Here is a 72089-nt window from a genome sequence, read left to right on the forward strand (position 1 = left end):
AAGGGACCAGTGTGAACTGCTCCCTCTCAAGACACTCTTCCCGGAGGCGGAGGAGCTGTTGTGAAAGGCCCCGGACTAGACCTTCCCTATCTAATCCGACCGGCAGCGGTGAAACGCCTTGGGTATCGTCGCCACACCTAGGCACGAGGCTGAACCGGACCCTTCGTTCTGGCTGCGATTACGCTCGCCCGAAACGGGGTCAGCCGACGCAGGAACCAGGGGGATTACCGGGCGAGGATTCCGGGTGACGGCGCGCCAGCTGCGGGAGCTCCGTGAGGGTGTGTTCGGCTTGGACTGTCCTCGGACGCCACTTGCGGATATTCCGGCCAAACCCTTTCTCGTGACACAACGCCGCCTAACGGAAGGATCGTCACTGTCTCAGTCAACGTCGTCTCCCGGGCGGACAATGGACCTTATGTCGTATCCTCCTCGGCGCGGCTTATCTAGGGAGAGAGTACCCTGGGTGCCAGAAGGAGAAGCCCGGCTGCCGCTGCAGTGTGAGCGTGTGTGTGTCCGCGTGCTCAGAGAATTAGTGGGGGCGGGGCCTGAACATGACGCTTGCTGGCAGCTCGGCCACCATAGGCTGCCAGCCGCGAGAGTACCGTACAGCGACCCTATAAACGGAGCAAACAGGAGGTCGCATATGCGCTCTCTGACGATGTAGGTACTTTTGTCACATTCGTCTGGGGCGTGCACGGCACCGAGAAAATGTCGCCCCCCAAGACCACGCCACTGTGTAGGTGCACCACATGACGCACTACCAGGCGAACACGAAGCGTCCCGCCGTGCGACACGCTCGGTGCGGTCACTGCAAGGGCAAATCATGAACGGGTGGACGGTAAAAAATATCCGAAAGAGTGGGGCGGCGGCTCGCGCCATCTAGCGAGGAAAGAAAGTAACCAATTGCCTTTCAAGTGGATGGTTCAAGTATGTACTTCTTACACCGAAACTTCGCCCGCCAACGTAAAAACAAAAACACATGGACTATGAAACAGAGCGTTTACATATATGCGATTTTATTGTCGGACTGGTGGCAAGCGGTAGGTACACGTCCGGTGTGAAAATCAACAAAGGCTAGGGCACGCAGGGGTTAAAAGAAAAACAAGAAATTTATTAAGCGATAAAAAGCCACACACGGCGACAACACCACACAACCATCAGAACGAAATGCTAAAACGCGTTACTCCAACAACACACGAACGTTCGGGCAGAGGGGCCGCGAAAAAAACAAGACAGCACTCAATCCCCGACACAACGCTAAAAAACTCACCGCTCGTGACGCAAACTGCAGCCGGGAAACAAGTTCGCCGGTGCAAAGAAGACGAAAGTTCCGAAAGAGGAATGTCACCACTGCGGGACCCAAAGTCCGGGGAAAAGTTCAAACCAAGTCCGAAGACTCACCGACGTCTTGAATCCGACGAACGACGAAAGCTTCACGTGCCCGGCGTGGTGGACTGGTTGCTCGGCGGCCGACGCAACGCAGCACCGCGCGCACACACATACACTTCCCGAAAAGGGAAAAACCGACGCCCGTCGTCACTGCTGGAATCGTAGCCAGAGCAGAGGGATTGAGGGAAAGAAGATAGCACCGCCGACATCACGTTCCCTCGAGCTGTGGGCCGCCATGTTTCTCAAGACGAAGAAGAAAAAGCGACGGAGGCGAGAGAGAGTGAGAGGAGGTGCCGAAGGAAGCGAAGAGCGTTCCCAGGCAGCACACCAATGTTGGTCCGACATTGGCCTAACATTGGCAAAGACTGGACTCAATATTGGACAATATTGGAAGCGCTACCCTTTCCAATGTTGGCCCAGTGATTGGTGCCAATGTTGGGCCACTGTTCAGCCATCGTTCCAGCCGATGTCGGCCCCATCATTGGTGCCAATGTTGGGCCATCGCTAAACCATGGTTCCAGCCAAGGTGCTCCCACATTGGCGAAGACCGGCATAATATTGGACAACACTGGAAGCGCGACCCGATCCAATGTTGGCCGTCATGCTGATTTTTGGCCATCGTTGAACTCGCCCAGCTCTTTGCAAGTGCCCTCGCCAAGTTGTTTGCAAAAAGGAAGGTAAACAGACACAAGGGATTGTTTTGATCTCCTAAAAGTTTATTACACACAGCTTATTCTGTACACAAGCACAATCTCAGCAATTCGTAATAGCTGTGATACAATTAAGAAGACTGCAAAGCAAGCAACAACCGGGGTAATTCTTGGGTAGTGTCCAGTCTCCCGGCAGCTGACAGAATTTTTTCGCCCAAATTCTACCACTAGTCGCCCCTCATTAGCGGCGCAATCAGTTCATCGAACTACATTTCATAGACAGATCGTTTCATCAACACGCGATGTTTCATAAAAAAACTCAAAATATGTTTTCTTTTCTTCTTTTTTTTTCGTTGCAATGAACCGCTTCAGACTTAGCATGAAGCGGCGTGAAAGGGTGGGCTGGTTCGGTGAGCAAGCGCCTCAGGAATACACGCGCAACGAAATGCCCCTAAATGTCGACGAGAAAGGTGGCAACGAAACGTGTTTTTGCGAAACGCAGGTAGAATAAAAAAAAGTCAGTATTCTACCTGCAGTTGTGGCATTATTTCAGACAGATAATGGCAGGCGACTGTCGGTAAGATTGCGGGAAAATTATTCTCCCAGCTGCCAGGAGATAGGCACTGCCCAATTCTAGAGGTTATCCAGAAGATCACCCATACAAGAACGGACAATGATCACCAAGTAGGTTGCAGCACATTTACGTTGAAAATACCGGACTTGAAAGATGTAATCCGACTTATATGTCAACACGGGCACTGCAGAACAACCACTCAAACACAAAAACTAGAAGGAAGTGATCCGTGAAGATTCAACACGATGTAGCACACGCTGCCATTTGCCGAACCGAACACTAAACTGTTCACAAGAATGTCTTCGGCTTCTTTGAAGAAATCGACACGGGTAGGACTTTTCGAACCAGATACCATTTACCACAGAAGCGGAATCCACAGCGGGCCTGCACCCCGCAGGCCGCATCACGCGCGAAACTAGGTCCGGTCTTTGCGACGCAGGCATTCCGAGTTTGTTAACGGCTAATGCGTCATCCGTCAAACCACGTGATCACGCTTCTGCCGTCAAGTCCCGGCGAGTACGCACCGCAACCGCGCCTTCAGCTTAGGGAGAGAGAGAAAAAAGAGAAAAGGAGTACAAAGCAAGCAGGCCAGAACGGGGGTGGGGTGCGCTTACAAAGGCTTATCTTCAGGGGCATCTCAACAATGAACGGAGCGAGAGAATTTGTCACTTCTACCTAAGGTTGATAGTGCAGTAGATGTTATGCGTGACCTCGTGCTTTAGGCAGGTTCCGTGCTCTGCCTTGTCACCAGCTTTGAGACAGTAGTCACGTGACCCTAACCGGAGACACGATTGGCCTTAAACACGCATAGCGTCTACCCTGCTGTCAATACCGAGTGAACAGGACAGCTCTTTGAAGGTCAGCTTTCGAACTTCTAAAGAAACTGTCCAGTCCAAAAGTGGTTCTAAACGGGGCAAGTGTGACGACAGTATGTTTTGCGTCGTATAACTTACATTATAATTTAGAATGAAGAACTAAGCGCGACTATTTTTTGCGCACGATGTACACAAATATATCTATAAATATATAAATATATTTTTATCAATAAATTTAAAACTGTTTGTACACTGTTAGGTTCGCGTTTTTAAACTTCAAATTTTTTTACAAAAGAGTTACACATAAAAGATACCCCGAACAGCACATCGTCCGACTTTCAACACACGATGAATCGCCGACGCTCGCAGTAAGAAGGTTGCGATGCTGCGCGAACGGTTTCTGAATGATGCTGCGTAAAGTACGCCGTGCGCAACGGCTTCGCGACCGTTCGAAGGGCAAATGATTCGCGACAACAAAGTAGCGTCTTGCAGCATCAGTAAGCTAACGGGGCTCGAGAGTCCCACGCTCACATTTCCGCAGAGCGAGCGCGGCCGGCCAGATCGAGGCGCAGTATGCTCTCGGGTCGCGATTGCTACGTCGTTGCTCTGCCTATACTGATGACATGTGCACTGGCAGTCGAAGCAACCCTCTTGAGACTTCACTCGAGTTTAATATATATGGCTTTATAGCGCGATAGACTCTCGTAAAACTAAAAGTAGAAGTCACTTCGGTTGCGACGTAAGCGGTGGCTTTATGTTTGTTGACACCTGCGTCGACAGTGACTAAATATACACAGAAACATTAAATATAAAAATAGAGCACGCACAAAGAAATACAAACATGGCAGGGGCACGGACAAAGAGAAGACGTTAACGCTACGTATACATACAAATTACGTTGGAAAAGACAAAAATACTCAAATCTAAAAAACGGAATTAAGTTGTCACCGCCGAGGTAAGGCAATGCGAAGGGAGAGCAGCCGGCAAAGAACTGCAATAGTCCTATAGGCAGCTAAGGACGTATTTGTGATCGCGGTTATAAAGTGCCGGTGACGTACGCCCCATGAAGTTGGCTAAATGAAATTCTCGCCCCAGCGAGCTCAAGAATGACTCTTTTCCAATTTCCTACCTCTGCAATGCAAAAAAGAGGGTCGCGGGTCTACAGCCTAGGCGACACAAATATCGATAAGCCATTGGCTATGGCAGTACAATATTGACCAGCCTATACCAAGACATCACCAATATTGGAAAACTCTTGGCTTTGACAGATTAATATTACCCAGCTTAAGCCAGCGTATATTCAATATCGGAAAAACATTGGCTCTGTCAGTCCAATATTGTACAGGTTATGCCGGCGAATATCCAATATAGGAAAGCTATTGGCTTAGACAGTCCAATATTGGACAGCTTATGCCGGCGTATAGCCAATATCAGAAAGCTAGTGGCTCCGACAGTCCAATATTGGACAACTTATGCCGGCATATATCCAATATTGGAAAGCTATTGGCTTTGACAGTCCAATGTTGACCAGCCTATGCCAACGTATCACCATGGAAAACCATTGGCTTTGATAGTCCGTTATTGTCCAATGTGTTTCCAATATTGGGGAAACATATGGCTCAGTTGGGCCATTGTTGGGCCATTCTTTGCCACCTCAAATCCAATGTTGGCCCAATGCTGTGTGCTGCCTGGGGAGGGTAGCACTGTGTGCCCGCAATGAAAGAACACATTATGTAGTGTGCTTAAAGGGATACTGATCTGAAATCTGTATTTCATCCAAAAAATGCAGTGGGAGTGTTCAACTGGAAGCTCCAAACCCTAAGACCTCACTTTTATAACAATATTTTGAATGGATATGTTGGATACAATATGCTGAATAAATTAGAAAACGAATAGTATGCACCATGGCGCATAGTATTCGTTTTCTAGTTTATTTCCTAGGTACTCAATGGCTAATAAATTTTGCGAACAGATCGTTCCACAAGTAGCCATCAACACGTACACAACTAACTAACGCTACCCATTTTTTTATTTTTTATTTCTAAAATTGTCACTTACATTTCGCGATTACTTGGTGACTATAAATACTATGAGCAAAGCACGAAAAGACTAGTAAATATTATAGTATTGCAAAGAACCCAGATGTCACAAAAAATAAAAAGCCATAAAATATTATATCAGATAAGACACTGTCAACGGGTAGTTTTGGTTTGGCCGGGTTCTGGATCGGTCGTCTGCCATTGTCACCACACAACTATTGCTCACACTGTCCTCGTGAATTGCTCCACGCTTGCGTACCATGCAGTAACTACTCTTTTGTTTTGTTGGCTACTTATCGAACACACCTAATAACGAAAGAACTAAGATTTTGATGGCACAGGGAGTGGGCGAAAAAGCCACCCCGACGAAGTCAAGTGAACGCAGGTCGACATACGCCGAACGCCTCGCAAGATCAATGCGTGCATTTGTTTGTAAGCTGGAGAACAGCCAATAAGTCTAGTACTCAAATTTTATAAAACCGTTTCGTCGCCGTTCGCTATTTTTAATGAGCCTAACGCGCTACATGACGACCCTCGCTGTCCGAGAAGGCATTCAGGCGCAAACATGCACCTCTTGCTACGGCGCTGTGACGAAATTGACCAAGGAAACGAGGGTGTTATAGAAGTGCAGTACTATTGGTCTAAATGGTTGCTCTAGCTAAAGGTTCCGAAGTAATGCACGCAGTGAGCTGGCACGGCGTTCGGCGTACGTTGACCTGCGTCCCTGTCTCAACTTTCAAAGGCGTTTTGTCCTTGACTGCGGCGAATAATTTAGTAATTGGGTTTACATAGCCATAATCTGGTATTGTGGCTCCACCTCATAAATAATCGCAAGAATAAAAAACACCCTTGGCATCACAAAATAGTTGACCGAGAAGTTGTTATTGTTAGTCTAACTTCAACGAAAAGAAGCAATCCTTTCTGCTCAGCCTTCGGAACGGGACCCAACAAGGCTTGCTGTCGTTCCCACTGTACGGAACTCTACAGGGCCATCTATCGTTCCGTCTGGACAGAACTCTAGTGCACATGCTATCAGTTCGTTTATACAAAACTCTCTCTCTCTCTCTCTCTCTCTCTCTCTCTATATATATATATATATATATATATACATATATATATATTTAATTTGGAGTGTTTTGAGTTTTCTTGGTCTCTTTCAACGCTTTGTAAAAGGCGGAGTTAGTAAAGGGGTGTTACGCGGATGTGTACCCCTACGGGACAACCAGAGGGGCCGAGATTTTTTTTTTTCTTTTAAAGTGAGAGCGTGTTAACCACCCCACGACTGGTCAAAGGAGAAGTAACAAGTGCAGGGGGCATGCAAGTACCTCGGCAAGCCCGCTTTCTATTGCGCTATTTTGTTTGATATAAGTGAAAGAAACCAAAATTTTGGTTTCTTACTTCTTTAAAACTGCACATGTCAAGACCAGCTAAATCTAAATTTACATGAAAATAAAATCACTTACAACAACAATAAACAATATAGCGTGATTTTAAAATAATCAAGCAAAGATATAACATATATGTGTGGTGCATACAGGGACGACAACACTGTGCGCTTAGGACCCGGTGACGTCGTGAGACGACTGCGCGTCAGGAAGGGCATGGCAGGCCGAAGGATGGAACCGCAGTATGCGTGCGTCCACAGGTTTCCAAAGTCAACGGCAGAAGCTTCCGAGGGTGTCCCAAGCATGCACCAGCAGCTTCGGGAGGATACATGGGCACTGCTATCTTGGAAGCACTTTCCAAGATTAAAGAAAATGAACACAGTTGGCAAAAACTTGATTCATAAGGCCCGTTCACACTCTTGCAACCGAGTATGGTTGAGAGAGGCGAGATCTGTTAAAACTTCTTAAAAGTTCTTAGGACGAGGGTATACACACTAGCATTCTGGCGCCATCTATGCGGTGACCCTGGAACTGCATTTTACAAGAGCGAAGGTTTCGCGGGATTTCTGTGGTCAAACGTGTGTAATACCTGTAAGAAAGGCTTGTTTATAACGTTGACAAACTTTTTCGAGCCAACAAAGAAAGGATAACGCGCAATAGAAATAGTAAATATGCGGGACCGCCAAGTTTACACTGCTACCCAATAGATGGCACCAGTGTGTCCTCTCGTTGTAAGAGGTTTTAAGGAACCCAGTTTTAAAAGGTCGCAAGAGTGTGAACGGGCCTTTAGAGAACCACGCAGTGAACGGAAAAATTAACAGTTCATGCATTCTTGGCCTTTCATCAGGTTGTCGGCTGGTCTCTTCACAATGTATAATATGTCCATTATTTTGGTATTTGTTGATTTTTCTGGAAACAGGTGCCAGCAGGTACGGGCATAGTCAATGGTAATTATATTCGTGCATCTGTACAACTTTTTCTGTTATATTATTTTAAAGCTTGCTATTTAGTTTTGAAAGAACTTCGCAGTTCCCATGACGAAGCTGCAAACATTATATTGGTGCGTTCAAAACCAGTCCAAGGTCAGAACTAATGCCAAGGCATCTAAAAAAAATAATGTGACCAGAAACAATGTCATTTATTATGTTGTCAAGCTAGGCCTCGCCAATGTTAGACAAATCGGGTCCACTAATACCCACCCATGTAGGAGGGTGTCTTTAGTGCCCATGCTTGTTGTTTAATTAGACCTTGATCATGATTCCTTACTACGGAGGACTTGCATTACGAATGAGTTTTCTAGTTAACGGTGGTGTTCCTGTTAACAAACCATTGTATTGGGTGGGTAGAAAATAAGAGTGAAGAAGTGAACTTTGGTCTTTAAGGGCAAGTAGGTTCATATGGAATCATTTTTGCTTCAGTGGAGGCTCAAGTATGCACGACACTGAAGGGACTTTCCTTTCAGTCGACAGAGAAAAGGGTACCACAAGAGCCAGCGGGGGAAAGGGAACGGGACGTCTTGGTGTCACAGTCTTGTCTCCTGCGTGGCTGTGCCTCGAACCATGCCGTTTTTGCCAAGGTAAACAATTAGGTCATTCGAAAATTTTGCGGATAAAAAAAACATGACTCCCTTACATGCCTTGCTGTAAACAATCCTATGCAGCACTGAAGTTTGCGAGTTGCAGATAATGTCACAGGTAGTATACATAACCTCTACATTCTCAGAGTTCTGTGGACTAAGGTTTTCCTCAAAGATTACACCGCAGGATGGCACCCCGCTACAGAGCACCAGCATATATCGTACCATAGCCTCCTTTATACTGACAAAGCCTGGCAGATTGCCACGAGAAGCGGTCGCCGAAATGTAAAAGGTAGAGTGGCATACAACGGAGAAGACGAGAAAAGAGTCACAGTACAGGCTAGCTGGTGGAAGTCAACCATTTCGTCGTTTACCCTGAGACTGGGGTTTTTTTTTGAAGAGCAGAAGAAACAGAAAAAACAGACAGGTCTTTGAGACCTGTCTGTTTTTTCTGTTTCTTCTGCTCTTCAAAAAAAAACCCCAGTCTCAGGGTAAACGACGAAATGGTTAACGGAGAAGAGTCTCGCCGCAGCGGACGCGAAAGACGAAAGAATGTTTCGGGTCCTTGCCACTGCAACAGCTGCGCGCTGATGTCCAGATTCCCCGAGTAAGGGCAATTCGATGCTCTGTGCTACCAAATCCTCACGCTCCAAATCTGTGACCAGACACTCTATGACTCCGTTGTCGAACTGGTAGGCTTTGTGAGTGTACACTCCGTACAACGCGACTGGCGCGCCGACGCGCGGCCGGTACCGAAGGTAGGCAGTAAGAACGCCAGAGAAAACGAAACCGAATTCACTCCGCGTACGTTGGTACGTATTGAAGTCGGAGCGTTGCGGTTGCGCTGGGTTCTTAGCATGAAGTGCTGCCTGTGCTGCGCCATTAAGTGCTTCAACAGTTATGCGTCGTGTCTCATGGGGAAAACGTTTCACAGTTTTTCACCTCACCGATGTTTTGTGGGGCAGCGACAACGATGGACCCGTGCCATACGACGCGAGAAATTTGGTCTCCCGATCATATCTGCCACTGTGTCGGCACGGCTTACATATTCCACACTGCCGCTTTTCGCTCTGCATTTGTTTCCGTACCAGCAACGCCTACGTGTGTTAGCGCCGATGGAACGCACTAAAATGCTATCCTACACTCGCGGGTATGCAGTGCCAATTTCGTTGGAGGAATGCCCTGCAAAAAAGGTTCGTCCCCATCGTACGTGTCAATGATATTTCCGGAAAAGTATGGCACGCAATCTTTACTTCATGAAGAAAGATTCGAATGGTAAAAAAGTGGCAAATATGAATCTAAAAAAAAAAAAGAAACAACCATGATACTCGGAATCACTGGAGAATTGACGTTTGAGTATGGAAGTTCATGTGGTGTGCTTTCTTTCTTGATCAGCCTCCTTTTGTATGTGGAAACGCTGACACACCGAGTTCTGTACACAACTTTTTTTTTCGGTTTTAGAGCCACCTATCGTTAAGTGATTCGAACTGGAAGCACCGTCCACTGGTCCCTTTCTACCTGTCAAGTGTGGACCTCCCACGATGAGTGGTATTATCTTGACAGCCTTTGACGGTCGAAACCAGTTCCCATTTAGTTACGCCGCCCAAGCTAAATGTCCACCTGGTTTCGCTATGCCCACTCTTTTTGGTATAATAAGTGTTGTTTCAAGTTACGGTCATGTCAAAGTACCTCTGCGCCGAAAATCAGCACCTCGCACAGCAGGTTATTACACAACAGCAGACCGCAAAATCCCTTGACGGCCAAACCATGTGTTGGCCGGCAACTTTGTTTCCTCGGCTTTGGAACCACCTTTCGTAAAGTTGCTTCAAATGGAAGTACAGTTTACTAGTCCCTTTTTACCTGTAAAGTCTCCACCTCCCACGACCAGTGGTATTTTCTTAACAGCCCTTTCATGGTCAAAACCGGTTCCCATTGAGTTACGCCGCCCAAATTAAGTTCCCACCTGCTTTCCCTATGCCACCTCCTTTTGGTATAATAAGTGCTGCGTCATGTTACTGTTATGTCCAAGCACCTGTGTGCCCAAATCTGCACTTTGCACAGCCCGCTACAACACAACATTTTGGATCCAATGTTGGATATCCCCTACAGCTTCATTTCTTTATTCGTTAGAAACATAACTTTCACATCTGCTGTCCTAATGAAACTGGGCACACTTCGTGCACAAACTATGTGAATATAATCGTTCCAGGAGTCCTACGTTTACAGCGACGAGCGAAATAAATTTCCCACCACAATTATGGTGGCGGCCATCTTGCTTTTCGGAAAATTACTCCAACTCCTTTTTCGGCCGCAACTAGAGAAATTAACCCTCACAACGACTCAAACTCAATCTATAAGAAGTGTAGAACTCCTAAATGCCCTTCTGCCCCAAAACTCATGCAACTTCACCCTCAACGTGTCGGCTCACAAAGCAAAAGTTTCGTCCGTGCACGCTTCCGCCGCCACGGCTTGGCATGCGAAAAGGTGCCGCAGAGTGCTGAACGCGCCTCACTGTCGAACGCCAGCTCCTCCCCTAGCGGCGCTGCGCGCGTTTTTCGAAGCACCCCCTATAGTACCCGCACGCAGCGTATAGAGGTACTATGGTCATACTCTAATCCACTTTACTCATTTTTTTTTCTTTTGCAGGGGAAAAGCATCTTCTTGTTTGCATTCTTGAAGAATGCAAACAAAAAAAGAGGGTAAGACTGTTATGATTAAATTGGTGCGGACAACCACTAACAAGCTCTGTTTGCTGCCGTCGAGGCCTACGCTGTTCTTATCGATGCCAATCTTCGCAAAAGAAAACAATATAGGGGAAGGAACAAGAGCGGACAACAGCCGTGCTGTTTGCGTGGTCGCTGTAACTACTCATGTTAAAAATAAATCACATGTAACTGGTTGTCTAAGATAAATCATTCTGAAAGGGTGTCTTCTCTATGCCAATCTGTAGTCAGGTAACTATCATCCGCTGTTTTCTCAACTAGTTATTTCAATATTTTATTAGGAGTACTTCGCCATGACTTAAAACAAACCGAAGACCAGATTTAGGCTCATATTCGAAGGCGGTTCTTTCCTGCCAAACTTCAGTAACATTTATCTAAGCAAAGATGATAAACAAATTACTATTAGTTTTTGTGTCCCGCCATTTCTGCGCGCAAAAGATGCCTATATCGGTATAGCACACGAAAAGTTATAGAATATTGTGGAATGCAGAGATGCATTATTTTGTTACTCAAATGAAAAATTGTGGTGATTACTACCTTGCAGTCGGCCTTGTACATGAAGCGTTCCCCCACAAGCAAACAGATTTTAAATCAAGCTTTTAGCACTGTCTAAATTCCATCGTGGCTTGCTTTCGTTACAACGAAAAAGGGAGCACAATAAGACAAGGACGAGAAAGGAAGGAACAATTGCTCACTACAAACTAGTTTATTCAGAATAAAAACGTCTTCCCTTCCTTTCTTGTCCTTATCTTAATGAACTCTTTCTTCATTGCAGCCACGAAGCAGCCTGCCCAGCAAAGACGTTTGTAATGCTTTCTTTGGTTGTACTAGACTCTCCCAGTAGATAAGCCCCAGTCTTGCCTAGTACCTAGCTTATGCAAGGTGCTGCAGAACAGGTTCAGCTAGACTTAGCACCCTCCAATGTTTCCTCAGTAAGGACCGTGCCCCTTGTGCTTCAAGTTCTCTCAGTGCACTTATACTGATGCATTACTTACGTTCCCTTTGAGCCTTAAATTGATATACTTTTAAAAGAAAAAGTAGACAATACCAGCAGCAGCCTCCCCCGCCCCTCCATTCTCTGTCTCTTTTCATGAGAATATTTTAGGTTCCTCCTGATGTCTGAAATAATTTTCAATGCAATGGTCTGCATTTTCGTTGTGTCCATCTGTAACCTGATGCATCATCAGGGTGTCTACCAATCTGAAATTCTCAGGGAAAGCGTCACAAAGTTGGCTTCATCAGGGAAAATGAACCGTGAAAGTGGAACGGCGATGCGGAACAAAGCTTGACGGTTGCGCATGGGCACAACTATGCTGAATAACGTTTCTGAAATATGATCTTTCGAACCAGAAGCGGTCAGGAATTTTTTATGAAAATAATCAAGGGAAATTCCAGAAAAGTCAGGGGATTTGAAATCAGTAATTTGGTAGACAGCCTGATGCACTGGTTCCACCGTAGGACACACTTCACAATTTATTTATTTATTTATTTATATACCTTAAGGACCCCCGTAGGGGGTATCACATAAGGGGTAAATAAATGAGAATCGGGGGAAGCGAAATATAGAAAGGCAGCAACGGGCGTCTGCCTAACTTGTCTCCACTCTGCTGCACGGACTTTGCATCTATAACACTATGGCACTTAACATGTCCTCGACAATTTTATTTTGCTCACCTACAACCTTGTCTGACTTCCAGAACTTAGAGTATTTCTTATCATTTCCGTCGTTTTTAGCGCTTTTAACCCCTAAACATGTTCAACCAACTAGCCCAAATCCAGACCCTTCTTATCATTTGTTTTCTTTTCCCAGGACCCAGAAAAGTCTTTCGGGAACCCGACGTTACTTTTCACTAGAAAGCACCCATGAACATCTCGCGGCATGCGCGTTGTGCGCGAGGCCTATGAATCGACGTCTTGGACTTTTCAGCAGGAATCTCTCTGGTGTTAGCCATGGACTGAGCGCAGAAAGGACAGTATAGGGGGGGGGGGGGGGGGGGAATTGACGAAGCACACTTTTTGTGCTTGAGCACATCATGGATAAAAAATACAAAGATTTTGGTAAGAGCTGTGAAAGTTGTGACAGCACTCGGAGCACATTCCTAGAACAGGGAAAAAGAATATCCAATAACGGTTACTGTTTTAATGTTTTCCATATGTATTTGGTGAATATTCCAGCAATAATACAAAGGTTAGTGTGTTCCGTTGTGTATCCAAACTTCTGTTCGAGTTCTTTTTTGTGTGTAAATCTGTTGATATGAGGATCCAAACCATAAAAGAAGAAACTGCAGAAAGAAAAACAAAGCTTTGAAAAAACAGCAAGTAGGCAAAACAACTCGACAAAAACCCCGAGACTGGGACAAAAAGGGACGGACAAACACAAAGTCTCAAAAGACTTTGTGTTTGTCCGTCCCTTTTTGTCCCAGTCTCGGGGTTTTTGTTAAAATGTTTAACCACCACCAGCTCGTTTGCGCCCTTACCTTTTGTTCACAGGCAAAACAAGCCTTTAGGAAACTTATTGTAATTTATTTTAAATCTAATTTAATCCTGCAACACCAAGCAGGCAAAGCAATCCTTCACAAAACTTGTCAAAGTAATTTATTTTCATTCTTGTCTAATGATTAAACCAGTTTTGTGTATTAGTATGATTTCTTATGATGTTATTTTTTTAATTATTGTGTTAAAACACTTGTGATAACGCGAAGCAGGCTTTTCAGCCAATATGTATCACGTAAGTTTCTAATAAAGTAATTGTTTTAAATACTTCTGGTTTGCTTTGCTGTACCTGCACGGTAAGACTCATGAAGTTGCACGTGCACAAATGGCAGTGATATTGCCGCGCTCCAAGTAGGCAGCGCGGCCGTAGCCTAACGGTTATCGCGCTTGCCTCCCACCCGAAGGGCCCGGGTTCGATTCCTGGCCGCGGCTATGCATTTTTGTTAACACTGTAATGTGATGTTCTGGTGAGATCGAGAACCGTCTGCTGATTCGAGGTCAGAATGTTCTACGCGTCCAACCTTCCACGTCGAATGCTCCAGAAGCCAACGTGTGTACAAAAGCGGCTCCGCGGGCAAGCCGGAGTCAGTTTCGCCCCAGCGTTCGATTCTGCTCTTTCGCCGACTTCGACGCCCGCGACGCTCTGCTGTTATCTTGTTTCCTCTTTTATTTCTTGGGCACAAGTTCGCCCCATTAAACGTTTCAGTTTCCTCAGTTATTCTTTGTTTCCTCTTTTGTTCCTTCGTGACATTTGTTGGTGGAGGTGCGGGGTAGACGTTATTCTTCGTAACCGTGTTGAGCTGCCGGTAGTCCACGCAGAACCGAAGAGTTCCGTCCTACTTCTTAACCAGCACGACTGGAGAGGCCCATGGACTGCTTGAAGGTTGGATTATGTCGTCATTCAGCATCTCTTGAACTTGCTAATGGATCACCTCCCTTTCCTTAGCGGAGACTCTGTACGGCGATCGATGCACAGGGCGCGCGACGTCCTCGGTAACGATGCGGTGCTTGGCAACCGCGGTCTGGCGCACCTTCGACGACGTCGCAAAGCAGTCGCGGTATTCGGCGAGGAAGTTAACCAGCTGACGCCGTTTAGGGTCCGGAAGCTTAGGGTCAATGTCGAGCTGCGCTGGCGACGTACTGTCTTGCTGGGGCGGCGAGGATTCGTCAGTAATCGCGATGATTTCGGCGGGGTTTCGGAGTTTCTCCACGTGGCCCACGGCTGCACCTTTCGTGAGGTGTTGCGTTTCGTTTCGGAAGTTCGTCACGAGGGCCACAGTCCGCCCATCCTGAAGTTCAGCTACTCCCCTTGCGACGCCTATGCCTCTTCCCAGGAGCAATTGGAGGCTTCCCTCGAGAAGAACTTTGCCACAGGAAGCTTCATCGATCCCGACAAGTACGAAAACACTCGACCGCGGTGTAAGGTTTACGTGGTTTGCGAGGACTCGGACCGTGGGTGACGTCGCTTGGGGTTCCTCCGCTGGTGGAGCAGGTTTTCGTAGTGTCAGCCGGTTTGTTCCGAGGTCGATGACGGCGCCATACTCGCAGAGAAAGTCCATTCCGAGGATAACGTCCCTCGTACAGTCTTGCAGAACGACGAACTTGACAGGGCACATTTCACCGTGGATCTCGACACGAGCAGTGCATCTCCCGACTGGTGTGATGAGATGTCCTCCGGCGGTTCGTATTTGGGGTCCTTCCCACGGCGTCATGACTTTTCGAAGGCGGCGGGAGAGCCTCCCACTCAAGACTGAGTAGTCTGCTCCGGTGTCCACGAGTGCCGATGCGTCGTGGCTGTCGATGACGACGTTTAGGTTGTTGGACACCGTTGCAGGGGCGTCGTAGCGATGCGTGGCGTCGGGAGAGTGGGAATGCTCCGGCGTTCTTGGAGTCTCTTTACTCGTGTCGTCTTCGGCGACGGCACCTCCAGGCGTTGCCGCACTTAGTTTTCCCGACGAGATAGGGGGGACAGGCTGTCACGGCGCGACCGACGGAAAGGCGACGCGGAACGTCGGGGGGATGAAGAACGGGAACCTCGTGGTGCGGTGGGCGCTGGTGACGGAGGGCGACGGAGGTATTCCTCGATGTCCCTTGGTCGTTCTCCAAAACGAGGTCGACGGTCGTTTGGAGCGAATCCTCGCAGGCCGAGCTGGCGGTAGGGGTACCTCCGGTAAACGTGGTCAGCCTCCCCGCAGTGGAAGCACACCGGGCGTCCGTCATCCGTGCGCCACACGTCGGTCTTTCGAAGTCCACGCTGCTCTTGGCGCGGCGCGTACTGCGGCGAAGAGACTTCTCGTTGGGGTGCAGATGGGTACTGCCGAGCAATAGGAGGCCGCGGACGACGAACAACGTTGGCATAGGTCACAGCTGATGGTTCCGGTGCGGCGTCGGCGAGAACGACTGGCTGGAGCGCTTGCTGGATCTCTTCTCGAACAATCTCGGCGATCGAGAGTGAAGCTGGACTTTCGGCGGCAGGTATCAGCTTCTTCAGTTCTTCACGGACGATGTCCCGGACTATTTCTCGGATCCCCGGAATATTGGGGCTGAGGGCGCAGCTTGACGGCGTGGGTGCAGCGACGGCAGGAGCTCGATGGAAGTGAGCGGCTCGTGCTTGCAGGGCCCGTTCAATGTTGGTCGCCTCGGTGACAAAATCTTGGACAGTTGTCGGAGGGCTACGAACAAGGCCGCCGAAGATGTTTGCTTTCACGCCCCGCATCAGGAACCACAACTTCTTCTCTTCAGGAGCGTTTGGGTCGGCGCGGTTCATGAGGCGGAGAACGTCCTCGACGAAACTTGTGACGCTCTCGTTTGGCTCTTGGCTTCTTGCTTGAAGAAGTTCTTCGGCCCGCTGACGTAATTGCTGGCTGGCAAAAGTGCGTCGAAGCTCCGCCTGGAAGTCTTGCCACGACGAAATTGACGCTTCGTGGTTTTCGAACCACGTGCGTGCCGTGCCTTCCAGAGCGAAGTAGACGTTCTGGAGGCACAGCTCCGGTGTCCATGCGCTATTGCGGGCAACTCGTTCGTAATGTTGCAGCCAATCTTCAACGTCCTCGTGGACCTCCCCGTGGAATGGCGTCGGAGTCCTGGGTGCGACGGGAAGGTATACGACGGCGGCGGCGGACGGGTTCTGCGACGACTGGTTGTCCATCGTCGGCCTCGTTGGCTGCCTGGTCCTGGGTGGCAGAAGTCCGTATTCCGGGGGTAGACCTTGGGTGCGGGGACTAGATCGGGTCGTAGGTTCCTCGTAGAGTGGTGTTCTCACCGGGCTTGGAATCGGACTTGCACTGCGGGCCCTTGGAGGGGAACGCTGCACGGGCATGCGATACCCCGCACCTCCACCAACGACGACCCGACATCCGGACACCTTGGTTACAGCCGGACACTGGCACGTATTCGTGAAAAGTATTACTGGCCGAAGCTCCCCAAGACCGTCCACCTATACACACGATCATGCCACCAGTGCCAGCGACGCAAGAAACCGCCGACGAGGCCGGCCGGACTTCTGCAGCCCATTTCTCCTCCAACTACACCCTTCCAGCAGATCGGAATGGATCTACTTGGTCCTTTTCCGCCTTCGACGTCGGGGAACCGCTGGGTCATCGTCGCCACAGATTATCTCACGCGGTACGCCGAAACGAAAGCTCTTCCTTCAGGAACTGCTGTGGAAGTCGCCAAGTTTTTCATCGAGTCCATCGTCCTCCCGCATGGCGCTCCCGAAGTTCTGATTACAGATCGCGGATCTTCGTTCATGGCCCAGCTGACGCAAGAGATCCTTCGTCCCAGTGGCACCGGCCATCGTCGAACCACTGCATACCACCCGCAGACCAACGGGCTGACCGAGCGACTCAACAAGACAATCGCCGATATGTTATACTTCGATTTACCTTACACTACATCTGTGCCACGAGCAACAAAGCTGTTTCTGAAGCTCAACAGTATGCAGCTTTGCGTCGCAGAAACAGTAGCGGGCTTTAGGTACAGCGCGGGAGGATCGGCGGCCGAGTGGCCTACACCCCTAAAAAAAAAGAGTCGCTATGACTCTCTTTGGGGGATATTGGCGCGCCGCAGAATTGTCTCCTCCACGACTCCAGTTTGTAGAGTCCCTCGACTCTCTTTTAAAAAGAGTCTCCACGACTCGCTGGGGGGGGGGGGGGGTCTTTGAGCGCTACAGATTTGACTCCTCCAAGACTCCAGTTTGTAGAGTCACTTGACTCTTATTTAAAAAAGAGTCCTGCGACTCTCATCACACTGGAGTCATGGTAGTGTATGGGCAACTCCAGGTGACGTAGTCAACTGCGACTCTTTAACGACTCTTATTCAACGGAGAAAAAGAGTCACACGACTCCTTCCTGGTAATCCCCGTGACTCTGTAACAAGAGTTGTGAGGACCCTTCTTTTATGAAGAGTTCCCCGACTCCTATTGCGAAAGAGTCATGGAAGTGTATGAGCGACTCTCCGAAAGATAGTCAGTGCTGACTCTTACTTTGTCTAGAGTACAGCAGCCATAGTCAAGTATCACTTTGTTAAAGAAAGGGAGGCATTGTGATCGTTAGGAGACTTCTTGCCGCCTGCGACGTTCAACTTGAATTTCCCTAAAAAAGGGTAGTAACATCAAGTGTGTGAAAGTATAAAAGTTGAAATGGAAACTTCGATTCCACCTAAAAGAAGCGGTAACATTAATTGTCTGCAAGTGTAAACGTCGCAATGCAGAACTGATATCTTAAATTTCCTGCAATGAAACATGGAAAAATGAACGATAATGGTCTTAACGATGCTGAACTGAATGCTGCTCTAAAATTTATCATGAAACACAACAGAAGCTTTCAGGACAACATTGTTTTGTTACATTGGAAATTGCACACAACAAAAAAGAAGTAAAAGTTTTTTTTTTTAAACGGCAGCTTAACTTTCTATTAGTTTGATTATACTTATCATTTACAATAGGTTGTATATCTTTTTATCACATGTCTAGACTATTGGCAAGAGCTGGTGTCAACGAGCATGTTCTTTTACTTCATGCCTGCTTTGAATGGACAGGTGGGTGGCAATAAAGAGCAGGAATCTTCAAATGTAACAATAAAGATAGCTGTTTTGTCTCAGCTCATATCACTGCCATTTGTGCAAATGCAACTTCATGAGTCTTACCATGCACGTACTGCAAAACAAACCACAAGTATTTAAAACAATTACTTTATTAGAAACTAATGTGGTACATATCGGCTCAAAAGCCTGCTTCGGCTTATCACAGGGGTTTTATTACAATAACTAAACAAATAACACCATAAGAAATAATACTAGTACACAAAACTGGTATAACTATTAGACAAGAACGAAAATATATTACAATGACACGTTTTGTGAAGGCTTGCTTTGCCTGCTTGGTGTTGAGGATTAAATAGAATTAGAAAAAAATGACAAGTTTCCTAAAAGCTTTGCTTGCCTACTTGCTGTTCTTTCAAACCTGTTTTTCTTTTTGCAGTTCCTATTTTTATGGTTTGTATCCTCAGATCAAAAAAAAAAGAAATCTAACAGAAGTTTGGATACACAATTGAACACAGAAACGTTTGTATTATAGCTGGAATATTCACCAAATACATATGGAAAACATTAAAACTGTAACCGTTATTGGTAATTTTTTTCCCTGCTCTACGAATGTGCTCCGAGTGCTGTCACAACTTTTACAGCTCTTACCGAAATCTTTGTATTTTTTTACCCATTAGGTGCTCAAGCTCAAAAAGTGTGCTTCGTCGATTCCCCCCCCCCCCCCCCCCCAACATACTGACCTTTGTATGCTCAGTACATGGCTAATACCGGAGAGATTCTTGCTGAAAAGTCCAGGACGTCGATTCATAGATCCTCGCAGACAACGCACATGCTGCCAGATGTCCATGGGTGCTTTCCAGTGAAAAGAAACTCCAGGTTCCCAAAAGTTTTTATTGGGTCCAGGGAAAAAAAGCTAATGATAAGAAATAAGTTCTGGAAGTCAGACGAAGTTGTAGGTGAGCAAAGTAAAATTGTCGAGGACATGTTAAGTGCCCACAGTGTCATAGATGAAAAGTTCATGCAGCAGAGTAAGGCAAGTGAGGCAGACGCCCATTCCTGCCGTTCTATATTTCGCTTTCCTCAATTCTCAGTTGATTGTCAAGTGTTTCGTACGGTGGAACCAGTGTATCAGGGTGTCTACCAGATTACTGATTTCAAATTCCTTGACTTTTCTAGAATTTCCCTTGACTATTTTGATAAAAACTTCCCGACCACTTCTGGTTCGAAGGATCATATTTCAGAAACGTTATTCAGCATAGTCGTGCCCATGCGCAACCGTCAAGCTTTGTTCTGCATCGCCGTTCCACATTCACTGGTCATTTTCCCTGATGAAGCCAACGTTTTGACGATTTGCCTGAGAATTTCAGGTTGGTAGACACCCTTATGATATGTCAGGTTACAGATGGACACCATAAAAATGCAGACCATTGCATTCAAAATTATTTCAGACATCAGGAGGAACCTAAAATATTCACATGGAGAGAGAGAGCGGAGGGGCGGGGGAGGCTGCTGCTGCTATTGTCTACCTTTTCTTTTAAAAGAATATCAATTTAAGGCTCAAAGGGAACGTAAGTAATAAATCAGTAAGTGCACTGAGAGCACTTGAAGCACAAGGGGCGCGGTCCCTACTGAGGAAAAAGGGGAGGGCACCAAGTCTAGCTGAACCTGTTCTGCAGCACCCTGCATAAGCTAGGTACTAGGCAAGACTGGGGCTTATCTACTGAGAGTGTCTAGTACAGTAAAAGAAAGCATTATAAAGTTCTTTGCTGGGCAAGCTGCATTGTGGCTGTAATAAAAAAAAAAAGAATACATTAAGACAGGAACAAGGGGGGTGGGGAAGACTTTTTTTCTGAATTAACTAGTTGGTAGTGAGCGCTTGTTCCTTCCTTTCTCGTCCCCGTCTTATTGTGCTCCCTTTTTACTTGTAACGAAAGCAAGCCACGATGGAATTTAGAGAGGGCTTAAAGCTTGCTTTAACATCTGTGTGCATGTGAGGAAACGCTTCATGTACAAGGCCTACTACAAGGTAGTAATCATCACAATTTTTCATCTAAGTAACAAAATAATGCATCTCTGCATAACAAAGTATCCTATAGGCATCTGTTGCCTATAGGATACTTTGTTATATAGGCATCTTTTGCATGCGGAAATGGCCGGACACTAAAACTAATAGTAATTTGTTTATCATCTTTGCTTGGAGAAATGTTTCTGAAGTTTGGCAGGAAAGAACCGCCTTCCAACATGATCCCGAATCTGGTCTTTGGTTTGTTTTAAGTCATGGCCAAGTACTTCTTATAAGATATTGAAATAACCAGTTGAGAAGACAGCAGATGATACTTAACTCACTTGGCCTCACGCATTAAAAAAATATATGTGTACAGATTGGCATAGCGAAGACACCCTTTCAAACTGATTTATCTCAAACGACCATAGTGACATGTGATTTATCTTAAGCATGAGTAGTTACATCGACCACGCAAACGCCACGGCTTTCCTCCGCTCTTGTCCCTTCCCCTATCTTGATTTCTTTTGCGAAGATCGGCATTGATAAGAATAGCATAGGCCCTGACGACATGAAACAGAGCTTGTTAGTGGTTGTTGATGATGAGATTTAATAATAATTAAATTAATTAAAAAAATAATTAAATTAAATTTAATAATAATAATAATAATAATAATAATAATAATAATAATAATAATAATAATAATAATTAATAATAATAATAATTGTTAGTGGTTGAGTGCACCAATTTAATCATAACAGTCTAACCCTCTTTTTTAAGAATTCAAACAAAAAGATGCTTTCCCCTTAAAGAAAAAGGAGTAAAGTGGATTAGAGTATGACCTTAGCACCTCTATACTCACAAAGCCTGCCAGTTCGACGACGGAGTCATAGAGTGCCTGGTCACAGATTTGGAGCTTGAGGATTTGGTAGCACAGAGCATTAAAGAGCCATTCCTCGGAGAACCTGGACGTCAGCACACAGCTTTTGCAGTAACAAGGACCCGAAACATACTTTTTTCGTGTTTCGCGTCCGCTGCGGTGAGGCTCTTCTCCATTGTATGCCACTCCACCTTTTCCATTTTGGCGACCGCTTCTCGTGGCAGTCTGCCAAGTTTTGCCAGTATAAAGGTGGCTATGGTACGACATATACTGTTGCTTAGTAGCGGGGCGCCATCCTGCTGTGTAATCTTTGGGGAGCTTCTTAGTCCACCGAACACTGAGAACTTAGAGGTTATCGATCCTACCTGTGACCATTATCTGCAACTCACAAATTTCAGTGCTGAATTGGATTGTTTACAGCAAGGCATGCAAGTGAGTCATGTTTTTTTTATCCGCAAAACTTTCAAACGGCCCAATTGTTTACCTCGGCAAAAACTGCACGATTCGGGGCACAGCCACGCAGGCGGCAAGGCGGTGACACCAAGAGGGCCCGTTCTCTTTCCCCCGCTGGCTCTTGTGGTACCCTTGTCTCCGTCCACTGAAAGGAAAGTACCTTCAGTGTCGTGCATACTTGAGCCTCCACTGAAGCAAAAATGATTCCATATGAACCTACTTGCCCTTAAAGACCAAAGTTCACTTCTTCACTCTTATTTTCTACCCACCTAATACAATGGTTTGTTAACAAGAACACCACCGTTAACTAGAAAACTCATTCGTAATGCAAGTCCTCCGTGGTAAGGAATCATGTTCAAGGTCTAATTAAACAACAAGCATGGGCACTAAAGACACCCTCCTACATGGGTGGGTATTAGTGGACCCGATTTGACTAACATTGGCGAGGCCTAGCTTGACAACATAATAAATGACATTGTTTCTGGTCACATTATTTTTTTAGATGCCTTGGCATTAGTTCTGACCTTGGACTGGTTTTGAACGCACCAATATAATGTTTGCAACTTCGCCATGGGAACCACGAAGTTCTTTCAAAACTAAATAGCAAGCTTTAAAATAAAATAACAGAAAAAGTTGTACAGATGCACGAATATAGTTCCCATTGTCTATGCCCGTACCTGCTGGCACCTGTTTCCAGAAAAATCAACAAATACCAAAGTAATGGACATGTTATACATTGTGAAGAGGCCTGCCGACAACCTGATGAAATGCCAAGAACGCATGAACTGTCAAGTTTTCCGTTCACTGCATGGTTCTCTAAAGGCCCGTTCACACTCTTGCGACCTCTTAAAACTGGGTTCCTTAAAACCTCTTACAACGAGAGGACACACTGGCGCCATCTATTGGGTAGCAGTGTAAACTTGGCGGTCCCGCATATTTAATTTTTCTCTTGCCCGTTATCCTTTCTTTGTTGGCTCGAAAAACTTTTGTCAACGATATAAACAAGCCTTTCTTACAGGTATTACACACGTTTGACGTCGGAAATCCCGCGAAACCTTCGCTCTTGTAAAATGCAGATCCAGGGTCACCGCATAGATGGCGCCAGAATGCTAGTGTGTATACCCTCGTCCTAAGAACTTTTAAGAAGTTTTAACACATCTCGTCTCTCTCAGCCGTACTCGGTTGCAAGAGTGTGAACGGGCCTTAAGAATCAAGTATTTGCCAACTGTGTTCATTTTCTTTAATCTTGGAAAGTGCTTCCAAGATAGCAGTGCCCATGTATCCTCCCGAAGCTGCTGGTGCATGCTTGGGACACCCTCGGAAGCTTCTGCCGTTGACTTTGGAAACCTGTGGACGCACAGATACTGCGGTTCCATCCTCCAGCCAAGGCTACACGCTTGCGCTTGCACAGCTTTCGTAGTTAGTTCATGCTGAGGCGAGACGAGTTATAGTGGCATTTGCACATTCAACGTAGCAAAACCCATCATATGTCGGCACCGAGCGGCATGATGATGATACCCAAGAGCTATTTCGCGCATGTTCTATAAAACCTATATAATGCACGATGCTGAACCTGCCAATTGGTACATAGTTTAGAGCCAGGAAGGCGGACATGCAGCAAGGCACGCACCTGCAATTGCATCCCCTTTGGCAGGTGTAATGGACTTCCTTCCCACGGCGCAATACTTTGTCACGCCTGGAAGTTTGGCCTGTCACACTCGTATTGACCAGGTCCTCGCCCTTGTAGAAGCACCGGGACAACAGGATCGGCAGCGCGAGTCGAACTTGGCCTTGCCTATCGCTCAGTCAAATTGTTCTTCTGGTAGGGAAACCCCCTCCTCGGAGGTAAAGCTGCAAGTGTAAAGATAATCATAAATAAACAGGTGCTCAAGCAAGTTTTAGTACAGGTACAGTGCCTGGACGTATTCCCCACTGGTGCAATTGACATCCTCTTCCTCCCATGTATTAAGAGCTCTCCCAAGGAATCAACAATGATGTTACAAAACCGAAAGTGTCATGCTGTCGAAAGTCTGCAGTTGGATTTCAAGTTTCTACTGAATAAGACAAGCAGGCACGAGTGCCGCTGTGATCATGGCGTCACAACTTGTTACTGTGAAGTGACTGTGGACTGTTGAGGCACCGAAAAGAATGGTGCGGCAAACACACCGGATGGCTAACCCCGCCTAAAACCCCTTGACGAGTTTGTGCTAGTTTCGTAAGTGGCATCAAAGCGCCTGAGCAAGAGGCCCGTGCAGGACTTGGAAGCAAATGGCAGTGTAGCCCTGAAATGAGAGGCACTTGGAAGTGAGTGGCAGTTAGCACTCACTCGTGGCACGTGTCTCTCGCTTTCAGACACTTAAGGCTGGACCGCATGTAAGCGATTTAATGAGCAACGAGACGAGCATCGGCAGCAGCGACGCAGATTTCTCACTGTCGCTTGTAACGCTACTCGGTTCTTGAATTACTAGAAAACGTGGCTCATCGCATTGGTCGCTTGCTCCTGTCGCTTTCATGCAGTGTGCCTCCTCGTGCGGCTGAGCAATAGCAAAAAGGGTCGCCATCGCTTGTCTCGTCGCTCCCTTCATGGTTGTCAGCGCTTGCAAAAATGTGAAGTGTGAAATTTATGTAGGGCTATATATATATATATATATATATATATATATATATATACAGGGTGAAACAAGGAGACGCCAGGCTCTTTAAATCGACCGGAAAATTGGGTTTCTTAACCTATCGCGCTACGACTTTGAGGAGCGTTGCCCACAGATGATGCTTCTTTTTTTTTTTTTGTAAAATTTGCGGAGAGCGAACTCACCTGGGGACAAAGTAAAGAAAAAAAAAGGCTTAGCTCCTAGAGAAACGCAGCGCCGCCACCGGTCTGCAAACAACACGGCGCCGTTTCGAATGGGATACAAGGGATGACGCAACAAACGCCGCCAACGAACGAGCATACGGCGCCGGGAGCAGGCCTTTTTAGCAGACGATCTTTTCGACTCAAAAGCGGCGCGCGTTCCGCAGGCGGCGACAGTCGCAGAAACAAAAAAGACAGGCGCGGTAACAACAAGGAACAGCAGTTCCTTGTCTGCAAAAGGGCCGGCTCTCGGCGTCGTCTGCTCGTTCGTTGGCGGCAGTTGGCGTCGCGACCGCTTGCGCCATCTCTTGTCTGCCGTGCGAAACGGCGCCGTGTTGTTTGCAGACCGGTGGCGTCGCCGCGTTTGCATAGGAGCTAAGCCTTTTTTTTTTCTTTACTTTTTCCTCAGGTAAGCTCGCTCTTCGCAAATTTTACAAAAGATAAAATGCACCATTTGTGGGCAACGCTGCACAAAGTCGTAGCGCGAAAGGTTAAGAAACCGAATTTTCCGGTCGATTTAAAGAGCTTGGCGTCTCCTTGTTTCACCCCGTATATATATATATATATATATATATATATATATATATATATATATATATATATATATATATATATATATATATATATATATATATATATATATATATATTATTTGTAGCAACTCATTGCGCGTTTTTGCCCACAACCTTCACATAAACTACAGCCATAGGGCTAGCAAGTAAGTGCAACATATACAGAATTTTGTATAAAAAGTTTGTGCCCTAGTCAAAAAAGAACTCTTTGCAAGCAACATCATCAATGCAGAGAGTCGAACCTGAATTCGAACAGCCGCAGTGAAAGCAAACGGGGTACAAATACGAGCGCCAGCACGTAATGGGTAGCTTTAGCAGTCATGGGTTCCGCGAAACACACCGCCTAGTTAGGTGGTACCAAGGCGCCACCCGATTTGTAGAACTCGTCCTGTCCACCGATCCACGAGATAAAGCTCTCGATACACTTACGAAGTTGCAGAAACTTCAAATTGCGAAGCTTTGCGGTGAGCGAGCGCGCTTTAGGCACCGGCCATGTTACTGTTTGTGGCAGAATATTTTTGAGGGTGATGAAGATATGTTTGCGCTTTGCCTGACCATTAGCGCTCTAAAAAGAGAGCCCCGCACGGTGACCGTCAAGCTTTGGAAGAGCAGCGTTCGCTGTATTGGTGTCTTCGCGTCACAGCCTCACAACTCCCTGCTGACCGTCTCGGTTTTAGTGTACTGCAACACGTAATCAAACTGCTCTATGGTTATTGATAGAACGTTTATCACCACAGGCTACTGTGCGGTGTAGCATTACAACCGCAAGCTGGCGCTGCGCCTTTGAAGCACAATTTTCAGTGCGCGCCAAAAGCGTTGCCGTGCTCATCGGTCTAAAAAAAATGTAGTAGTCCTTTCACCTCTTGTTACATATACGACACTAAAACTTCAGTTCGCCGTGCAGCCCTCTGTCGTCAAACTGGCGGCCCCAACTTTTACGAGAGGCTTGATGACGGCGCAATATAAGATATTAAACAGCTAAAGTACGCATCAAAAAGTACCTAAAAAAAAATAACACCGAGGCTTTGTAGTAGGGCCAAGAAAACCCCGATAAATTTTTTTTTTTTTTTACGGTCATTTACACTTACTTAAGCTATTTTAATAAGCTGCACAACTCGGCTATCAAGCCGCTCGTGAAGGTTGGTAGCGCCGGTTGAACGGAAGTGCGCTGTACGTCCAACTGAAGTTTAGGGGTGTCGTACACTGTTAGCAAAAATAACACGCCCAGACGTGTAAACCGTTGTCCCATAGCGGACACGCTGAAACGTGTTCGTTTTACATTGAGCCATCTGTGTTTTTTCGTCTACACATGAGGTGCCGTGTAAACTTAACACGCTACACCGTGTTTGCCTTCCGAGAAGCACGGTTCAACGTGTTCCTTATGAAACATGGTGGCCAGCAGCCGAGAACAGGCGAGAGACGAGCCCAGCGAGCCGCGCCATTCAGCCGAACTGAAAGCACACAGGACGCGTTCGTTCTCGTTCGATGTTTTTTATGCACAGTAAACAGTCTCCAAGCGGCGGACGTAGCTACGTGCAAAGGTACGTACGTGCGTCGTCGGCGGTCGGTGGCGTCGGCAGCTACGACAAACCCGCTAGACAAAAAAAAACAAAAAAACTAATACCAAACTTACATGGATAAATAACTCAAGCAAACACTTGGAATCAGGCGTTAACTTGCGCCACCTAGTGAGATTTCTAGCAACCAATGAAAAAAAAGCAGGAGTCTGTTAATACGCTTGGAACTATCACGAGTAGACTACAACCCTCCATACATCACAGACAACACGAGCACCAGGTAGGACACAGCAGTGACACATACACATACACAACACCGACACTACGCCCTACACTTCCTACTAACATCGTACTCTCCCCGCGGCGTATATATGCTTGACATGTACGGGTGAGCTCTTTGGGCGCTGACCGTTACAGATTTATAGAAGAAGACACAAAACACGGCACAATGGACAGCCGTATGTAAGAACTGTTTGCATTTGAAAGGTATAGAGGCAAAATCTGTAAAATTAGTCCGTTGCGAAAAACAACGATGTACTAACAATAAATCTTAAACCGGCCATGAAAAAGTTCAAATTTTTGTTATTTTCATGCTCGACCAGTGTTATGAGCAGTCCGACTAGCTTGAATCAGATAGAAAAACAAATGATTGGGACTTTATCAGTACGTATTGAATAATCAATGGAAATTATACTTGCGCAAAGCATTTTTTATATATATTATTGTGAAGGACATCCGCCCAACACTTCACTTCCGCTAGTTGTAGGTTGTAGTACGCGTACGGGAGCAGACGCGTTCACTTTTGGGGCGTTTTGATGCAGATTGTTGTCGTATGTCGTGTTGGTGTCGAGTGGAGCGGCGAGGCTTGGGAGTTTGTGACCGGTGTTATTCGTGATCACTAATGTGGCGCTGATGCGTTGTTTTTTTTTAATATTTCTTTACAGCGACATTGAAAATTCACGGGCCCGTGGCACTGCATTATGCTGAATCGCGAGCTCCTTCTCTGTTGACGTCGTTTTTCTGGTAGCACTCGTGGATACTGCAAGCGTTTAAACAGTGTGCACCGTCTCGCCTACATGCGCGGTGACTTACTCGACCTGTTGAAACTTATTGCTTCCGTCATTTTGGAGTACGCAAGGCAATTAACTCGCTGCTCTGGTTTTGGTTATAAAAGCAAGGCAAAACGCTCGTAGTTCCCGCCCTCAGTACACGTTGGACATCTTCCACACTTTGACACCGGATAACTGGATGAACGAGGATTTACATTTACTTCAGAGGTCACTCTCGCCGCTTCCTCACCGTCGAGCAAAAGGATCAGCCGGCGACAAGCCGCGGATGAGAGGCTTGAGCATCAACAGCCCAAGTGCACTCGGTGCCGATGCGGGCGATGCGGGTTTCTGTCAACCGGTAGCCCAGCACAGACCGTGACCGTTCCAGCTCTTCGTCATGACACGGTGTTGCAGAAAGCAGGGTATAATACCACTATGCGGACCACCGAAGCGAACGCACTGTTATCGTAAATCTTGGCTTGTGATAGCGCCTAAATTTGTTGATAATCTTATTAGTTTTTCCGGAGACGCAAACGACGGGCATAACAAAAGCGTTTTCATATTCCGCATACCTTGCAAACGCATCAGTCACCTTGCGAAAAGCGCAAAAAGCACTATGTTCACCACGTAAAAAATTGGTCTCAGTTCATGCATCTGTGGGCAGGTAGAAAATCTTGCCCTAATTTATTCACACCGGATGATCAGCGCAACAAACTCACACGAGATTTACAAAAAAACATCGGTGGTGACTTAAGTTTCCGTGAAATTCTGTATAACCGGTCGTTTGCGGGACCGAATCATCTACTCGAGCGGTGTGCGTCGCTGTGCAAACACGTCGCTGTGCAAATGCAGTCCAACGACACGAAGCATAAAAACGGCAGATTTAGGACAACTGTCCGAAGTTCATTGTTCAATTAAAACGACCTAATTTTGTTGAAAACGCCCGCAGCATTTAAACTCACGGTATGCGTCGGGAATCTTCCACATTTTGAAACGGAACGAAGGAAGATTTACTTTTAAAAACGCTCGCTGCGTCCTCCCGGACCAGCTGGACCGGATCAGCTGACGACGACGGGGCAGAACCCGTCAAACGCAACCCCACAACAACCAATCTGAGCTCCGTGTTAGTGCGGTTTTCTACCTCCAAGCACCGCACCACACACCACGAACGTTTCGGCTCTTTCTCGCATCGCCGTGTTGCCCCAAACGCCCCAAACAGAACGAGATCGCCGAAGTCAACGCAGCGCTGTCGTGAACCTTGGCTTGTGGCTGCGCACTCGTGGACCCCGCGACTCCCTTCGCTTTCAAAGCACACACGACGAATGGTACTTTCTGTCTTCCGGGAACAACACAGGGGCACTTCTACGGCCACGTCTTCACTATGTCCTCGCAAACTGCGAAGCTCTATGCGAAGCTTCTCGCGTCCCGTCAAACCAAAACAATAGCGGCGCCATGCGTAGATTTTCTCCGGTCAAACAAAAAGAACGAAAGCCCACCGGCTCTTGCTTCCACCGTACATCGGCGTTGCGCTTCCGCCGTGGCCAGATCGCTTGCATTTGAAGGTTGAAGCAAAAACGAAACCAACTGCAATGTCACGTGTTCACATCGAGGACACGCTTTTTATATCCATTTTAACTGTTTGGAACGAATAATTAGACCAATGACTTTATTTGTGGTGTGTGAGAAACTATTATCAAGACCCCTAAACTAAATGCAAACATGGGCGACATGAGGGAAGCCGCATTGCCATCGACCAGAAAATGGCGGCGAGCGTGCACGGTAAGCGCGGGTTTCGCCAACGTCCTGCGGCATGGCGCAATTGCTTTTGGTGCATATCTGTCTCCGAGACATGTTCCTTTCCGCGGCATTTGTCTCGACGGTCCTTTCTAAGTGTGTCCCCAAGCATTCCGGTGCTTCGATAGCCGGCAGTGGCGCGGTCGTCGCCGGGGGCGATGCGTGTTATCGAGGTCGGCTACACGGTTATGCGTGTATGACCGAACAAAAACACGTTTTTTACAACCTCGCATGATTTCTGAACGAATTATCCGTTACTCATCGTGTAAATTTATGGCAATTTGTGTAAATAGCGTGTTTTTTACCCCAAATATTCACCAAATACACGGGACTTGCTAACAGTGTACGCTATGCAAATACTGTCTACTAACATAATCGGCATGTTTAGGGGTTTCATTTATTGCTCTATCAAAAATAAATATTTTAATATACCGCACATTTTTGTACCGTGTTATTTGCAACATTGCGGTCCCTCTGGCCAAAACTGCGCGTTCTAAGCTCTCCTCACGAACGACTGGCTAACACAGACGCGCTTAAAATTTTTCACACATTTCTTTATTTGCTTTGTAATTACCTGAAAGCAAGTACGGGTATTCTGTCTTTTTAAAGTGCTTGGAATATATGGTCATGTTCCTTGTGACGGCCTTAAAACGCGAACCCATTCCCGATTTGTATTGCTCGACATACCGTATCGAGACGAGTTTTCTCCTACTTACGGCAAAGAATAGACTTTTCGTAGACCGTAGTATGGAGTTCTTCCTTATTAGCGGTAGCGTTTTCCGACACGTAGAGCACAGATTGAGCTGGCGGCTATGCACAAGACCACAAATCCGCACTGTATGCGACACACGAAATGTCTCTAGTGAAATTAGACATCCCGGTCCTTCGTGTAAGGCTGTTGCAAGGCGGAGCACAAGAATTCATTTTTTAACGCTCTCACTTTTTTTGTTAAAACGGCTTCACGCATGAAGGCCGACAGTCCCTGCCACCGTTTCGGCGGCGCCGCCGCCGCTGCCGTCCCCGCTCCTCTGGTTCTCCGTTCGTCCGCGGGAGGGCGAGCACCGCGCTGGAGTTGCGAATAGGGAAATGCGGTTCGGCGGTTGTCACGGGCTTTCGCAATAAATCTTACCAAGAAGGAATGAAATGTTGATTGACGTGTCAATATTCTATCAATGAAAAATTCTTCTGCAGGAATGCACGCTCAGTAGACTCAATCTTCCAAGACACCAGTGGAAGCGGACGTCAAGTAAACTGCTTCGCGATTTACGGTACTTACCTCACCATTTTATTGACGACTAAAATAACGCCACGAAATATTGTGCTTCACGGGGTTCGGAAGATGTTGTAGAGGATATTAGATTATATTTCCAAGAAAACAAACGCCGTTGCAATATTTTCGAAAGTACCGACACACATAATGTTGCAAGTACGGCTTAGAAGTAATATGATGAAAACCATCAGAATAAATAGGAAGACGTTTATTTGCAATGAGGGCGCTATAAATGAACGGCGTTTAGCGACGGCAAGTTATGAGCGTTCGGGAATTTATAAGTTGACGTGATTGCTATCTATGGGACATGCGGACAAGGAAGACCAGTTTTGTCGGGAGATGGTGTTGCGGTGAAGACCTGATATCGGACGACTCGTGGCAGACGAACAACCAAGTTTGTTCTCAGCGAATGGTAAGTGTCCACTGTCAAGCACAACACGGGGCTACCGACGTTGTCGACGTTTCGAACACTTACCACTTTCGACAAAAGTCCTGGCACCTGGGCTAACTTTCTGGAAAGACTCGAAGTCTTCCTTGAGTCCAACGCCATCATGAACAGTAACTGAAAACGATCCACTATTCAGTCGGTGGGTGGCGAAACGTATCCACATCTGCGGAGTCATGGCCGATGCGTACTCTAAGTGGCTGGAAGTTTACACGATGCCTGCCACGACGTCCAAACACGTCATTGACGTTCTACGGTCTCTTTTACCTACTTTTGCCCTACCGAAAATACTTTTCTCTGAAAACGCGCCAAATCTTGCTTCAGATAAAATAAACAAGTTTTTAAAGAAAAAAAATACCGGCATCAGGCTTCACATTAGTGCACCATAGCATCCTGCAACTAACGGGCAAGCAGAACAGATGATGTGCGAAACGAAAAAAAGCCCTTTTGAAGCTTACAGAAGGAGCAGTTCAATGAAGAATCGCCAGGTTCTTGTTTCAGCAGCACGCGACGGTCTCATCTTACATGGTAAAAACACCCTCCGAAGCAATATTCGGCTGACGAAGAGCCAGACCACTCGATCTCATGATACTATGGCCTACGAACGAAGATCGAGAGTTTCCCAGATCGGGAGTAATGGCAGTTTATTCGTCGGACAACTCGTCTACGTAAGAAATTTCAGCGGAAGTCGGGCCTTCCATGTAAAACCTGAGTAGAAAAGGCTGTATGTTGGTTGACCAGAAGGTGTCATCCCTCTGAATACGTTGGATATCAATGCCCTTGAGTGTAAATATAACTAAATCACAAAACTCTCTTTGTGTATTGTGTATCTGCCCTTGTATTTGATAGTAGAAGCTATGGTGGTGATTTAGACCTTTCACACCAGGCTCCTTTTTCTTATTTTTCGCCTCATACTCCTTCGCGGTTTAAGTATGCTTCAAGAATCTTTTGGAACGGGAACACTTTACGTCAACGAGGCCATTTGTTCCAAGTAGTCAATCAGAGAATGCTGCTAAAAATCCGTCCCTCATATTAACGAATAAGCCGCACTTCTGCACAGTGCAGTTTTCCTGTTCCACGTGGAGTTGTAAAGCAGCATTCTCATTGATTCTACCGTATTCTGTTGCGGGTGAGGAAAGTCTTTGGGTACACGATACTTGAAACAAGTCTGGCACTGTACATTGTGGTTCGACACCCACTAATGTCGTCGTCCTTATAGAGCCTCATCATTTAATCATTACCTCGCCACCTCATATTGCTCTTCATCAACAGTAAGTGCAATAGGCTACCGCCATAATACAATAAAAGAATTGAAAAATTCAGTCGTTCAGTCCTTCAACAAGTTTATTATTTTTATAATGTTATTACGTTACATTACCTATCAACGTCCATCGTCGATCTTCAAATACTTCTACCTGTATATAAATTAGACGCACAAAGGGGGGGGGGGGGGGTCGGTGGCCGAGTGCATGGTCTAGCGCACACCAGCTTGGAGCACGTGGAGCGAAAGCTCGCGCTGCAGAACCCACCCCGCCCCTGCCCGTTTAGATCTGGAAGAGCATCGTACCGGCGTGCGGTCGTGTATCACTACTGCGTGGTGCACGTTAAAGACCCCAGGTTTGCGGATGTACCGCACTGGCTATATTGCTCACCTACAGCTGAGACACCAGACGCCCACTAAGGCAGACTAACTTCCGGCTGTATAAACATACACACAACAATTTGCAATTAGACGCATAATAATAATTGTACCGCACTGGCTAAATTTCTCATCTACAGCTGGGAGACTCCCCAGGCAGCACACGATATTGGGCAACATTGGAATTGATGGGACAAAGAATGGCCCAACAATGGCCCAACTGAGCCATGTGTTTACCAATATTGGAATTACCTGGGCCAATAATGGACTATCATAGCCAATGTTTTTCCAATATTGGTGATGCACTGGAATAAGCTGTCCAATATTGGACTGTGAAAGCCAATGGCTTGCCAATATTGGATAAATGCTGGCATAACCTGTCCAATATTGGACTGTCAAAGCCAATGGTTTTCCAATATTGGATATATGCTGGCATAAGTTATCCAATATTGGACTGCCAAAGCCAATGGCTTTCCAATATTGGATATATACTGGCATAACCTGTCCAATATTGGACTGTCAAAGTCAATGGTTTTCCAATATTGGATATATGCCGGCATAAGTTATCCAATATTGGACTGTCAAAGCCGATAGGTTTCCGATATTGGATATATGCTGGCATAAACTGTACAATGTTGGACTGTCAGAGCCAATGGCTTTCCAATATTGGATACATGCCAGCATTAGCTGTCCAATATTGGACTGTTAGAGCCAATGGCTTTCCAATATCGGATGCATGCTGGCGTAAGCTGGTCAATATTCAACTGACTAAGCCAACAGCTTTCCAAGATCAACTCATGCTGGCATAAGCTGGTCCAATAGTGGACTGTAAAAGCCAATTTGGATTTCCAATTTTGGAAGTATGCTGACTTGTGCAGGTCATATTGCACTGCGAAGGCCAAGGGCTTTCTAATATTGAATGTATGCTGTCATATGCTGTTCAATATTGGAGTGTTAAAGCCACAATTTCCAGTAGTGGAAATACAGGGATGAAACTGGGCAAAGCAGCTTTGGAGGAATTTTGGGAGCAGAAAAAACTATTTTCATGAGCTACTTTTAGTTTTACGAGAGTCTATCGCGCTATAAAGTCATATATTAAACTCGAGTGAAGTCTCAAGAGGGTTGCTTCGACTGCCAGTGCACATGTCATCAGTGTAGGCAGAGCAACGACGTAGCAATCGCGACGCGAGAGCATACTGCGCCTCGATCTGGCCGGCCGCGCTCGCTCTGCGGAAATGTGAGCGTGGGACTCTCGAGCCCCGTTAGCTTACTGATGCTGCAAGACGCTACTTTGTTGTCGCGAATCATTTGCCCTTCGAACGGTCGCGAAGCCGTTGCGCCCGGCGTACCCTACGCAGCATCATTCAGAAACCGTTCGCGCAGCATCGCAACCTTCTTACTGCGAGCGTCGGTGATTCATCGTGTGTTGAAAGTCGGACGATGTGCTGTTCGAGGTGTCTTTTATGTGCAACTCTTTCGTAAAAAAATTTGAAGTTCAAAAACGCAAACCTAACAGTGTACAAACAGTTTTAAATTTATTGATAAAAAATATATTTATATATTTATAGATATATTTGTGTACATCGTGCGCAAAAAATAGTCGCGCTTAGTTCTTTATTCTAAATTATAATGCAAGTTATACGACGCAAAACATACTATCGTCACACTTGCCCCGTTTAGAACCACTTTTGGACTGGACAGTTTCTTTAGAAGTTCGAAAGCTGACCTTCAAAGAGCTGTCCTGTTAAATCGGTAATGACAGTAAGGTGGACGCTCTGCGTGTTTAAGTCCAATCCTGTCTCCGGTTAGGGTCACGTGACTACTGCCTCAAAGCTGGCGATAAGGCAGAGCACGGAACCTGCCTAAAGCACAAGGTCACGCATAACTTCTACTGCACTATCAACCTTGGGTAGAAGTGACAAATTCTCTCGCTCCGTTCATTGTTGAGATGCCCCTGAAGATAAGCCTTTGTAAGCACACCCCACCCCCGTTCTGGCCTGCTTGCTTTGTACTCCTTCTCTCTTTTTTCTCTCTCTCCCTAAGCTGAAGGCGCGGTTGCTGTGCGTACTCGCCGGACTTGAATCCGCTCTCTGTGCGCGGGTAATGGCAGAAGTGTGATCAAGTGGTTTGACGGATGACACATTACCCGTTGACAAACTCGGAATGCCTGCGTCGCAAGGACCGGAACTAGTTTCGCGCGTGATGCGGCCTGCGGGGTGCAGGCCCGCTGTGGATTTCGCTTCTGTGGTAAATGGTATCTCGTTCGAAAAGTTCTACCCGTGTCGATTTCTTCAAAGAGGCCCAAGACATTCTTGTGAACAGTTTAGTGTCCGGTTCGGCAAATGGCAGCGTGTGCTACATTGTGTTGAATCTTCACGGATCACTTCCTTGTAGTTTTTGTGTTTGAGTGGTTGTTCTGCAGTGCCCGTGTTGACATATAAGTCGGATTACATCTTTCAAGTCCAGTATTTTCAACGTAAGTGTGCTGCAACCTACTTGATGATCATTGTCCGTTCTTGTATGGGCAATCTTCCGGATAACCTCTAGAATTGGGCATTGCCTATCTCCTGGCAGCTGGGAGAATAATTTTCCCGCCATCTTACCGACAGTCGCCTGCCATTATCTGTCTGAAATAATGTCACAACCGCAGGTAGAATACTGACTTTCTTATTCTACCTGCGTTTCGCAAAAACACGTTTCGTTGCCACCTTTCTGGTCGACATTTACGTTTCATCGACATTCGTTACGCGAATTGCGCGCTGTAGGGGCATTTCGTCGCGCGTGTATTCCTGAGGCGCGTGCTCACCGAACCAGCCCACCCTTTCACGCCGCTTCATGCTAATCTGAAGCGGTTCATTGCAACAAAAAAAGAAGAAAAGAAAACATATTTTGAGTTTTTTTATGAAACATCGCGTGTTGATGAAACGATCTGTCTATGAAATGCAGTTCGATGAACTGATTGCACCGCCAATGAGGGGCGACTAGTGGTAGAATTTGGCGAAACAATTCTGTCAGCTGCCGGGAGACTGGACACTACCCAAGAATTACCCCGGTTGTTGCTTGCTTTGCAGTCTTTTTAATTGTATCACAGCTGAGTAGTACCTCTTCACATATTACGAATTGCTGAGATTGTGCTTGTCTACAGAATAAGCTGTGTGTAATAAACTGTTAGGAGATTTCAAAACAATCCCTTGTGTCTGTTTACCTTCCTTTTTGCAAACAACTTGGCGAGGGCACTTGCAAAGAGCTGGGCGAGTGCAACGATGGCCAAAAATCAGCATGACGGCCAACATTGGATCGGGTCGCGCTTCCAGTGTTGTCCAATATTACGGCGGTCTTCGCCAATGTGGGAGCACCTTGGCTGGAACCATGGTTTAGCGATGGCCCAACATTGGCACCAATGATGGGGCCGACATCGGCTGGAACGATGGCTGAACATTGGCCCAACATTGGCACCGATCACTGGGCCAACATCGGAAAGGGTAGCGCTTCCAATATTGTCCAATATTGAGGCCGGTCTTTGCCAATGTTAGGCCAATGTCGGACCGACATTGGTGTGCTGCCTGGGTCGTCGCCCCTGTGAGGCAGACCAAGTTCTAGGCTGTATAAACATACACACAACCAATTTTTTTTTTTAGACGCATAATAACAAAGAACACAGCGTGCCGCCTCTTTTCTTTGGATGCCTTTTTTTTAAAACCAGCGCAAGCTCGCGCGTTCTCTCCTTTGAGAGGGTTAGAACGGTCGCACATAAAACCCGCGTTTCTCCTACCCGGCCGCTTCCTCCTCTCATTATGTATAGTTGGTTATAACTAAATAAGCTATAATAATGGTGTATTATTCATATTTACTTTCAGTTTCAGTCAGGGAAAAGGAGCTTCGCAGGAACTAGAGCCAATAAATGAGCTGCGCTTAGAGTATCGGCACTCTCTTCCCCGACAGTGTTGTGAACGCCGCCATTTTGGTGCTTGTGCAGAGCAGGCGCAACTGCCGATCGTCATGATTCAAAAGTGCGGCATCCTCAGCATTAGATTCGGTGTTAGGAAGCTCATGTAATGTTGCTTTGCTTTGTAGCAAACTGTTTAAAGTGAAGGACGGAAAAGCGTTTCTTGTAATTTCAGATAAAGTTTCAAATAACTGGCAACCATGATTTTAAGCCACAATATGGCCAAGTGTCGCTACTCTGAAGCGTAGCTTATTTAATGACTCTATTCATGCTCTTGTTCAAGAGGCTTGTAATACCTGTAGGGGCCATGAGGTAAGCCCCGTGGATTCCACAAGCCACTACCTTTTGACAACTGAATCTTCCTCATTGTTCCCGCTTGTGCCAGTAAATTAGCTACGGTTCAGAGTAACGACACTTGGCCATATTGTGGCTTAAAATCATGGTTGCCAGTTATCTGAAGCTTTATCTAAAATCACAGGAAGCGCTTTTCCGTCCCCCACAAATGTTTAAACAACCCGTGACAGAGAATTGCAATAGTGCATCAGCTTCCTAGCACCGCATCTAATGCTGAGGAAGTCGTACTTTTGGATCATGACGATCGGCAGTTGCGTTTGATCTGAACAAGACCCAAAATGGCGGCGCCCAAAACAATTTTGGGTAACGGAGTGCCGATACTTTAAAGCTCATTTATTGACTCTAGGCATGAAGTGAACTCGGGTGTATTCTTTTCCTCTTCGTCTTTACTGTTTATTGATTTCAGCCATATCGAATAATGAACACATTATATCACGCTATGCTTGTGTAATTATTTGTCTTAGATTTATTAACCTGACCCAGTACTTAAACCATTCATTTATCGATAGTAAATCTCTCAATATATTTTTTAAATGTGAAGGTAAAAAGACACGGAAACTGATGATGATACAGACGCCAACGCCGCCCTCGGAAATTTTTGAACATTAGAAATCATTAGTTTGTCTGCCATCCGCCAGGTAGCGCAACAAAACACCCAAACAGTTATTAATTGTTTTTAAAATTAGCTAAGCTCTACACCTATTAAGAAACCAAAGCAAGATCATTGTGAAAAGGTAATACATCGAAATGTATATCTATTCCTACAAATAAATGTTATTAGATGCAATAAATCACTTTGATGTCCAAAAAAGATATGCGTCAAAAACAGGTAAGTTTGAAGGGCTCCTGGAGCGTTATGACTTTGAAAATGAAAAAAAGCCATCGTCCACCTCTTGGGCAACCATTGTAGCTCTAAATGTTATAAAAGATTTTATCATAGTTTAATTATTTCCTCAGCGGCATTTGAAGTACCATGACTCGAAGCACAAAAAAGTGCTGCGTTTGATATAAAATATCTAAACAAAAATATTTTACACAACATTAAATTTTTTTTTGCACATTACCAATTATAAGCACTACATCTGTAGCTAATTTCATTGCCCTAGCGCTTGTACTTAAAAACATATTTGTGCTGTAAAATCTCAATTTTAGGGCAATATTTTGGGGGATGAAAAAAATAAAGTAGTGCAAATACCAAAAAAGTGTATCGTTACATTCTGCTCCGACATCATCTTAACAAAACTGCTATATTGGAACCGTGTTACCTTTAATGGATCGTTCATAAAACATGAACTAGCGGAGCAAGCGAGGGTCCGCGCCATCATATTCGCAACGCTACAAATGCGCACGAACAGTAAAAACCAACACATACATAATATCAAATGAAAGAGGATTGCATTGCCTTTCGAATGGCATCAATCCCACAAAACAGTATTTAAAAGGAGATGAGTAATGACCTGCCAAAACGTACCTAAACTGCCACATTCAGTGGGACCGTGGCCTTAAGAATTTCAGATTGAATGGTACAATCAAAAAGGTACTCAATGAGTTTACGTTCTTCGCTAGAAAACATAACCAATGCACACGCTAGAATTTGCTCGAAGCATAGAAGCGTTTTCATAGTCGATGTGCCGTTATTATAGACCTGCTGATAACTAAAAGCACTCCCGGTGTCTCCGCAATTAAAAATAAATAATATTCCAGCATTATTAGCAAGTATTTTAAGTGTTATAAATGTCGTCACTATAGAAATCGTGCGACGCAAAAATTATTTGCACGCGATTCTTTAGCGTATGGACGTGATTAAATATATACCTTGCGCACTTTTTTGCCCGACTAACGCAGGCACGGCAAACTAAAGAAATGAACCGCCGCAACAATTATGAAATAAGTATAACTGTCCTACAATGCGCCATTAGATCAGCAATTATAAGCAAACTGGCCGCAGTGGCGTAATAATGAATATATACTACCTTTCCTAGGTCCGAGATTGTATAAGAATATCAGCACCTAGGGCACAATAACATTTATCATAGATTTATGTCCGTATATTATATTATAACTCGCTTATGTCACTATTCTATCATTTAAGATTTTATACAGTATATCTATATAAACCCATTTTTAGACTTGATATATCAAGTCTAAAAATGGGTTTAAATTCAGAATGTATTCTCAAAATGTATTTTTATTTTTACAAGCTGTTAATTCATAAGATACTTATTTGGGAATATGTTTCCCAAAGTTAAAAAATGCTGATGAAGGGATCCCTTGGTACTGACGTTCAAGTTAGCGATCAATAGTTAGCGTAGCATTTAACATCACAATCGAAGGAACAACGGCACTTTCGGTAAACTGCTCTGCCGGTATCGTTTTTTGCTTCCTTTAATATGAACTTTCTTTCTTAGAGTGTGCGCGCCAATTGAAAAAGTATTGACTTTTCAAAAGCTTTCGACCGTGTCCCCCACAAACGACTAATACATAAACTAAGAGGAGCAAAGATAGAAGCAGGCATCGTTAAATGGATTTCAGGCTTTCTGTCCAATAGATACCAGTGTGTTGTTATAGATAACATTGTCTCTCCTCCTGTCTCCGTCAAATCCGGTGTTCCCCAGGGCTCTGTCCTCGGGCCTTTACTCCTTCTCCTTTATATTAACGACATTCATACCAACATTACTTCTACCATTCGGCTTTTCGCAGACGACTGCGTCATCTATCGGACCATAACCTCTCCCTCTGATACTGCTTTACTTCAAGCTGACCTCGAGAAAATTTCAAGATGGTGTTCTCATTGGCAAATGCAGATTAACACAGAGAAAACTAAATGCATGACTTTCACTACAAAAAAGAAGATAACCGAACATGCTTATAAAATTGACAATACAGATATCGAAAGGGTACAATCATATAAATATCTAGGAATTCATTTAACACTTAGCCTCTCATGGAACCTCCATATTGAAATAACTTTAAGAGATGCTTCTAAAAAATTAGGTTTCTTGAGAAGACACTTATTTCTAGCTGACACTAACACGAAACTTATGGCATATACATCCCTCGTAATAAGCAAACTGGAATAAACCTCAGTGATATGGAATCCACACCAAGCTTACTTAATTAACAGTCTGGAGTCACTACAAAATAAAGGAGCCCGGTTTATAGCACGCGATTACTCTCCTACTAGTAGCATCACCCGCATCAAAGAATCATTAGATTTAATGCCCCTCGCGACCAGAAGGCGAATCGCACGTTTTTCGTTATTTCATAAAATCTACCATAGTTTATCATCTTTCCGTCAAACGCACATTATGTCCGCTACTCCCATTTTTCCCCGCTTTGATCATCCTAACAAAGTAAATTCAGTATTTACGCGTACTAACTTATACAAATACTCCCCGCTGAACCTCGCAATAAATGAATGGAACGCCTTACCAAGTAACATTGCAGTCATACAGGATTACCAAAGTTTATTAGGCTTCTTGATTTCTTTTATCTCGGAAAACGCCTAAGTCATTATCACTCTGTATGCTTTGCTTCGTCATGAAAACTTTGAATTGTTTCTTCGTGGCTTTTATCTTTTTCTTTTCGTTGCTCGCAGTGTGTTACGGCTATCTGTTCATTGTTTGTATTGCTTCTAATATTGGTGTTAAAAATTCCCCCCTATGTAATGCCCGAAAAGGCCCTTAGGGTAAATAAATAAATAAATAAATAAATGTAGCAGCGATGCGCCAATCACTCGCGCCCGCCATTTTTTGTGTGAATGTACTCTGAGCATTAGATTAGACGCGAGGCCTGCATCAGTGCCTGTCAAGGACTCGGATCCAATCACGCCCTTCGGGTCCGTTAGAAATGGCAAGAGCTCTGCGTATCCGCGGATTATCCGTGGATTATTCCCGGATATCCGAACTAAACTGGCAGATGCCGATAAAAATTAGTTAGATTTTGCGCCTTGTCGATCGGATGGGGATGTCATGAGCTGCTTATACGGATATCCATGGATATAGATTACAATTTTTGCTTGGTGGCCTTCACTTCGCCGACTGATGTTTCATCTACCGATCGAAGTAAAAAAACTTCACGTATTCGTTTTTACTTTTTTTTTTTTTTTTTCTAAATTTGCGACACTTAACATTTGCGTATCGCCTAGATTACGGGTCGGAAAAGAGGGGGCATGCTATGGCTGAGCACGCCTTAGTGAATCACGTGCTAGCTTTTATTGGCTTAATGAATAAATACGTTGTCGAAGAAACGTCGCAGAGGCATCTTCCCACAAAACACGCTTCCACAAACCGTAAAGCGTCGTTTGAACCTTGTTTTCATGACATTTATGTCCTTGAAAAGTTGTACATGAAATGTATTTCCATCAAACGCGCTTCGACGAAGCGATAGGGATCCTGAGAAAGATCCAATTTTCACCGAAGATTGCTTTAGTTGGTGCATGTTGTCCCAGCAAATATATAGCATCCACAGAAAGAGCAAAAACTGCAGCGCATCAATCGTCCCGGCAAAGCTTGTACTTTGACGAAGGAAACGTGGAAAACTTTGATCGGTCAAAGTAAACCTCAAACGTACAAGTTGCAAGAAAGTAGAACAAACGTCCCCTTTCCACGAAGAGCGGTGTGGTCATGATACGAAAGACAAAAGAAGTGCTTCGACACCACTGATTCCTATGTCTATTTGCTGAATAGCGTTTGACCAGCTCCGCCGATGGACGGGAGTGCGGCCAGGAGCCATCTTTTTAATAAAGTTATAGACGCTTTACACACGCGCCAAATTACAGCCGCCATTGCTGACCTTCTCTTGTCTTATCGAGATGCCGAGCAACTGAAACGGTAGTTGCCGATCCTCTTCAAAGGCCGATGCTTTAGAAAAGGACCCAGCTTTGAATATAATGTGGCAATAACCTGGCCTGCTATGGTAATGATGAAGTGAAATGAACGAAATAAGAGGAAACAAAAACTGAAGGTCAGTTATGGCGGCGCCCATGCACAGCTGCTGCAAAGCCTCTATATTATCTCTAGCCATCATAGGGTTGGGGGGGGGGGGGGGTAATTTGGGGGACAACGCTATGGCGGCAGGCTTCCAATAAATAGCTGTGGGTCTAGTACACTTTACCGTGGGTAATATTTCGACCTTAATTGAAATTGTTCGACGAAACATATTGTTGAAACCCGGGGTGAAAGTAGCCTTTTTTTGAGGACCCGGCGAAAGTTTTACGAAAGCGCAGCACCGGGAAAAGCAGCGCAGCTCTCATCCAAAGCAGACGCCGTACCGGCGTCTGCTTTAGGTGCTTTCTTTTCTGCGACTTTCAATGCGAGTTGTGCTGCATTTTCCCGGTGCTCCAATTTCTTGAACCTTTCACCGGGTCCTCGAAGATCGGGCTCGCGCCGGGTTTCAATAATATGTTTTGTCGAAAAATTTCGATCAAGCGCGAAATATAACCCACTGCTATTTTCATGGCAGCCTGCCACCACAACTGCCACAACGCACTCTGCTATTTATTTATTTATTTATTTATTTATTCGAATACCTACATCGCCCAGATCTGGGCATTATTGTAGGGGGGTAAGGCAATACAAAACAATAGCAAACGATACATATAGAGATACACAAGAACTATTGTGATGCAGAAATAGTGGATATGACATCTTCGGAGAAAAATACAACATACAACACTTTGTACAATATATGGAAACAAAGTATAGTCACTGGAACTATTAGAAGAGCAAAGTGAAAAATTATTCCAACGGCAAGTTTTTTAGGGCAGTAGGAAAGGATGAAGGAGCCGCAGAGATAACCTCAGTTGGTAAATTGTTCCATTCGTGTATTGTTCGTGGAAAAAACGAGTGCTTAAAAACGTTAATTCTGCATCTATATTCTCGTACTTTTAAGTGATGATCTGTACGCGGCGACACATAACTGGACTCCTTAATATAACGTTCTTTCTCGATGCCGGTCCTACCGTTTAGTATATTAAAAAATAAAGTGAGCCTAAGGTACCTTCGTCTGTCTTCCAACAGAGGCCATCCCAGGTTGCGGCGTATTTCAGATGATCTTATAGAGAAATCATAATTGCCGGAGACCAACCGAGCTGCCCGTTTCTGAATACGTTCGAGTTGTTCAATGGTGTGACGGGTATGCAAATCCCATGCGGCACATGCATATTCCAAAATGGGACGTACATTCGATATGTACAATGTGTCTTTAAGGTTAGTAGGTGCCTGACTAAAATTGCGTCTCAGAAAGTTTAATGTGCGGCTGGCCTTAGATGACAAATAATCAACATGAGCATTCCATGACAAGTTACTAGAAAATAAAACTCCCAGATATTTATATTCAGGTACAACCGTTAAACGTGTGACACCAAGGAAATATTATGTGGCCAGAATTTGTCTTTTGTTAGAAAATCTGACTACGTTACATTTGTTTAGATTCAAGGCCATATTCCATGTTTGACACCATGACATCACAGATTCGAGATCGTCTTGCAGTATCTGGGAGTCATCCTCACACGTGATATCACGGTATATACAACAATCATCAGCATACAGTCGGACGTGGCTAGAAAGATGACCAGCAAGATCATTTATGAACACTAAAAAAAGAAGGGGGCCCAACACCGATCCTTGTGGAACACCTGATAAAACACTAACATTTGACGAGCTCACACCGTCTAGAACTACGCATTGCTTCCTTCCAACAAGATAAGCCTCAAGCCAGGTTAAAAGTGAATCCGAAATGTTTACAGCTGCCATCTTTTGTAATAACAAAGTATGAGATACCGAGTCAAAGGCCTTCCAAAAGTCCAAAAAGACACAATCGACTTGGAAACCATTGTTAATTGAAAAAGAGAGGTCATGTGTGAATTCTACTAATTGCGTATCACAAAAAAATCCCGCTCTAAAACCATGCTGCATAGGAGAAAAGAATGCATTATTTTGTAGATGATTGATTAAATTTGAGTAAATGATGTGCTCTAGCATTTTACAAGAAACACTTGTTAAAGAAATAGACCTATAGTTGCATGTGCTGGTTCTATCTCCACTTTTATGTACTGGAACCACGTTGGCGCTTTTCCAGTCGAGAGGAAGTTCGCTCTGTTCAAAAGACTTTTTAAACAACACGGTTAGATAAGGGGAAATAGAAACAGCACAGTTTTTCAGAATGAAGTTGAAAATGCAATCTGGGCCTGGAGCACTGCTTACTTTGATCCTTTGCAATAACGACACAATGCCACTTTCCGAGAAGTCGATGTTATCCATTTGTGTAACGACGTTTGATGTCGGTATTCTATCTACTGGGTGGACCGGCTGAGTGAAAACTGATTGAAAATAAAAATTAAAGGTTTCAGCTTTGCTCTTTAGGTTCGTTCCGTAATTGACACATCTATGACATCGGGGATAGTGGTGTTAGGAGTTTTCTTGTTTTTAACGTATTTCCAGACCTCTTTAGGATTTCTTCTCAGTTTGGCGGGTAGAGTGTCTAGATATTTATTTTGCGCCTTGCGCATTTCTTTTGTTATGATTTTGCCTAACTCCTTCATTTTAGAATATAATCTAGGTTCATGTGAACGACAATACCTACTGAACAAACGATTCTTTTTGTTTATCAAAGTTCAAATTTCCCTATTCATCCACGGCCTATCGTTCCTTCTTTTTCCTGATATGATGCGTGATGGAATGTATGTCTGTGTTAAAGACAAAATCTTCGTTTTAAATAAATTCCAGGCAGAATTCATATCCAAGTTTCAGCTATGCGATTGGAATTCAGGAAAAAACGAATCCAGTTCACGGGATAGCGTTACGTAGTCGCCTCTTTCATAAAAAAACACCTTGCGTGGTTGTGCACTGCGCCGTTGAATAGCATTACAGGACATTCTTGTAACGACAACATCGTGATCGCTTAGTCCGGGTATCACATTGACGGAGGAAACAAGATTGGGGTCATTGCAAAAAAAACAAATCTAACAGATTAGCGCTGTTAGGACCCAGTCTTGTTGGAGTTTGAACTAACTGAGATAAGGAGTGGGCAGTGACCATTTCACGGAAAGCAGAATAAATGACAGATGTAGTCTGGATGATAGGCTGGAAAGAGACCCAGTTTATATTTGGGAGGTTAAAGTCACCGGCAAGGACTGTGTATGTTGCCTCCAGACTTAATAATATACTACTTAATTGAAACAAGGGTTGGCAAGAGTTTGAGCCAGGTGGCCTATAAAAAGAGCCTATAGCCACAGAGGAGCAATTACCAAGCATGACTTTACACCAAATAGTTTCACATGATTCACTGTCAAGATTGATAGGGACACTATTCAGACTGTTGTGAACAAGCACAAAAACACCACCACCGTGTGTGCTGCGGTCTTTTCGATATGTAGTGTAATTAGAGGGGAAAATTTCACTATCTGCTATGGTATTATCCAGCCAAGACTCAGTTCCAATAACTATATGAGGCTTTGTTGTTTCCAAAAGTGAAGCAAATTCCATATTTTTTAGACTTCGGCAATTAACCACAATACATATTAAGTCCCTGCAAGCTGACACTCTGCTTTGGGTCGCTGTATTCAGTGGTTGCTAGCTGTCTAATCTAGTGACGGCATCTGTTTCGCTATTATACATGAAAAGTTGCCCATTCATTCTAAGCTTATTAAAATTTAACTTGAAATTTCCTCCACCTTGACGGGCGAACTGGATGAGTTTTTGCCTTCGAAGGCGTACCTTGTTCGAATAGTCTTCACTGATTGCAAACTGGGACCCCTTAAGTCTAGCGGTGACTGTAAGTACACGTTGCTTGTCTTTGAATGACAGAAATTTTACTATCAGAGGCCGATTCTTTGCTTCCGTGTAGCGTCCTAATCTATGCGCTCTCTCGATAGCTTCGGATGCTATCGGTACTTGCAGTTTTTCGGAGCAAAAAGATAGTATTTTGCTCTCGGACTCCGCCCATGTTTTATTTTGATTATCTTCGATACCGAAAAAGATTAGGTTATTTCTTCGCGACCTATTGTCTATGTTATCCTGGTAATCCTGCAAATTTGTACACGCAGTAGAAAGTTTACCTGAAAAGTTTACAAGGCGAGCTACTTCGGCTTTTAACGGAAGGACAGACGCAACGTTGTCTTCAACTTGCTTAATCTTGTTCGTTAGCTCTGTCTCTTTCTGTTCAAGAATCTGCTGTTCAGATCAAATAAGCTGAATTTCGTTAAGAATCTCCGACTGTTTCTGCTGAATCACTGGTATTGTCATAATAACCTCGAACATTTGCTGTTCTTGTTGCTCCGAGAAGGATCCAGGATTCTGTTCTATATCACCGGCAAGAAGCAGCAAGTTTCTAAAAAGGTGCGTACAGCGTAAAACAAAGACAGTCATCCGACGCATAATCATGCATACAGGCGAGGTGGGGTCTGATGCCGACTTTTTGAACGCTCTGCCATTGACATAGAGATAAGTGTAACCAACCTGACGAAGGACGAAACGTAAGTTTCTGGCGGCCATGTCGGCGCCAGATCCCACATTGGCGAGGTGAGGCAGCTGCTTATGTAGGTTTATGCCGTGTCGAAGTGCTATGAATGGGTGATAGTGGCTGCACCAGCTGTACATTGGCTAGAGGTATCATAACTCTAGAAAAAAGATGGCCGCCAGTGGCCGCATTAGCAGAGCGGGCAAACGCGATCCAGCAAATAGACATAGTGATCAGTGTTCAACATTGAGCGCGACCCTGTGTCTCTACGTTTTGAAAACTTACGGAATCAAGAGCGCACGTAGATAGGCAGCCCGTAAGCTGTCCTTGTGTTTTGTTTTTGTTTGTTTGTTTTTTTATTTATTTTTCACACAACTGTCAGGGAGGTTGGGACAAAAGGCGAAAACGAATCACCTGACTAGGTCCCCAACCCCCGTTACAGCACTCAGCAGCAGGGCACAGGAAATGAATCAAAAACAGCATAAATAAAAAATAAAACAATATCTGAGAAGATAAAAATATGAGACACAAAAAATGTACGATCTATTTTTATGTGAACTATACTAGGAATACACACTAGGCACATTGAAGTATACCGCAAGGTATTTTTTTAAAAGAAACATGGACGCTAATGTCTGGGCTAATTCGAATACACAATAGTTTCTGTTAAGAAGATCGGTTATCTGGTAGGATACTTTTGTGTACCGTTATTAGTTCTTATTTTAGGTTTTTAAAATTGCTGGTGTCTCAAGTTGTAATTTGTTTGCTTGGATAAATATGTTTCGTAATATATTGCGGGATTCGTGTTTATTTGAGTATGAACTGAAATTGCGACCTTTAGGCAAAAAAGATTGTCTAAAGTTAATAATTCATGTTTAATAAAGCTAGGGGAAGTCGATTCAGTCCAAGGTAAATTATCAATTGACCTAACTGCGCGTTTTTGCAATGTAAGTAATTGCTTAATATTACTTGCTGTAGTCGTCCTCCAGACCAATAAACAATAATGCAGCCTCGAGTGAATCAGATATATATACAGTTGCTCAAGTTCTAGCCAAGAAAGTCTGGTGGCCCATATCATATGAGGCCGTTTGTTTGAGGAATATGAGGCCATTTGAAAGATTGCCGGACGAGGTTTTAAGGACACTGGCACAGTGTTTCCTTGACATTCCATGTGAGTGCGGTAAGGCTCGACGCGGAATTACTCCTGCCCCACTCGACTACGGTGTCCCGGAATACGGCACGCATTGCCGACGAAACAAGAAAGCTTGTAAAAGCGGAAATACGTTCAATCGTTGAGTTGCAAGGCACAATGGCTATCATTGATTTATGGACGGATGAATAGCGAAAGAACAGCTACCTTCATTTACCGCTGCGCTACATGAAGCACTTCAAGTTGGTGGAATGCGTGCTTTTCACTACAAAACTCAACAAAAACGAGCAAGAAGGAAGGTAAAAGCATTCGATCTGAAGTACTCCAAGCTTCTGTGGAGGTTTGACCTTCGAGACTGTTTTACAAACGTTGCATTTGTTACTGACAGAGGCACGAATGTAATCTCGGCACTGAGATCACTGGGGCGCCCTAATTAGGCCACATGCATTCTCAAAACTTATCCTGAGTCGACAATGCTTTCTGACCAACGAGATGATGATATTGCTCTTTTAGATTTTCTCCGAGCCTGTGGATCCTTCGCTACATTCTTCAACCGACCTGGCCCGCAGTGCCGTTAAGAATTCTCGCTCAAAGGAGACGTCGAGACTAGGTGGAGCAGCAAGCTATGATGTTCTCATCTATTTTTCAACAATGGGTTCAAATTGTTGAAGCACTAACAGAGAAAGGCGAAACAAGCCGCGTCGACGAATTATAGTCGGGCATTTTGCAGTGTCGTAAAATTTTTTTGGGCCCTTCAAGTCAGCGAGTGATGCCCTGGAGGGATGATGTAGGAAAACCCTCCATTTTGTGGTTCAGTGGCGAACGAAGCTTAATTGTGGAGCGCCTAGAAAGAGAAAGTAACGATTCTAAGCTTCTGCAGGCGGTGAAAGGTACGTGCTCCCGGCTCCGTCAAAAAAACCTAAAAGTGCACAGCAAAAAAAAAAATTGCTTTATCTGTATGTTTAAGCAGCCTAGAACTTGGTCTGCCTCAAAGGACGACGAGTCTCCCAGTTGTAGATGATAAATGTATTCAGTGCAGTACAGCCGCTAGCCTGGGGTCTTTAGTGTGCACCACGCAGTAGTGGTACACGACCGCACGCCGGAACGATGCTCGTCCAGATCGAAACGGGCCGGGCTGGGGATTAAACCCAGGGCGAGCTTTCGCTCCACGGGCTCCGAGCTGGTGTACGCTAGCTCACTCGGCCACCAATCCCCCGGAACTGCACAGCTTGCTCAATGTTGCTCTGTTTCTACGCACCAAACTAAAAAAAGCACTCCCTGTTCGACGACTCAGAAAGGCATTTCGTACAAATGACGCAAGAAAAATGCTCGCAGCTGCCAAAGATTGTTAAGTGACGAACGAAGATCAAGTCGAAGATGTCGAGGCTGTCTCGGCATAAGAACGCCCTTCGGAGACAAGAAGACATTCGGACGACGGGGCACTCCATATGATTTGGAGGACACCGACGACGAAGTGGCAGACACGGCAAGTGACTAAGTAGACAAATGCATCGACTTCTAGTGTATCCAGGAGACTTAATTCGATCTGCTGAAGTAGAGGAACTTGCACCAACACGAATTTCCTTACCTCACTCTGGCGGCGCAGTTTGTGCACGTCATTCCAGCAACAAGTGCACCAGTCGAAAGAAGCCTCACATCGGCGGGTCTTTCATTTTAAGAGGGGCGAAGAAGCCTGAGTCCGTGTATCGCTGACGATTTCCTGTTCCTACAGATGAACCTCGTCAAGGGAAACGGGGCATGCGGTGCGTTGTGGTGAGTGATTTCCTTTACTCTTTCACTTTTGAATTGTTCGACCGAACTAAAATGCCATATATATATATATATATATATATATATATGGTGTTCCAAAAAGAAATTTACAGGATTTATTTTACCGGAAAAATAAGCAAGGCATCGCCGAACGCTCATTCTCCGCCCAAAGGTAGCGCTAGAGGTCACAACCAGATGCCAAAGTTTCAGCCCGATCCGGTACCTTAATCAAAAGTTATGTGAGTTTCTAAAAATTACAACGGAAAATGGAGCCCAATTTTTCCCCGTTTTCAGACTCTGGTGCCATAGAACCCCATGTATACGAAAACTCCGTGGGGCGCCATTTTCCCATTTAAATTATCAGAAAATCACTTATAACTTTTGATTAAGGTATCGTATCAGGCTGAAACTTTGGCATCTTGTTGTGACCTCTAGCGCTACTTTTGGGCGGCGAATGAGCGTTCGGCGATGCCTAGTTTATTTTTGTTGTAAATAAAAACGTGTAATTTTTTTTTGTGACACCCTGTATATATATATTTTTTTTTTCTTTTTTTTTGTGCTCTTTTGGGCAGAGCATGGCAGATTTCTAGGACGATCACGAAATGACGATCATTTTTCCAGCGACGCGAAGTGACTAGAGAAGGCTGATCTCTTTTAATGTTAACAGGTTGACACAGATAATATTAAAATGACATCCACCGCGTATTGTCACCCGAAGATATCTTTGTACAAAGACGAGCGAACAGCTTAGAAAGTTATATTTGTCTTCTTCATTTCATTCACGCGTGATTTTAGGAGATGCAGTGAATGCCTGTATTATGAGTCGGATGCGGCTCAATATGTTGCGCCTACGTTTTGGATGCGGATACAGAGACTGCAGATGCCGATTTGATGCGGATTTGAACTCTTATCCGCGCAAGGCTCTAGAAATAGAGACCCGAAAGCTCTTAGAAAGCATATTATGTTTAGCGAGAGATGCCAAAACTTGTTACGATGACAGCTAAGATCTTGATACGTAAGCGGTTTAATTATGCCCAGGTAATCGTGAATTTTCAATAACAGACCACGGGCTATAATTGCTAGGAACGCTCTGAAGGACGAAAAAAGCAGTTTTTTTACTGGCAAGTTCAAGCTGTTTTCCCCCACCAGGTGTACAAGGGCGCCCCGCGTGCCCAGAAACAAGGTATGCACGAAGACTGTACGCATGCGCAGAACACCGACAACGGCGCCACCACTTAGGCGTGAGGTCAGAGCCGAGCGTTCGTGTTATATCTGCTGGAAAGAAGAAAAAAAAAAACACGAAGCGAAGTCAGATACATTTTTCAAAGTTTTTTATTCCCAGTACTTCTTCGTTCCCTCGTTGTCATGGGACGCAAAAGTGCGCCTGAATCAGTATATATATCCACCAAGCTCGGTTATACAGATTCTCTCGCATTCAGCCTTGGAATCGTGAACGTTTTTCGTATTACACATGTCCTTGTTCCACACAAGTATACATCCTTTTCCGTCAAAGTGCCAGTAGCGTTTAAATTCGAGGCAGCCCACCAGTGACGTCGCTGGCCCGCAACGTGGATCTTTAAACCCTGGAACATGAAAGTATCCGGAGCTTAAGTTCAGCCGCTAAACATGCGGAGGGGAAGCGTTGACGCTGGAACGCCGGACTTCGATTCAATCTCCGATCGGAAAGGCGGTGGGTAGAGTAGACTTTGAGGCAGCTGTGGCATCGAAGTCTACCCGCTATATTTTCAATCGGAGCCAATCGGAGCTCGGCGTTATGACGTCACTGTTGCGGTGACGTCAGAACGCCCAGCTCCGATTGCAACCACCTGCAAACAAAAGAAGAAAAAAAACAAAAAACAGACGGTGTACGTTTTGGCTCCGATTGATTGGCTCCAGCGGGTCGTATAGACCTTTCATCGCTTATCACTCGGGTAAAATATTCCGAGTCACTGAGCTGTGGACACAGGCGCAGGGTCTGGTAAACAGCAATGCAGAGCAACAGCGCACGCTTAGAAGGCTTTCCAGAGCCGAGCAGACAAAGATGGCAGCGCTCAGAAGACGACTTTTGCAAAGGTCTATACAACAGGCTACGATTAGACTTGGCGAGGAACATGGTGTATACAGTTCCAGCTTTAACAAAGAGTTTTATGATTAGGGACCCAATCGCATTGGGTCTCCAGAGCAACTTGGAACATCGGACTGCACATGCGCCGAACTTCTACGCATGCGTTGTGGCGACGCTTCAAGCTGCTCAGAAGACGTAAAGTCTTGTTTTTGTTGTTCCTGTTGTCGCTGTTTTTCTAACTCTCAAACATAGAGTTATTATAATGTACGCTAGAGGTTCAACTGGCGCTAGTGTGCCGCTGCAAATTGAAGGAGACAGCAACCAGTCCGAAATTGACTTCCGGTATTGCATTTCTACGGGAAAAAGCGAGTACATTTTCTCTCTGCGCTCGATTAGAAGGGAAAATACCACGAATAATTCGTACGTACTAGGCACATTGGAACATTTCTCAGTCACGCAGACAAAATAACTGGTCACTTACAGCGTTTTTATTTTAAATTCGTGGCCTGAAAAACGGTGCTAAAACCGCTTCGTATGTGTATTTATGTGCACATCGGACACTGTTAGCGCGAACACATCTGGAAAACCAAAAGAGACGGCAAGAACTTCGCAGTAACACTGGATAAGTAACTCCTTGTGCATGCAGACGATCAAAAGAAATTGAAAGCCACGTAATATAGTCCAATTTCCATAAAATAAGTACTGCTTTATTCTTTCTACTCATGTGCGAAGACCCCGCAGGGGGCGCCTGCACCTTAGGTGCTTGGTGCTTGGTGAGTAGCGTCACCACGGACCCCAGCCACGTTGGCTACATAACGGACCCTGAGTAACAAGTGGGTAAGACCCAGCCACGTCTGGCTGTGCGTGGCGAGCCCGTGTCCAGGGAAAAGGGCATCCTGGTGGTTGAGCTGAGCCCGGGGTAGGTTTGGACCCTTCGGGGCCCCCCGGGCGAGGCAACACACCACTTTGGCCCCTGCTTCCTGTAGACGGGAGTCCTGGTAAGGCCCGGCCAGGATGATTGAGTCTAGTCGGCTTTTCTTCTACTATCCCCTCCAATCTTTTACCTTTACCTTTCCTGCTTCCTTTATTTCTCTCTCATTTCTCTTCCTCCTTTTTCACCTCTCTTTGGCGGCAAGGGCTAACCTTGGGTGGCAATAGACCTCTGTCTTGACCCACACTTGGGTATAGTTTCCCGGCAGCACTGTCAGCGTAACGTCTCCAGCCAAGCCCTTCTTGTTATGGTGCGTTACCTAACCCCTTGTTGGGCTCGGTGGTGGGCGGTGCACCGCGGATTCTGAACATTCTTTGCCCCTCTTATGGCACCCCTCCGTTCTAAACCCTCTGATCGGCCCCTGAAAAGGGGTCGGACCGAAGTAAAACTGAATGATAAGTCTTCACCGGTACAGAACACTTTTAGCCGATTCCTTATTATGCACTCTGAACAAGACGAAAAACCTCTTGCGAAGTTGTCACCTTTTCTGATCGCAAAAACCCTAGAAACCCTTGTAGGCAAAAACTTCAAAGCAAAGAAGCTAGTATCGGGTGACTTGCTTGTTGAAGTGGAAAATGGCACACAGAGTGCTGCCCTCTTGGACCTAAACAAGATTTTTGAGTATAGAGTCTCCGTCACTCCACATCGAACACTAAATAATTGCCAAGGAGTAATTTCCGAGGATGATTTGCTAGAGTCAAGTAACGAGGAGATTTTGGAAGGTCTTTCCAGTCAAGGAGTAACGGCAGTACGACGAATCCTGCTTCGTAAAGACGGAAACGAGCGACCAACAAAACATATTGTACTTACATTCTCTTCCACTGTGCTGCCTCAAAGTATCAAGGCGGGCTACCTCCACTGTAAGGTGCGCCCATACGTCCCGAACCCGAGACGCTGCTTCAAGTGTCAACGGTTTGGTCATGGCTCTGCCACCTGCCGCGGAAAAACAACCTGCGCAAAGTGTGCATGCACAGACCACCGAACAGATACGTCTGGCAGCTCAACCCCTAAGTGCATCAACTGCAATGGTTCCCATCCTGCTTACTCGCGATCGTGTCCAAAGTTTAAAGAGGAGAAAGAAATTTTAACCTTAAAAACAAAGGAAAACTTGAGCTACCATGAGGCACGAAGACGCTTTTCGTTCCTTCAAGGAGGAACATACGCCGAGGCGGCCGTCAGGAGGACTAGGTCGCTGTCAAAGGCATCAGTGGGTACCCAGTATAGCCTTCGAGACACTGAGTGCCCACCCAGTCCACACACCCCTCCAGAGACTTCTGTGGGATCTCAGACGCCTGGGGCCCCACAGAAGCTCACGAAGTCCAAGGCGTTTCCGCAACGCCTGGCCCCGAAGGTTCGGGTGGTGCTTGACCCCACCCATTCCCAAGTCCGAAAGGGATCCCCTCCTTCCTCTGCACAGGGGGTGGAGGAGGCCATGGAGGTCAATGTCCCATCCACCGAGGGTAGCATGGAAACTGCCACCCCTGTGCCTTCATGCTCGAAGGCAGGCAATGTTTCCTCTGCACCCCAAAAAAAATCGGCGCAGGCATCCCAGGTGCCTGCCGGCTCGTCAGGCAGAGGCCGGGCACAGCTCACTCGCCTGACCGACAATCCGAGAAAGCCGGGTCACTCTGACGAGGCAGTCTCGTTGAGCGGCCCAGAGGTATCAACGGAAGAGAAAATGGAAGAGGCCGGTCTAGCTTCAGATGACGACTTGCTTCCTTCGGGAGCGGAGTCCTTGTCGTCTTCCGCGGGTGAGCCCGCAGAACGACAGAAAGACAATGCTAGAAAGAAAAAAAATATTCCTCTGATTTTAGCTCCAAAAGAAAATTAGATGAACTATATATAGGTATCTTTTTAACTTTTTTTATACGTTTTTAGGGGATTTCACTAAAAGGCAGCCACACCGATATTTTTATGCACTTTTGCCCACAACTTTTTATTGATTTTAAATAATTTTTATGGGTCATCTTTCTCTTATGCAATGGAACTGTCGAGGTCTCCTACGCAACATTGATGACATTAGTTTTTTTCTTAGTGAACTACGACCGATAGCTCTGGCTTTGCAGGAGACTCATTTGAATTCCAGTCATACAAATGTTTTACGGTCCTATCACACTTTTCGTAAAGACCGCCCATCATCTCATTCAGCCGGTGGTGTGGCAGTTGTTGTGCAGAGAGGGGTAGCATGTGCCGAGGTGCCCCTGGACACTCCGCTCGAGGCAGTGGCTGTGAGGGTTCTGATCGACCGTTTAATCACCGTTGTTTCATTGTACCTTCCGCCACAGATCACAGTGCACATGCGTGAACTTCAAAAGCTCATTGCCCAACTACCACAACCCTTTTTAATATTAGGCGATTTTAACGCTCATCACACCATGCGGGGCAGTGCACGAGTTGACTCACGTGGAGAACTCATAGAACGACTTTTATTGTCATCGAATCTTTGTCTTTTAAACACGAAATCTCCAACCTTTTTTAGTGATGCTCATAACTCCTTCACCTGCATCGATTTATCTTTATCATCGCCCTCTCTGCTTCCTTGTTTTTCTTGGAAGGTTTTAGAAAACCCATTCGGGAGCGACCACTTCCAGAATGTCGTAGAGAGCCTATAGCTGCTGGTAGTACGCTTTTAGAATGTACGCCAAGATGGCGCCTTGACAAAGCGGATTGGGAACTATTTTGCTCATCTGCAACATTTGATATTTCTTTATTACCAGTCTTGTCTCCAGATGATGCTACAGCCTATGTTACTAAGAAGATAATTGAGGCTGCAGAACAATCTATTCCTCGCACCTCTGGAAATTACCAAAAAAGTGCAGGCCCTGGTGGACTGAAGAATGTTCCACGACAATGAAGAAACAAGACAAAGCTTGGGGCATATTTCGACGGTACCCCACCGTAAATAACAAGATTGAATTTAAAAGGCGAAAAGCTCAAGCCCGCTGGACTAGAAGGCAAGCAAAAAAGAAATCGTGGACGAAATATGTCTCCTTACTGAACAGCTTTGTCCCCGCAAAGGAGGTGTGGGACCGTTATCGCAAAATCAAAGGGGATTATCGCTGTTTTATTATCCCTCCATTGTTCAAGAATGTTCCCACATCACTGAAAGACTTAGGCAATACTCTTGGCTTTCACTTCCAGAGCGTTTCGAGTTCTGAAAACTACAGTGCCACTTTTAAACAGTTTAAAATGAAAGCAGAATGCGAGCGAATAGTTTTGTCGGGGGCAACCTCTACACCATACAACCAGCCCTTTACGCTCCGTGAACTGGAGTTGGCTCTTGACATCAGGAAACAGTCTGCCCCAGGCCCTGATTTCATCCACTCTGAGATGCTTCGTAACCTGCCCCTACAACATCTGCTTAGTTTTTTCAACCTTCTCTGGGAAAAAGCTAACTTCCCTGAATCCTGGAAAAGAGCACATGTTATACCCCTCTTGAAAGCTGGCAAAGACCCCTCTCTTTGCTCGAGCTACCGCCCGATTGCCCTTACGAGCTGCCTTGGTAAGACGTACGAAAAACTTATCAACAAACGGCTGGTGTTTTTTCTTGAAGAACAAAACCTATTTGATAACAATCAGTGTGGTTTCCGCCAAGGCCGGTCTACTCTAGATCACCTCGTGCGCCTCGAGACGAGAATCTGGGAGGCTTTTGTAAAGAGGCAGCACTGTGTGTCTGTATTTTTTGACCTGGAGAAGGCGTACGACACGACCTGGAGAAATGGAATCATGCGAGACCTTTATGCCTGCGGAGTACGGGGCCGCATGTTGCGTTGTATAAAAGCTTTTCTGACTGGGCGGACCTTTCAGGTTCGACTAGGCACCACATTATCAGACACATGTGTTCAAGAAAATGGGGTTACTCAGGGGGGCATCCTGAGTGTCACATTATTTGTTTTAAAGTTTAACACCCTAGCTCAAATACTGCCACCTTCCATTGAACACTCATTGTATGTTGACGACCTACAGATATCATTTTCCTCTTGTAATCTGTCCAGCTGTGAACGCCAGCTGCAGCAAGCAATTAATAAGATCAGTAAGTGGGCCGACGAAAATGGCTTCAGGTTTTCATCCGGAAAAACGGTGTGCGTTCCATTTTTTCTTCGACGAGGGCTGTCCCTTGAGCCAGTGTTGAAATTGAACAGAGCACCTATACCAGTTAAAGCCGAGCATAAGTTTCTGGGAGTCATATTTGATAAGAAATTGAATTTGATCTCTCACTTAAAGGAATTGAAACAAAAGTGGCTGAAATCCCTAAACATCTTGAAAATTTTGTCACATAAAACTTGGGGCTCTGACAGACTATACCTGCTACGCTTGTATAACGCTTTGGTACGATCCCGTCTTGATTATGGTGCCGTCGTGTACAACTCAGCGTGACCATCCTCCCTGAAGATCTTGGACCCAATACACCACCTTGGCTTGCGCCTTGCTACGGGTGCATTTCGGACATCGCCTGTTTTAAGCTTGTACGCGGACTCTCACCAGATGCCCCTTTCCAAGCGACGGCAGTACCTGGGCTTGAGCTATACTACCAGGATTTTGTCTAATCCTCACCATCCAACCTTTTTTGCTCTCCAGCAATCTCAATTTGCTCGCCTTTTTGAAAATAAACCAAGCATTGTGCGGCCATTGAGCTTTCGTGTTCACAGTGATCAGTCATCTCTCGGTCTCGACCTTCATGGCATTAACCTTCTCCAAAAAGCCGAGAGTATTCCCCCTTGGAAAATGCTTCCAGTGTTATGCGACTGGTCATTCACACGGTATAGCAAGCATAATGTCTCCCCTCTGCTTATTCAACAAGAATTTCCTGGCTTACAGAATAAATATGACGACTATACTCAATTTTATACAGATGGCTCCAAGACTTTTCTGCAGTGGGATCGGCTGTTTATTCTGAGGTTTTCATACAGGCCCAGCGGCTTAGCTGCATGGCTAGTATTTTTACTGCGGAGCTATACGGTGTTCTCCTTACAATCGAGTATATCACCACCAGCAAAACAATGAAGGCAATTCTTTTTGTAGACTCCCAAAGTGTCATCGTTGCCCTTTGCTCTGTAAGAGATACGAAAAACATGCTCGCTAAGCTAATACGCTATAAAATCAATTGCTGCTTAGAGCGTGGGTTCGTTATCAAATTCTGCTGGATCCCAAGCCATGTTGGGATCAAAGGCAATGAGAAAGCAGACTAGCTGGCTACCTCCGCAAGCAATCTCCTAGAAATCCGACGGGGGATACCCTTTCAAGATATCAAACCCCTCCTTAGGTAAGCTCTCCTCGATGCTTGGCAATCTGAGTGGAACCTAGAGAGTGCAAATAAGTTGCATGCTATTAAGCCAGTTTTGGGGTTGTGGGAGAATTCATCTCGTAAAAACCGTTTTCATGAGGTTCTCTTGTGCCGTCTTAGAATCGGCCACACCTTCCTGACTCACGGACATCTTCTTTGTGGAGAAGACGCTCCAAGCTGCGAGCATTGTGGTGAACCTTTGACAATTTTGCATATTTTGTGTTCTTGTCCAGGCTTTGAGCAGAACCGGCTTGCCTGTTTTCCAGAGCTTTTTACATATCAGATTCCTTTTCATCCAACACTTTTGTTAGGCGAGCATCCCATCATTCCATTCAATCGGGTCCTTAACTTTTTGTAAGCAAGTGGCCTTTTACACAAAATTTAAGTACTGCATTTTCTGTTTACCATAAATATATAAAACATCAGCTTCATGTATGCTCTCAATTACCATTACTGTGAGTCGCATTAGTCTTGTAGTCTGGCGCAGCATGGCCTTCGTCGCTTTTGCGCCATTAACCGTTAATCATCATCATCAACTCATGTGCGAAGATGCTTGTTCTGGGTTCAAAGCATCACCCGCACGCTCCAAATCTTTCCAAATAGGAGAAGTCAGAGAACAGGTGCCCGATAAAAGCTGCCCGTCATAGGAAATAAAAAAAAGACACACTTTTTGTGGCCAACGTACTTTATTTTTTATGTTCAAATGTTTTTTAACCGATCGTAAAAATGCGCACGACGGAGTCATTTTCACATAATGACAGGACGGGCATATTAGCAATATGTAAGCGCCACTGGAATGCTAGCGAAGCTTGAACACACTCTGCATTCCTTTCGATCGTTATTTTACTTAGAATCGTCGCCCGTTTTTGCATACCTGCCGCAGAACAGAGGTTTGGGCCTGAAATATAGCGAAGTTTAACATCGTTCAGCGGTAAAGAAAAATGCTGTAACTAAATCAATTACACTTTCACAATACCAATAAAGGTACATACTACTCGGTACGACAGAAATAACAAAACTTATTCATGTTGTTTTCCGACGAAGAGACAAAATGCACGTGCGTTTTCCCATAGGAATGCACAGGAGCACCGCAAAAGTAGACTGGTTGCTGTCTGCTTCAATTTGCCTCCCAGAAGTCGTGTAGACACTAGCGCCAGTTGAACCTCTAGCGTACATTATAATAACTCTATGCTCTCAAATGATCAGTTTTGCCGATAAGCCGTAAACACTCGAAGCGGGAAAAGACAACGCAAAAAAAGACGCGGGACAATAAATCAAAATACACAAACACTGCCCTAATTTACGATTTCGTTTTCTTTTTTTCCTTCGTCGAGACATAACGGCATTAATGAAGAACAAATAAAGTTCTGAGTCGGCGCTGTGCTTGTGTCTTTTCTGCTCTTCCCCTGAGGATTTTTTGCGCTCTATTATCCCTTTACCAATATGCACAGACCAACCTAACTCAAACACGATTACACTCGAAGCTGTGCCTACCAGCTTAAACTATAGCCAATATATTAATATTCCAATGGAGTTTCATAAACCAACAATTTTCTCAGATTTGTGCTCAAAAAAGGAAAGACTTGTTAGAATTTGAAGTTCTGAAACGAATGGTACCATAGAAAAGGCACTCACTCAAAGGGTCGAGGAAAATTGATCTGCCAGAGACCACGACGAGCGCCACTAGAAGTAGAGCGAAGCAAAAGAACGTCTTCATGGTTTGCTTCTCACGGGAAGAACTACGGATTGCGAAAAACTTTCACGATTCATAGATGAATAATAAACATCCCTCGGCTATTAGCAAGTACTCAGATTGCTGTTCACGAAATAAAGAATTCCTAGAATCCGCGCGGTATAAACGCGATTTCCACGAGATATATTTTATTAACCCACGCAGTATTTAGGAATGTGTAGTATTAGTGCCGACGAATTGTAATTATGATAAGACTATCAAAAGATTCTCAGCCGCGCACTCAAAGTTGTTATGGTCTCGCCGGCTCAAAAAGAAGACTCGTATACAACCACTAAGAATCTGAATAATAAAAGTTAATTGCCGCAATATGTCTTATAAGCGTTAAGGTAATAAATCATGTACATTCACCTGGTTTCTTGCATTACTTCATTCCGTTTCACATCAACCGCAGCCAACCCTAAAAACCGACAGAGACATTCGAGCATTCTCATATAGAGCTCGCCGTCTTTTGCGCGTTTATGCGTTATTTTTTTCGGGTCGTGACTTGTCGAGTCGTTCTTGGCAAACGTGCAAAAATGATGAATGCGTTCACGATGCACTTCTCACGCAGCTTCATTGAATTCATGGTATCAGGTTGGCTCCGGTATTAATAGCAGTGTAATGCAGTCACACCACGTGAACCGGTTTTATTGTAGACCTACTTATGCAGGTTAGTCGCGCAAAAAAAAAAAAAAGAGGTAGCAACGGCGCGTTTTTCTTTCTTAGAGTGCCTTCATACACACGCGCGCTTTTGCTTGAGTGGCGACATCTCAGCCATTTTTCCGCCCAATGGTTTTAATGCATTTTGACGTGCGCGCAATCCGCTGTCACTCAGCTCGAGCGCGTAGATTTGGCTAATGCATAGACGCCATTTTACCGCCCAAGCCACGCACCGAGTGCGCGACAGCGTCACGCGCTGGCACTGTCAGGGCAACAATGGATGTCTTCACCCTGAGACAGACAGACATGTAGGCACCCTATCTTTTCTTTTATTGACGCGCCCCCAAGCGGACACGCGAAGATGGAAGGAACGAGATTTTGTTTTTCCTTCCCACGCGCAGAGTACAAAAACGTTCGCCCCTTCCGCCTCATTTTTTTTTCGGTTTTGATTTTTTTGCGCATGTCGCATGCTTTGTTTCCTAAATGCAAAAATATTCCAAAAGCCGGGAATCATAATGCTAAAAAAAACTGCTCTGACCTTACCCAACAAGATTAACAATTTAATCGAACGTTTCGTCTCGCATGCGGGAAATATCGTCAGTGAAACCTACAAACAGGAATGAGGGAAAAAAACTTCAACAGTCCTATTTAAGCAAGTCCGCGTACACATCGGGGAGGCAGCCGCAGTTGGAATTGAAAGCTGATGAGTCACTTCGGATGAACCATGATTCCACGAACCTGCGTGGACCCCACCTTTGTTCGCGCGCCAGAGTGCACGAATTCTCAAAGTCGAAACAGTGACCCGTATTCCAACAATGGTCATCAGCTTGCAATTCCAACTGCGGCCCCCTCCCCGATGTGTACGCGGACTTGCTTAAATAGGACTGTTGAAGTTTTTTCCTTCATTCCTGCTTGTAGGTTTCACTGACGATGTTTCCCGCATGGGAGACGAAACGTTTGATTAAATTGTTAATCTTGTTGGGTAAAGTCGGAGCAGTTTTTTTTTTTTTTTTATCTTTGTTTCCTAAATGTCGCTCAGTTGATTGAGCTTCAGCGAAAGCAAAAACTGCCTCTAATTCCGTCTTCCCCTCCAAACGTGCAGAACATCTTGGCTGCATTGTAGTATTTTACCCCTAATTTTATTATACGAGCAAACAAAGCCGTTAGAAACTGCGAAGTTCCGGAGCAGTGCCAGCAGCGCTACGTACACTGGGCTAAAACGGCCGCCTCCGGATTGCGGAAGAACGTGTCAACGTTGACGACGTTATGGAAACCGCGGAAACTGCGTCCAAGACAGGCAGGTTTTGCTGCCAGGTGCCTGGGTGCCTTCTGTGCCGAGTTCCGTTCTGTGTTTTAATGCCGAGTGCCAACCGGCAATCAACGTGGTTCTGTATTTCTGCGTGTCAGCAACTTAGCAGCAACGTCGCGATGGCACTTTTTAGCGTTGTGAGCGTAAGACTAGAATCATCAATGATGTGACCGCGTGTTAGCGTATCAGTCTTCTAAAGACAATATGTGATTACGTAAACCGTCGGGCATAGAGGCCGCTGGTCGGGCCGTTATCAGAAGGGGTGTAGTGTCGCAGGTTGACAGTCTGTTTTACATTAAAAAGTTTTGAGACCACTTCAGGGATTACCTACCAACCCATAGACAACCGGATAGTACTGTTGAAACTCTGGTCTTTACCGTCCACTCTAAGAAAAAGTGAGCACCCCCCCTAGTCATCATGCGTTTTGACATGATGACTAGGCCGTCGTCGAACTAGTCGTGACCGTCCAAACGAGGAAAACAAGCCACAACACCTTGGTTCAGTTTTTTCGATGGAGTTACAGAACGGATGTACTTACAGCTATAATTCTAATATAATTGAATTTCGTGTTAAATTCCGCAGATATTCCTTTAGACACAATTGTATTTCAAAATTCACAGGTTTTTAAAAACCCGTTCTAACGTAAACATTTCAAAACAGCCGATTCCGACCGATTTCATGATTTAATATAAAATATAAAAAATTTTATGAAAAAAAAGTTGGGCGAAGAATCGATCTTTTTATAGCAGAAAAGTTTGAAAAAATGGAATAGCGGTTATTAAATGAGAATTTTTGTAAAATGGCAGAAAATCGCGTGTATTCTTTATGGGGCTTGGAGGAGCGCTCCCTCTTAACTACCCACTGGCTCGAGCCCCATGCTTGTGCACTTCCGAACTGAGTGGTAACCACCCAGTTCGGAAGTGCACAAGCATGGGGTAGTCACGTTTTATGAACTCTTGAATTGAACATTCAAGTGTATGCAGTCGTTCAATAGTAAGAGTCACTTCAAAAATCTCGAAAAGTACTTGAAACTTGTTTTCTTTGTGCGTTGGTTACCATTTATTCAAATTTGAACCGGTCGAAACAGGCGTGTGGCTCAGTTCGCCTAAACTGGTAGAAAATAAACATTGCCAAAGAGTGCAGACAACCTTGGTAGGCACCTACTAAAACCCGAGGCAGATAAAAAGTATCGCGGTTGTCCTTTTTGGTTCCGTCGCGGGTTTTACCATGTACTGCTAGTAAACAGCTGGTAGCTGGTGTCCTGCTCTAGGAATTTAACCAAATTTCTAGCAAAGCACAGGAAGCTACGCACAGGCGTGAGTTGACTGGAATGTTCGCCGGACGAGATACTCTTGTCGTCTTTTATTCTGCGGTTCAGTAAAGAGCGCGTGCTCTCTTTAAAGGTGTGATCGGTCAGTTCTCCGTGCAGATCAGTTGCAAACGGCCTCCTCGGCTCCGCCGAACTTGCACGCTTGTCATAACCATTTTTTTTTTTTTTTTTTTTGCTTTCAAGTGCACTGAAGTATGAAGCATTGAACACCACGACTGAGGCCGAACAGGACGAACGTACACAAATATCTGGGATCATGCCCCGTGTATTTCGGTATTTCTCTGTCTTGGGATTTATGATTCGCCTTCACTGGCTCATTTGGCACATTTCATCGAGCATACTTGATAAAAAATGCTTCAACGGGCCATGAAAAGAATTTTGGGTTGGGATGAATGATGTTAAATTGAGACTTTACTAATCGCATATCGTTTAGTTGGTCAAAAGAAAGAGGCTAGAAAGTCAAAAGCCAGCCTTTCGGTAGGAACATTTGAAAACATAGCAAACTATTTTGTACCTTCTTGCCTTCGAAAGCTCTCCGCCTTTTCACTATGATACATCCGCGGTTCCAAAAGCGCGTCACCGGCGCCAAACTGACGTCAGCCGAGCCCAGCTCACGCATTGGACACGAGAACTGCGTCACTCGGACGTATGCGCTCGTCAACAATAAATCCGCCGACGAACCTTTGGAATCGCCATCGTGGCCAATGAGTGCCCTGACGGAACTTATTGTCACTAGGGAATGACAAGTTCTATGGTGTGCATAAAAAGTACGGTGGAAGCAAGGAGGCATCGCACCGGTGCCGAAGGAATGTCACGACCACGTGATTTCACAATTCGCATTTGAGTTAAGGATTAAAGCTAAGGAGGAAGTAGAAAAATCGTTTCATGACCCCTTTCAAACAAACATGCTTCAAACAAGTGTGTGTCATCCAAGGTGGAGTACTTTCAAGGGGACTAGGATTTCAGGCCTTTCGGCACGCGTTTCTTTTACCTATATAAAAGATTCCAAGTAAATTTCCAAAAAAAGGCATTGGCAAACATACACGTGCTATTTAATTTAGATTTCTTTTTTTTTTTAGAAAAAAGTACTGCTGGAGAAGCCAGCAGGTGCAGCGCAGAGAACTAGGGTGTCACAAAAGAAAATTTGCACGGTCTTTTTTACCGCAAAAATAAACTAGACATCGCCGAACGCTCATTCTCCGCCCAAACGTAGTGCTGTAGGTCACAACCAGATGCCAAAGTTTCAGCCCGATCCGATAACTTAATCAAAAGTTATAGGTAATTTTCTAAAAATTTCAATGGCAAAATGGCGGCCGACGGAGTTTTCAAACACAAGGGGCTCTATGGCACCAAAAACCGAAGACGGGCGAAAATGGGCTCCATTTTCCCAGTGAGATTTTCAGAAAATCACTAATAACTTTTGAATAAGTTATCGGATCGGGCTCAAACATTGACATCTGGTTGTGACCTCTAGCTCTACCTTTGGGCGGAGAATGAGCGTTCGGCGATGCCTAGTTTATTTTCGCGTTAAAAAAGACCGTGTAAATTTTCTTTTGTGACACCCTGTATGTTCTGGGCGTTCTTTTATGCTTGAGGCCGGTTCAGACATTGTGTTTGAATGCGTTTGACAGCGTTGAGTCGAGAACTGAAAGCGACTCACCGGCACATCTGTGCTTCGTATGAAGCGTGGAATCCAATTCAAAGAATCGTCTTGGCACGCGATATAAGCAGCAGGGATGTCCTGGTTTCTCGCTGCCGCAACGCAGTCAAACGCAACTGTCTGAACCAGGCCTCCAGGCTTCAGATGATTTAGCATACGTATTTCGCGTTCGCTGTAAGTGAAGCCAGCGGCCCGAAAACGGCAATTCTGCACTGTCCTCTTGGCGCGAGCGCGAGCGCATAGAACGCATAATTGAAAGACACACGCTTGAGCATAAACAATTGTAGCGAAATGAAGAAAACTGAAACAACGCTTCGGGGAGGACCGGCAGACGGGCTTCGCAAGAATCACCTGCGCGCGCTCAGTGTACTCAACATTTACTCAACCGCCGCTGAAGTCATTCGGATATGTAAAAAGAGAAAAGAAAATGCATCAGCGCGTTCAGAAAGTTATGATTTCACAAATTGTTTTCGATAATTAATACAATTAATTAAACAGGCTTCTGTATACGTGAAGTGTAGGCAAGCGAGAAAACGAAACTGATCAAAACGTGACGTGTAGCGACTATTCAATTTGATTTATAACCTGCAGTTCGCTTTTCCAATGAATTACATTAGAGATACGAGCGCTTTCCTAAGGGCAGTAGAGGAAAATAATATATATGGATAAATCTTGCACAGTCTTTCCGTATTTATGCAAAATATGACAGTGGTCACCATCCTAATTGGTAACACAAAATACAGCTCTATATAGGCTGGTGGTGTCGACTAGTCGTGTGTGTAGGAAATTACTAGGAATGTAGGGCGTCAATGTCTCATGTTGTACATTGGGCTGCTTGTAAACGCGTTCATGCATAATATTGTATGGTGTCTGTATGTCGCGTATGAGTGAAGTGTGGCGTGGGATATGTACATACGGCATTGTCTGTCGAGGCGCTCAGAGCAACAATTGCTGTTTTTTTTTTCTTTAGTTTGAGCGCTGTCCGTTAGGTGGCGCGTGTCGCCGCCTAATTCAAGGAGTCGCGCGTTTATATGTCTACTTATTTGAGTGAAAAGCATGGAGGCGCTTCATGGCTCCACGGAGCAGCCACGAAGGTTTCGGTTCTCGGCCTCTCGTCCCAGTGGGATCAGTCCCATAGCCAGTTGAATGGGTGTTCCGTGCGGCAAATAGTGCGTGCACAGACACGGTGGGGATTACCAAGGACTTGAAAGTGGATAACGAGTGCTAACAGGTGAGCAGGAGCGTTGAACGATCGGAGCCGACGCCGCTTGAATCGGAGATGCCTCGCCTCGCCGCTGTCAACCGAAAACGCCGGATCACTTGCGGCAAGCACAGCAAGCAGATTCTCTGTTCAATAAAGACATCATTTCATTTGTCGCTATACGATTCCTTCTTTGTACGTTTTCCGGCCGCGCAGTAAATGCCGCCGGCCGCGCCGAAACCAGTCGCGGAGAAGCCCCCTCGAATGCCGCCACCCTCCCTCCCTCCACTCCACCCCCCCCCCCCCCCCCCCCCCCACTACTCGTAATAGGTGCGGTGCCGGTGCTTCGAGGCGCGTTTTGGAGTGCTTTAGTGCTCACGGAAGGCAGCGAACGAGCGAACTCACTTGAGAATCGTATTTTAGCAAACAACAGTCCAGCTCGCTAGGCTGTACTTGTATTGAGGAGTTTCAGCGAATATAGGGGACGCTCCGATCGATCCGACATGGCGGACAAGAGGGGGATAGATTTGCGACGCCCGTAGACCGGTAGCGTATAAAAGAAGCAAAGTGTGTCGTTCTCTGTTTGTTGCCGTGTGCGAGACGATCATTGTTTCAACCAAGACCTACCGTGATGCTACAGATGAAGTGTTCAAGCCAGTCGAAGGCAAGAAATCTTGCCATAGTCAAGAAATGTGTGCAAGTGTTCGACGTGAGCTCTCACGCTGGGGCAGCTGTCATCAAGTTGAACCGAATGTACGCGGGTCCAAAGAAAGATACACATCAACAATGTTCGCGCGTTGAAACTATGACGCGTACTTTATCTAAAACTAAACTTATCGGGCTGCGGCTAAAAACATTTTCGTTGACGTTGCTTAGATGATGTCACCATTCAGATGTCGCATTAAAAGGTGTTGCGAACTCTTCGGTTGTTCTAGTTAATTATGCTAAAAAGCGGTTGGATAGAAAGTATGACAACTACAGCATACAAGGGACGATTGGGGTCTCTATCCTGCGTTCTATGTATCGAAACATCGGTATCCTTGGTGTTATATTGCGATCAGCTGGTCGCCGATCGTACTGTGCGAAACATCGGTATCCTTGGTGTTATATTGCGATGAGTTGGTCGCTCATCGTCCTGTTTTTACGCATAATGTAAACAAGCCCCAGAAGCGCCCATCTCATTTCAATGTGCTTGTGCACCCCTACAAGCCTCGTTTTGGCTCTTGTGCAAAGCTTTATTGTAATAGCAATAGTCTCATCGTTCATTCGAGTTGTATGTGCCGCGGTGATATCTGCTATGAGTGATCTGCTGACAAACAAGTCTGTATTAAATGCGAGAAGGAGAACGAAGGTAAAGCTCTTTTAACTGTTTTCTTTTTACAGAACAGGGCAAAGCTTTTAAAACAAGAGCAGCCTAAGCTGATATTTGAGTCTGTTCAAGATTGAATAGCAAAAGGTGCTTATGCTAAGCGGTAGACGTACGCAGTTGATTTTCTGTTTGCCTCTGCATTGTAAATTGGAAGATATGTATCAGCAGAAGACAGGTGTCCTTTTGAAAATGTCTTTTATTAGGTCAAAAATAGGTTTTCATACACAACCGAAGAGTTCGCAAAACCATTTAATGCGAGGCCTGAACGGTTACACCATCTAAGCAACGTCAACGAAAATGTTTGTAGCTGCAGACCGATAAATTGAGGTTTAGATAAGTATGCGTCATAGTTTCAGCCTCAAAAACGCAACATTGTTGATATGTACCTTTCTTGATTACAACTGCACCAACGTGAGAGAGCCCACGTCGTCGAACACTTGCACACATATTTTGACTATGGTATGGCAAGATTTCTTGTTTGAAGTGAAGATCATCTCGCTACTACTAGCTACGACCACCCACCGCAGCGATGCAGGCGTCGAAGGGGGGCAACGCAGTCAGTCGCCGTCACCCAACGCTGCTTGTTTGGCATTCACGGCTTTAGCCCAGGTGCTTCGTTTGTACTTGGCACCGACTGTTATTTTCTGTGCTTGTGTGTGCTCAGTGGCTGGATATAAGCCTCAAGAGCAGTTCTTCAGGCTCAATAGCGTTCGCCGAAGAACTTCTGAAAAAAATGCCACCCAGCAAAAAAAGCACGAAGACGCAACGAACCAGCTTGGCGGACTACGTACTGGGCCCGGAAATTGGGCCCTGCGTATTATACACCAAATGCAAACTATCTAAAGAAAACAAAAACATTTTTAGGCTCAAATTGGCTTCTGCGGACTATACGCCTTGACACTGGTGCCTGTTAATATGCATTGTATATTCACTGCTGCTTGTTGTGGCTTGAGACTGCCTTTCTCTAATGATGCAGAGGGGTCCACTGAACCTTGAAACAAAGATATTTAAGCACATCTAGATGCAATGTCCCTTGAAGCCAGATGGTCAGGGAAAGGGTGTGCCATTACCTAATTTGCCAACAGCACACCAATGGTCACAATCAAAACACACCAAGTCAATGGGCAGTTCTCCACCACAATGTTTATTGCCGTCTAATCACCAATTTGGTCAATTAAAAATCTTGAGGCTATAGCACATCTATTCTGGATCTGCAAAGCTTATGCTCTAGACATGCATCATCACATGAGCATGTTTCTTATCAGCCTTAAACGTAAAACGCTAGTTAGGCAACGAAATTCCGATATCATCACATTTTTAGCAAATTGAATGGTCCCACCTGTCACCATAGGTCGGCATTTTAAGCTGTCCTCACTCAAACTCACGATCACCATTTTTTCCTCAATCAGAACTCACGCCCACTCACGGTCAAGATTTATTAAAAAAAAGGTCATCACCAGGACTCATCCTCACGGTTCAGCACAAAACCAAAACTCACTCGCCGTGATCATCACGGTCGTCCCGCTCACAGATCCTCACGGTCATCACGCTCACAGGTCATCGCGAGTCATCAGACTCACAGGTCATCAGACTCACAGGTCATTACACTCACAGGTCCCCACGGTCGTCACACTCACAGGTCATCACGGTCCTGGCACTCACAGGTCATCACGGTCCTGGCACTCACAGGTCCTCACACTCGCAGCTCTTCACGGTCCTCACACTCACAGGTCCTCACGGTCCTCACACTCACACAGGCCCTCTCGGTCCTCACACTCACAGGTCATCACGGTCCTCGCACTCACAGGTCCTCAAACTCACAGCTCCTCAGGGTCCTCACATTCACAGGTCCTCAGGGTCTTCAGACTCGCACAGGTCCTCACGGTCCTCACACTCACAGGTCATCACGGTCCTCGCATTCACAGGTCCTGACACTCACAGCTCCTCATCGTCCTCACACTCACAAGTCCTCACGGTCCTCACACTCACACATGTCTTCACGCTCATCTTACTCACAGGTCCTCACACTCGCAGGTCATCACGCTAACAGGTTGCTTTCTTTGTTTCGATTTTGTTCCTCGCAAGCCGTTGGTTTGTCTTCACCGTGGTTGTGAGGTGGGGAAACTACCCCAAAACAGTAAACTACTGAACCGCTTATCCAATTTGAAAGAAATGTACTATGCTTTTGTTTATGTTCCGCACATCTCTACCAAATTTCGTTCACCTGGATTAATTACGAAAGAAACTAAATGCAAGCTAACGTAATGGACCTTTTCCATATACCGACGGCACCAGGCGGTGGCTGCACGAACTAAGGGTCGAGGAAGTGACCTACCTGCGCTACCAATCGATAATGGGAGCTACGCTACCAGTTTCTTCGCTCTCTGAGTAGTGGCGTCTGCCCCGCCTGCCCAACGCGACCTTAAAAAGGGGCATCCGTGGCGTCCACCCAAACGTCGTGTTTTCCTTTCCGTCGACGTTCTTTTTTTATGTAACACAATTATATATATGCTGCAGTTACGTGTTCTACTCACTGATATACAGCCTCCTTCCGAATTTCCTCGATTTTTTTGTTCCGACTTCCGCCGCTTGGCATCGGGCGCTCGCGCGTGCGCAGAACGCTTCTCGGAAAAGGTCCATTGGGTGTGTTGAACTTTCGCCTGCTGACAAGGGCAGCGGTAAAACATAAACGCGCTTTCCGACAGCTTACACAGACAACGTCGCAGTGGTTAGAACAGCGCCTCGCTGTGCATATCTCGCTCATTTGTACACCAATGAACGATTAATACATCAATCACCCCCGCTTCATTTTTTTTTGTTCCACCCACACGCATTTCTACGCAAGTTTATGCAGCATATATATATACAATAAACATATGCATCGACCAAATTATTATTATTTTTTTTTTTTTTGGGGGGGGGGGGCGGTAATATTAGGTAGGGTGACGTACCTCTGGTTTAAAATATCACCATAATCCCGGTTGGCAGTGGTGTCCGTCAGTCGTGTGCTTTTCTATCAGCAGAGACCGTTGGAGGCCGAGTTTTCCTTCTCACTCGAGTTGTTACTGCTTTTGTTGATCGACCGTGCTTGCTGGAGTGGGCTGCGATTTAAGGAATCATCAGCCGGCATTGTTTTTCAGTCATCTCGGCGTTTATAAAATACTGTCAGCATTTATTATCTTGATACGTGCAGCCGTCCCTGGATTGGTTTCATCTGGATTGGTTTGGCATGGCTTTGCTTAATTTGGTTTGGAGTAGATTGGGGGTTTGGGGTCGTCTCCGTGTATCTCTTTGTCGCGCTCCCGATCACGTAGGGCGCGCCACTTTTAATGTGGCAAGCCGCGTCATTCTTGGCACGCAGTTCATCGAACAAGGTTTCATAGACATATCGTTTCATCGACAGTGCGATGTTTCATCGGCAGATCGTTTCTTCGACATTCGATGCTCGACAGAGTTTGCTACATTTCGTCGACACGTTTTTTTTTTTGTTTTTTTTTTTCCTTTTTACTCGGACATCTAGACGACATTTTTCTTTTTCTCTCTTTCATCGACGCGGTGTTGGCTTCTTGTCGTCTCGCGTTCTTTGCAGCCCACTGCGGTGTGGACAGGGCGCAGGTGGGGCAAGCGCAAATGCTCCTCACTCTTCGTACGCAGTGCGCTGTGCGCTTACGTTGCTGGAGTGGTGCGTGCGGCGTGGCGGCCTTTGTGATGCGTTTCGCCGTACGGGCGCGTGCTCGGCCTGTCTAGCGGATATTCTTTTACGTAAGGAGTGTGCCCTATGAAGCTGAGGCTCGGCGCTCGGCAACCAGACGGCCGGACGTAATTGTTGCTTTCTGTCGTGCTTTTGGCTGCGTGCACACTCGAAGCTCGCGAGATGCATAACCGTTCACAACCTTTTTGTAAGGAGTGTTCCTAGACGCGGTAATGGCCTCGTATACCGCTCTTTTTTTTTTTTTTTTTTTTTGTAGACTCATGTGAGGCCTATTTTGTGCCCAGTAATGCACGCGAAATACCAAAACTGATGTTTTGCTTTCTCGTCCTGCAAGTGTTCCAAAAAAGGTACTGACGTAGAGGTTAACCTATCGGTTTCGGAAGTCTTTAAGAGTCCATGAACGAGGTATTTACATTGTCGTAGCTTGTAGAGTAAGAGCTGGTGGAGATCTATCGTCTACGTCGTCTTCTTTGCCATTGGGCAGCTGACCGATTCTACGTGCTCGAGCTCTCGCTGGGAGCGTAATCTTATAGTATAAAGAGTATTCAACGAACGCCATATTTGTGGGTGCTGTCTAGAGTGCGTGCTCAGAACGAGCCCATATTAATAGGTTGCTAAGACCGGCAATCTTGATTGTGGGGAATGCACGTTCCAAAAGAACCGTAGAAGCTCGTCATCTGCACGCGCTCAGCAGTCGCGCACACTGCTATGGCCGCCAGTGAATACTCCCTATTCAACAGTGTTCATCCGTGTGTACTATAGTGAACAGTTCAGGCCCGACATATCTATAGTTTCTTGTTATCAACCAGGAAAACGCAATATCTGTAAACACCTCCCGACAAAGAATGAAAACCAGAGCTCGCCGTTCGCTTTGACCCCAAATCGACCTATCTCACACACTTTCAATGCTACCACAAATCACAATTGTGGTAGCCGT

General features: G+C 45.4%; 1 pseudogene; it reads left to right on the plus strand.

The window, feature by feature from the left end:
- Positions 1–40498: 40498 nt before the first annotated feature.
- Positions 40499–40969, plus strand: LOC115316559 (annotated as a pseudogene).
- The last annotated feature ends 31120 nt before the right edge of the window (positions 40970–72089 follow it).

This window comes from Ixodes scapularis, unplaced genomic scaffold, assembly GCF_016920785.2.
Source record: "Ixodes scapularis isolate PalLabHiFi unplaced genomic scaffold, ASM1692078v2 PGA_scaffold10__122_contigs__length_95168666, whole genome shotgun sequence".
NCBI lineage: Eukaryota > Metazoa > Arthropoda > Arachnida > Ixodida > Ixodidae > Ixodes > Ixodes scapularis.